Source organism: Odontesthes bonariensis, chromosome 1 (genome assembly GCF_027942865.1).
Source record: "Odontesthes bonariensis isolate fOdoBon6 chromosome 1, fOdoBon6.hap1, whole genome shotgun sequence".
In the NCBI taxonomy this organism is placed as follows: Eukaryota; Metazoa; Chordata; class Actinopteri; order Atheriniformes; family Atherinopsidae; genus Odontesthes; species Odontesthes bonariensis.
Genome location: NC_134506.1, coordinates 18,960,376 through 19,032,464, shown reverse-complemented (window position 1 = coordinate 19,032,464; position 72,089 = coordinate 18,960,376). Strand labels below are relative to the sequence as shown.

Here is a 72,089-nt window from a genome sequence, read left to right as displayed (position 1 = left end):
CCCTCATTCAGAGTTGAATAAAAACGGAGGAAGTGAAAGCCTTGATAAAGCAACGGACAGGGGTGAGGATATATTTTCAGCGGGTTGAACAACTGGGGTTGCTCTCTGATAATCGTCTAACTAGCATTAACACCATGCCCTGCTGAGGCCACTATTATCAAGAGCCAGCAAACTGTAAAACAGCCTACAGCCTGGAAGTCAAAGGAGACGATATTCCCGTTGTTGTCGCCGCCGTCGGAAAGAAACAAACAACGCGATGGAGAATGCGCTGTTGTGCATCGCGTTTCTGCAATAAGCAGCTCATCACAAACGAAATGTAGAGGGAAGTAGCTTCATCTTTATCTTCGTTCGCTAGTTTTCTCGAATGCCTGAGTTTGTTGTTGTTGTTGTTGGTGGTGGTGGTGGTGAAGCGGTCAACCGGAAGTGGCTCTCTTAGCAATAGTTGAAATGGGTACAGCACCACCTATCGTACCGGGATATGGCAAGCTTTGTGCCAATGATTCGATTCATTCACCGCCATATATCCAAGGATAATAACCCTTGCTCAAGTAAGGAGCATAATCCAACTATAGCTATAATCAAATTAATCTCGTCATGTAGACCCACTGACTGAGGCGTCAGCGTTAAGTGTGGAAGCAGCGTGTTACTTTTGTAGCTGTTGAATCTTCTTTTGTAACTTGGGTGACAACGACGGATGAAGTCGGTTCCAACACGCAATTCAGACAAAACAGAAGGACTGTAATATTAGTAAGAGACTGGGAATGAGTAGAAAAACAGCTCCAATACACGCATCTGTTTTTAGGGGGGGTGTTGTTGCCTCTTGGATTTCTTTGTTGTTGATTCAGCTTTGCACAACAAACGCAATGTCAAGAAAAACATGAAAAAGAGTTTTCATTTACCCTACAGAGCTGCTTTTTGTCCGGAAATGACATAAAATGCAGAAGTTGCATGTGATCCGCATTACTTTCCGATTGCTTTGATTTCTTATTATTCAGAGATGGGGAAGCCTTTGATTATGTCCATCAGAAATGAGACCCTCCCCCAAAATTCTTCTATTTGGGTTAAACAAATTAACTTTAAATTAACATTGTACCTTGCACTTTATTTGACAGATAATGTTGTTGTGCCATTTAACGACTATGCTTTGAAAAAGGGGCTGCTCAGGCTCCATCCCAACCTATTGTGCAGGAAAACACCCATTTCAAGTTGCCTGGCAACAGGTTCTCAGCCCACCAGCAGACAAAGGCCTGCTGAGGATGCTGCTGTGAAAGCACATCAGAAAACAGCTTTTCACCTAAGCATGAAGGCCAGCCGTCTTTGCCACTTCAAACTTGACACTACACTCACTCAGTGGTCCTCAGTGACACACCCGCAAAGCTTGAAGTAGATTCAACAACTGATATCTCAGGCGGTAAAATAAACAATGGATGTGGGTGGAGCAGTTAGCCTAACTATGATGGTAACTAAATTTTAACACTGTCTCACAACAGAATGTGCAATAGCTGCATTGGTTCACAGTGCAGAATGCAGCAGTTTCACAACAAAAACCCAAATAATAAAACAAGTATATGCCAATGTCCTCCTTTAAATACCAAAATATGCCCATAGTTTGCATTATATGACGTGACATTACACAAAACCGTTGCGCATGCTCAAAAATGGAGGGGAGAGTGTTGCTGCAACATGGTCCGTCACGCAACTGAGGTTAGTTCGAGTCCCATCCAACCCGAAATTGTTCAACAACTTATTGTTTTTTAGCTTTGCCGTCAGTTGCAGATGTTTTGGGTTAGGCATAAAAATAATACACTCTATAGACTGGTGCTATTGTTTACAAAAAGGACATTGAGGGTTGGGCATAAGAAATACATGACTAGGCTTAAATAGGAATAAATAATTCAAATCAATTTACTTCAGTTTTATTTAAATAGTGCCAAATCTCAACAAATGTCACCTCAAGGCACTTCAAAGATACAGTCCAAATAAATGTGTTTGAGGTTGAAAATATGTAGAATGCCATTTCAAATATGTGTAAAGTCGTCAATGAAATGTTCTGAGAGCAGAATAAACCAAGATTGAACTTGATCAACTTTGATGACATCACATTTTCCGACTGATTTGCCTTTGACATTTGATAGCTCACATTTAAAAACTTTGTAATCACAGGTTGAAAAAAAACATTCTGACGGTGCACCATCTTGCTTCTTCTGGAGCTTTTTCAAACCTCTTTAATTTCTTAAATGCTCTCGTTTTACACGATCATCTCATTATTTGACTGTTAACTCCTGTTAGCACCTGAACATCTAATTAACAGCTCGTGTTACCTAGCAGTGAAACCATTAGGGGTATATACACTTTTTGGAACTTTGTTTGACTGTAGATCAAGTATCTTTTACACATATTTGTTTTATTATTGTAATCATGATGCACTGGAGAACTAGAAAAGTTCAACTAAGTACACCTACCTTCACAAGAAAACAAACATCCTCTTTTACAAATCCTTTGCCAAAGCATCAATCTGCCAGAAACACATTTTAAACCACAGCCCTTCATTTTGGGGCCAAGATGTGCTCCTGAACTGTGACACACAAATCCATAGCTATTTAATGCTAATATCTTTCACTCAGTCACTTTAGCAATCTGACTCCTCATTTATTGACACAATGGATCACTGCAATAAGTTTTGTTTTTCTCAATTCCTAGAAGTGACATATTAGCTATGCAGTACTTCGTTGTGTTTCTGCCTAAAAAGGTCAAAAGCAATAATAAAACCCAGTCAAAACTGGACTCGCTCTGTAACCCCGCTTGTTTCATTATATAGACGCACAGCAAAAAACGAAAGTTACGTATGTAACTACGGTTCTATGAATCCCGGATGACCGCTAGAGGCGGTGCTGAAAGCACTGAATATCCCTTCGCGCATGCGCCGTTCGAGTAGTAATACCAACAGAGTCACACCTGTGACATGTCGGGTGATCAATCAGAGGCTATATAGCCTGGTGTCATCCGACACTCTGCTCCTACAGAATCTTCTCGCGTAATGCAAGGATTCTGAGTGACAGAGAAGCTCTGGCGGTCATCCGGGATTCATAGAACCGTAGTTACATACGTAACTGTCGTTCTATTTCATCCCTACTGACCGCCAGAGGCGGTGCTGAAAGCACTGAATGACTAATACCAGCGGCGTCACGAGGAATCCAGAGCAAATACCTCATTGAGAAGGCTCAGAGGACCCTCGCCGCAGAACCTGATCCAGAGGATGAGGGGAGGCCACATTCACCCTGTAGAAACGGGTGAACGTGCTCGGGGAAGCCCATGATGCAGCAGCACATAGCGCTTCCATCGGAACCCCTCTCAGGGCAGCCCAGGAAGCAGAGGCGCTCCTGGTAGAGTGTGCCTTCACCCCAACGGGAGGGGAACAGCGTCCCGTAGCGTAGGCGTGGCAGATGACATCCACGATCCAGTGGGAGAGGCGCTGTTTGGAAAGGGGACAACCCAACCTAGGGCCTCCATAACACAGGAACAGCTGGTCTGAGCGTCGAATAGCAGCAGTGGCTGCAATGTACGCCTCCAGTGCCCTCACTGGGCACAACGACCGAGACCCACCAGCAGTACCTTCCGACACGGGTCGAAATCGTGCCAACCTCAATGGCCGGTTGCAATGCGAACGAGGCAACACCTTAGGCAGAAATGCCGGGTTTGGCCACAAGGTTACTCCAGAGTCCTCAGCACCCCACCTGAGACAGGAAGGGCTGACCGAAAGAGCATGTAGCTCGCTGACCCTCTTAGCCGAGACAATAGCCAGCAGAAAGGCAGTTTTCCACGACAGCCACCTGAGGTCCGCCAGCTCCAAAGGTTCGAATGGAGGGTGGCACAGAGCTTCCAGCACCAGGGGCAGATCCCAAACTGGGGCCCGTGGGGCCATCGGTGGGTGCAACCGACGAGCGCCCCGCATAAACAGGGAGACCAGTTCATGGCTCCCCACAGTACAGCCCTCAAAGCCAGCTTGACCAGATGAAATGGCCGCGACGTACACCTTAAGCGTTGAGGGAGAGCGGCCCCTGTCAAGAAGAGACTGGAGAAACTCCAGTATAGTGGACACTGTACAGGTGACTGGATCAACCTTGCGGGCAAAGCACCACCGGGAAAACAGCCGCCACCTGTTCTCATATTGCTGGCGAGTAGAGGGTGCCCTGGCACTCAAAAGGGTGCGTCTGACGGGATCAGAATGACCGGTCAACAGCTGCTCAAGCCGTCCAGTGGCCAAACCCACAGCCGGAGGCGTTGGGGATTGGGGTGCCACAGTAGCCCCCCCAACTGGGACAGCAAATCCCCCCTGTTCGGGAGACACCATGGGGCGCCGCGACACAGGCTCCGTAGAAGCGGGAACCACGGCCGTGCCGGCCAACACGGAGCCACCAGCAACAGTCTGTGGCCCTCCTCGGCAACTCTCCGAAGAGTAGGCCAAATCAGAGACAGGGGTGGGAAAGCATACAGGAGGCCCCTCGGCCAAGGATGAGCCAATGCATCCTGGCCCAGTGCACCTGACGCCCCCGTAAGGGAATACCATCGGGGGCATTGAGTCGACTCCTCTGTGGCGAAAAGGTCCACCTCCGCCTGACCAAAGAGGTCCCAGATCCTGAGCACCACGTCGCCGTGAAGGGACCACACTCCCGGAGCAGTCGCCTGGCGGGAAAGAGTGTCCGCGACGTGGTTGTGCCGCCCAGGCAAGTACACTGCCCGCAGGGTGGACAGGCGAGGAGAGGCCCATTCCAGGAGGTCTGTGGCCACTTCCAGCAGCTGTGCTGATCTGGTGCCACCCCGATGGTTGACGTGGTAGACCGCGGAGGTGTTGTCCGACCGGATAAGGACATGTTTCCCTTCCAGATGGGGCATAAAGCGTCTGAGTGCCAAATGCACCGCACGCAGCTCCAGTACATTTATGTGCCTGGAGCAATCCCGTCGGCCCCAGCGGCCCTGAGCCGCTCTGTGTTGCCATACCGCCCCCCATCCAGTATGGCTGGCATCCGTCGTAACCACCTCTCTCCGACACACAACTATCCCCATGGGGACACCCCTGGACAAATAGCTCCTGTCCCTCCATGGCCTCAGGACACGAAGACATGACCCTGTCACCAGGAGTTGGCGATGCCTGTGCCGCCTGGCATCCAGGCGGAAGCTGTTGAGCCACCTCTGAAAGGGGCGCAGAGACAGCAGACCCAAGGGCACGACCCGGGTGACTGATGTCAGTTTGCCCAGTAGCCGCAGGAAGGTGATGTAAGATAACTGCCGGCCCCGCCTGAATCGGCCGACCAACTGGAGTATGTCGGTCACCCGTTGGGCAGATGGGTAAGCCCGCATGAAAGGCGAGTCCAGAAACACCCCCAGAAAAATGGTCGCCTGAGACGGGGTCAGGCAGCTCTTCTCCGAGTTGACCTGGAGGCCCAACTGGGACACGTGACCAAGCAGACGATCCGTATCGCGAAAAGCGTGTGCTCGGGATGGAGCGCAAAGAAGCCAATCGTCGAGGTATGTAAGCACCTTCATTCCGCAGGCCCGCAGAGGAGAGAGGGCTGCTTTCACACACCGAGTGAATACCCTCGGGGAAAGAGAGAGGCCAAATGGTAGCACCCGGAACTGCCAGTGGCGACCCTGATAGGCAAACCGGAGAAAACGGCGATGTTCTGCCACAATAGGTACATGGAAGTACGCGTCCGTCAAGTCTATTGAGGTAAACCACTCGTTCCTCGCGACAGTCTGAAGGACCTCTGCTGTCGTGAGCATGTGAAAGGGCAGTACCTTGAGATATCGATTCAGTCCCCTGAGATCCAGAATGGGATGAAATCCGCCCGTCTTTTTGGGGACGAGGAAGTACGTTGAGTAGTAGCCTCTGGGTTGCTGCAGAGGATCCACTGCCTCGATCGCGCCTTTGGCCAGGAGGGCGAAAAGCTCCTGGTCTAATGCATGGGCTTTTACCGGGTCGGTGATCACGGTCACCCTGACCCGGCGTGAAATGTAAGGCCGCCGTCGGAATTGTAGCCGGTAACCATGGGTCAGAGTCGCAACCACCCATGGATCCCCCGTACGAGTAGCCCAATAACGGAGCTGCTGACGGGAATAAAATCCGACGGTCGGCCTGGAGGCATCACCGTCTGCCCCCACGGCCCCTAGGGGCCCTGGAGGGGTGGCGGCCAGAGTTTGGGTCACGGGCCTGCCTGGCTGGTTGGCGGACTGGCTCACGAAAGGCCCTGCTGGGCCCCTGTCGTGCGGCCGGGGGACCCCGAGCACGACCCCGAGGTGGCGGCATATTACTGCGGCCCGCCTGCGGGTGCCATGTCCACTGAGGGGGGGGCATACCCCTGCTCAGGCCTGAAAGCTGCTGCCTGGTGTTCTGCGCCTGAACAGTCCGTTCCAGCGCTTCCAAGGCAGCCGAGCCAAACAATTCCCCTGGCACCACACACTGCATGAAAAGAGGGATTTGTGGATGTATGTGGCCCCTTACATGTCCGCATACGTTGAGCCCCTGCATTTGCGGTGGTAAAAGTGAAAACTTGGCCCAAATTGTCGCAAATTGACCTGGCAACTGCTCCCCCATGCCCCCCTCCCCTCCCCTACTTAGGAGAGCCTTTAATATGTAAATGCCAGTGATCAGGTCAGGAGCTGCCACAGTCATTTTCAAGTGGGGTGGGGTGAGGTGAGGTGGGGGGTGGGCAGGCCTGTTTCTACACGTTCATACCCATCACCTCCAACTCCAGCCAAGCTTGTTGCTGTGTTGTCTTGAAAAAGAAGAGGTGCACGCTGTCTGCTGGTGACAGGTGATGCATATCTGGTTTTTTTTCTCCCAAACACCTCTTTTGTAACCGCTTTTTGTGGGCAAAATTCAAGGATTCAAGGATTCAAAGGTTTATTGTCATGTGTGCAGTTAGAAACGTGTTTCCCTGAACAATGAAATTATTTTCTTTGTTGCCCGCACTGGATGTCCAAATGTATAATAATAAAGATAAGATAAAGATAAAATAAGCATGCTACAGCAATATTCTAAAAGGTTTCTTAAATAAAATAGAAATAAAAATATAGAAATCTGGCCTGTATACATAATGTGCAGTAGTGCGCTCAGTGTTTTATTGTGTATGGCTTAATTCTCAGTCACAATGGTCACAATATCGCCGAGGTCTTTTCTTTGTCCTTGCAGAGTCCATTTTTGTGTCAAAACAGTGCAAATTGCCAGCTGTGGTCAGACAACATTAAATAGCAAAAGGACGGGAGGTTGTCTCGCGAGTATTCCGTGTAATGACGTATACGCATATGATTGGTGGAGCTTAACGGCTCGCATAAGCTCTCGTTCAATCACGTATGAGAAACATTGTGTCGTGCAGTGTAAACAAAAAGTTTAAGGAGCAGATCTGGCGGCAGAAAGGGAGACAGAAATCGCTGAAAACTGCCCTGGTATGTGGAATACAATGGCTGGAAGACAACTTGCTTTCAACTCCCCAGCAACTCTCTGCGGGTCTACAGGTTTGTGTGTTTTTTTCTACTTGCACATGACCATTTGATTGTTTAATTTTAGTCTTGTTGACACTGTACAGCACTTGGGACAGTTCTTGCTGATTTTAAATGTGCTGTATATTAAACTTACTTACTCACTTGCTTACAGGCAGATAAAATGAAAGTCCTGTTGAATGCTATGACCGGGATGTCTCGTATGGTGGCCAGCACTGTGGATACGGTCGTGGAGAAGGTGCTGGAGGGAATCGACCAGAGATTCGCTAGGTTGGAGGTAAGATGGCCGTCGAGAACGGACTGGAGTTACATTCCAGAGAAGTTGAAGAGCGCACCCCCAAGAGAAGGCGGATACAGAATCCGAAAATCGCGGTAAGAGTAGGTTATTGACTGTGGCTTTAGGCTAAACTCAACTTAATTGTGTCCATCACGTGAAAACCAGTGTGAGTTGCTTTATTTAAAAAAATGAATTTCGTGTTTTCAATTTATAGGAAGCAGTTCGCCGCCTGCATAACTCACCGTGGCATTATAATCCAGGTCAAGGGTAAGAATAAGTGAATGTTCCCCCAATATCTAGTTGAGTTGGACCTGATGTTACGTTACGTCAATGCAGTTTTTTTTTTATTAACCATAGGCCTATTGTTTTTACAGGCTACTGTCACCTCATAATATGGATGTAACGAGTCGCTTGAAGGAGGCGGTGTCAAACAGTCCGAACTTCAGAGAGGCAGACGGGGACACTATCGAGGGTGAGCGGCGCTGACTTTTACCACGGCTGGCACTGACACTTTTAAGCAATGGTCATTTTATTCATTCCTCTTGTTTGTTTGTTTTTTAGCTGCGTGACGGACCTGTGTGCTGTGCTACAGGCGCGTCTTGAAGCCAACCCGAAATACTCACAGTCTCACCACAGAAGAGTGAAAGAGAGTAAGAACATATACGCTGTCAATATGACTTTCGTTACTTTATAGACAAGTTGTCAATATGCTGTGCATGGATAGACTATGGTTTGGTTATTTATTGGTTATTCCAACAGCTCCCAGAAGCCAGCTTCTGATCCAGGATGAGGACGTCTGACAACTCCCGCAGACCCTGCAGGGACCGGAGGAATGCGAAGAATGTGGATTCCAAACGGCGGCGTTTAGGCTTATTGTGTATATTGTAGGCTACAGCAGTGTGTGTATATAGTTTTCAATTCTTTATTATCAACATGGTTCTTATTACAATGTAAGCTATGTACATTGTGTGGTGTGGCAATAAAAGCGCTTTAAAAAAAAAAAAAAAAGTTTCCTTTTTCATTCTCAATAGATTCACGTCATTCATGCCTGCATTAGCCTAGTCATAGTGCAGCTTATAAGAATGACGTGAATATATGAAGTACACAAACATCCCAGGAATATTAGTAATCATAATCACAATTATTAATCATAATTGCTGAGTGATATGCCCATATAAAGTATGCATATATTAACCTTATTGGCCAATGGGCGGACAGCTTTACAGGAGCTTTTTTATGTAATCACGTGCCTTTTTTGTCCAATACCAGCGAGGCCAGTGAGAGGTCCAGGCGCTCTCACAGCGGGGTGCTAATCGCTGGGCCATTAGCACCCCGCTGTGAGAGCCCGCCGCGAGCCGGGTTCGTTTCCGACGATTTTCTCGATCAACAAACTTAAAGTTTGTCTGCCTGCAAGCGCCCAGGTGCGTCCGAAAATTAGGCAAATTCGCGGAAGTTCACTGCCGTCCACAGTGACACAAATCCCTCTTTTCGTGCAGTGACAGGCACCCCACGGAGGGTCCCACGACCTGTTTCAGTCAACGGAGACTGTGCCAGCCAGACCTGTCGACGAGCCTGAACCAAGAAAGACATCACGCGCCCAAGCTCCCTAGTCATCAGCGCAAAAGCCTGAAGCGCAGCATCACTAAAGCCAGTCGCAGTAGTGGCCCCACCAGAGTCTTGTAGGGATGAAGAAAGGGCGAACATGAGGTGCGCCAAGGAATTGCCAAGGCGGCCAGCGCGCGCCCCGGCGTTATAGGCTCTACAGAGAAAGTCGTCTGTAACACGGCATTGAGCCCGTGGGCACCGAACATCACGACGGAGGGCCTCATCCGGCGCCACAATGAGTGAGGCCACAGCGGGCTCAACCGCAGGCATGCGATCCAAGCCTGCTTTAGCCGACTCATGCATAGCCTCCAATACGCGACCATCTGGGGAGAGGCGGGAAAAGGCTCTGGGGTCCCGCCAACAAGCGTGTAGCTCCTTCAGGTACTCCTCGGATGACGGGACAAGGAATGGAGCAGGGGCCTGTCCGCGCCTGAAAAAGGCGCTACCGGGAGCCGACTCCTGCGCCTGCGGGACGGTCAACTGCAGCTGCCCCAACGCCATCTGCATGACATCCCGCATAGAGCCGTCGCTCGACCCACTAGCTGCCCCCTGAGACGAAGAGAGCGAGCCAGACCCTGTACGAGACGACTGCGCCCCCTCCTCACTCCTAAAGTGAGAGGCGGAGGCAGCCAAAGACAACGCGTCCTTCTCGGGTGCCAACTCAGGCATGGGGGGAGAAGAGGACCCAGCCACCGAAGGACCCAGCTGGTGTGCCTGGAAAAGGGACTTCATTTCTGCAAGTTCCGCAGACAAACGCTCCACCATTGTGGAAAGGCCCCGATCAGCCTTGGCTCGACTCCTCTTAGGAGGAGCCACAGAGGCCGCGGCCTCACTCCGGCGCTTCGAGCGCCTAGGAAGGGTCACCTGCCCAGAAAGAGGGATGTCATTGCCAACCTCGGGGCGCAATTGGGCCAGCCGAGTCACCCTCACGGCATGGGGCATGTAACTGCAGTTCATGCAGGGATTTTCTGATAGGACCTCCACCAGGTGATCATGCCCAAGGCAGGCAGGGCACAGATCGTGGCCATCATCTGCCTGAAGCATGGTCCCACAACCCGCACAACCGTGGGAGCCATCCATGTTTGGAGCTGACCTGAGCTCAACCGCAGGCCGCAAGACCGGGGGAGCTGACACCGGCAGCCACGTCCAGAACACCGGACTACAATCCAAACCCAAAAACTGGGAGAGGGGGCGAAAACGCAGCCGTCACCAATCAGGGCAGTCACAAAAAACCGAATAGGTGGCTAGCTAAAACCGGGAGAGGGGGCGGAAACGCTGCCTTCACCAGTTAAAACTCAGCGCAAAACAGAGTGTTCCGTCCGCGAAAGTTGGGAGAGGGGGCGACAACGCAGCCTTCACCAAATAACGCTCAATGCTAACTAAAGTATTCAGAACCGAATAAGTGGCTAGCCAAAACTGGGAGAGGGGGCGAAAACGCTGCCTCCACCAGTTAAGGCAACCAAAACTGAGCAAGCGGCTGGCTAGAACGGGGAGAGGGGGCGGAAACGCTGCCTTCACCAGTTAAAGCTCAGCGCAAAACAGAGTGATCCGTCCGCGAAAGTTGGGAGAGGGGGCGACAACGCAGCCTTCACCAAATAACGCTCAATGCCAATTAAAGCAGCCAGAACCGAACAAGCGGCTAGCCAAAACCGGGAGAGGGGGCGAAAACGCTGCCTTCACCTGTTAAGGCAACCAAAACTGAGTAAGTGGCTACCACCGGGAGAGGGGGCTCACCGATCAAATCTCAGCGCAAAACAGAGTGAGACGTCCACCAAAGCTGGGAGAGGGGCGAAACGCAGCCTTCCCAAATAAGCTTCAATGAAAAAAATAGAGTGAGACGTCAGGTAAAACCGGGAGAGGGGGGCGAAACGCCACCAAACAAACTCGGAAGCTACCACAGGCAGCCCAGTCCAAAACTGGAAAATCAGCTGGTCATGGGAGAGGGGGCGAAACGCTCCTTCACCAATCAAGCAAACAAAAGACAGATGCCACCGTAGGCAGCTCAGTGTAAAACTGAATAATCAGCCGGTAAATATCGGGAGAGGGGGGCGAGGCGCCACCATAACCGATCCAAGCAAACAGAACTCGGAAGCTACCGCAGGCAGCTCAGTTCAGAACTTAAATACTCAGCTGTTTAATATCGGGAGAGGGGGCGAACGCGCCATCACCAATCACAGCAAACGAAACACAGCTGCTACAAAAGGTAGCTCAATACAAAAAAACAGCTAGACAATCAGCTGTATCCCATCGGGAGCCGTGTAACATCGGTAGAGGGGGCGACACGCCACCGCAACCAAGTAAACCAACAAAACTCAGAGGCTACGCATGTAGCTTAGGTTAACTGAAAAAGCGGTAGGCCAAGGCGCCACCGTCCAATTTTAAAGCGCAACAACACTGGAGAGGCTAGAAAGTAGCCACCGAAGTGTGCGCACCACAACACCAACCTGTGAGTCGGGAGATCGGTCCCAGAGTAACTCGTCGCAGCCCCTAGGAGGGCGAAATATCGCTGCTCCCGCCAACAGGCAATGGGGCATCAGACGACGGCGAAATGACCAAGAAAGATAGGTATGTGTGTGTGTGTGCGTTTTTCTTTTACAAGGCCTTGATGAACTGAAATCACTTCATAAATAAGTTAATCTGCAGCTGGCTGACATGCACAAAACTGCCATGAGATGTTTAAATACGTTTCTGGATTTTGTCTTAACTGCTGTATGGAACATATTTTCTTTTGAAACATTTGGAAGCTGCATGTCATGCTAACAACCAGGAGGATAGAATCCAGAAGTAGCAACAGAAAGGAGAGACTCAAAGCTGTGAACCCCCTCAACTATGCGTTTTCTTTGAGGCCACTACCTCAGTGTCTCTGACCACAGAGCTTTTTCCTTTCTGTCTGCCTGGTGTCGAATTTTTATTTTTTTTTTTCAGGCAGGGGGAGCGTGTAAATGTCGCCAGTCTCTGCTGAGCAGCTCTCAGCACCCAGCAGCAGTCCGGAGATTGGTGCAGCTCCCAGTGACAAAGCTGAGCCTTGTACCGTGCCGGTAAACTAAAAGGCAAAAGGCTGCCAGCATCAATCAGCTGCAGGGAATAGAGAGGAAGAGAGGGAGCATCCTCCTCCCCTGCTGTTGCTGCAGCAGGCTTCCTTTTACAAGAAGAGCAGCTCCTCTCTCCCCCTCTCTCAGGGCTGTTTGAAAGGGCAAGACGTGAAAGAAGCTAATTCAAAGTCCTCCACTGAATTATCTCATCATCCTCAATGTGTGAAAGTGTGCCTGTAGGACTTCTATTAAGGCCACATTCATTTAACTTTTTATTCTAGGTCATGAATCTCAAGAAGCTGCATTTTTTTGTGCTTACTGCAAAGTGTTTCAACAGTGAAGTATTTATGCTGCAAGCTCATACCTCCCTTTGCCTTTTCAGCTGAGGTCTGGCATTGGTTTTCATGAATTTATTCTTCATATAGCAAAGTATGTACAGCTCTGGTCAGAGTTTGAAAAAAATGTCCAAAGTTATTTTTTTTCCTTTCAAAATAAAGAGGGAAAACCTTTGTTGCACAATAAAAATTGTTGAACATCATCTGGCGACAATAGGTGAAGACAAGGGAGGATAGCGGTGTTATTAGAAAGATAAGCTTGCAAAGACTGTGATTTTCTATGGACAGAAAAAAGCAAAGCGGAGCTCTTTGGCAATGCAGTGCACCAGTTTGTTTGCCAGGAGTTTGCATGTGATGAAGAAGCTCTCAAGGTAAAGGAAACCCTACCTACCCAATGTGGTGGACCATATACATGTTTGAAGAATATGTAACCCTGAGTGGTCGTGGGAGCAAAACAGCATGTGACGTGTGGAAAAGTCATCCATAAAGGTAAAAAAAAAAAAAAAAAAAAAAGAAAAGTTCTTAGCCTTGAAGGTTATCATTTTCCAAACTTAACCAAGTGATGTTAATGACCTTTCATAATTTCTTTTGCACGTAACCAAGGCAACGGTGACCAATACATTCGTGTGGGTCGACTGTTGGATTGTAAAAATCTATATTAGACCAAACCATGATCCTTTTCCAACCCAAAACAAGTAATGTTTTTGCTTAAACCCAACCAGGAAGTGACAAAGATGTTATAGTGAAACGTGTTATTGACTGAACTTGATTCAAATTAAAAGAACAGACAGTTATACGTGGGTCTATACCTCTCTTCCCACAAAGGCAGATGCCTCAAAGCGCTGGGTGTGCATGTGCTATCCACCCCCGCTCCTTCCGGAAACATTTGAGAATGATGTATCTGCTCTGAATTGGGAACACTCATAAGAGTCGAATTTCACTTATGCTGCTTGTGGGGACAGTACTTTACAGGACACTCTTATGGGTCCTATTTAAGCGAATGAAGAAAAGCCCTATGTGACTGTAGCTACAGGAAGACTTTTTATATTGTAAGCATGTCAGAGTTAGCATTTAGTATAAAGAACCTCCATGCTTATTGTAAGTACAGTGGCATAAAGACACTAGAAACATTTTAAAATCTGCTAAATTCAGGGCCCCAGTGATCTTAAGTGTTCATCTCTTCAGCCCTAGTATATGAATTAAGGCACTAAACATCACAAGAAACAACTTCAGGCCAGCGGACAGCCGAGCAGTATATATCTACAGCTGTATCTGTCCGTTTGGCATCTGGATAATGTTTTAGCAGTGATGTTTCACTCACAGGACAGTGATATCTGCAAGGCTTAGACCCCGCCCACTTCTTCCTGAGCCAGCCTTATGCGAGCTCATGATTCAAAAGCTTACTGACACTTGGGGGGGGGGGGGCTGGTTGTTGTGTCACATTAGCAGCTTAGAACAGTTTCCTCATGTCCTCAGTACGCTTTCCTGTGAGATTGCATAAGTACAGGAGTTGCTAATGTGTGAGTTTGACAGTATTTTAGAGTCAAGCTGTTTGAACCGCTGTTAGAGAAACATTCATGATTAGAGACTGCTGCAAAATCTGATGAAGAACCATTTGTTGTAAAACTCCACAAAGAAAGCAGAGAAAGATCTCGTTTAAGTCAACTGCAGAGATGAACATGATAAGATCAACACAACATGTCCGGATGATGCTTTGACAGGCAATGTACAAGGACAGAGCTGGTTGTCAGGAATCTTTTAATGATTGATAAAGTGAGGCCAACTGAACAAAGAACCTCTCACAGAAACTTTGGGGGAAGAGTTTTTACATGAAAAGAAACCATTTCCTCGAGTCTCATAAAAAGCTTCAGGGAATCTCCCAAGTTCTCTCATCTAAAAATAATCATAACCTTGAGAACTTTCCTATACTCAAAGGAAGTAATAAGGCCTTAGAAATTCAGTAAATTCCTCAATAAAGACCAGGGTCACGATTTTCCACTCAGGGATTGTGCTTTACAAAAAAAAAAAAAAAAAAAAAAAAAAAAAAAACAGACAGTAGCTCCTAAATAATTTGGTGAGTCTCAATACATAGCTTTACAACTGCATATCTTAGAATTACTCAAAATCACTTTTTTGATTTAACATACATCTGTCCGACTACCTCTTTGTGGTTTCTAAAACAGAAATCTGAATAACTGTCTGTTTGTGACCAGAAGTAAGCATACAAGCGTTACAGAACAGGTTTTGCTTATTAGATGCCCCGAACAGCAATCAGGAGTTATATTTCTGGTAAGCTAGCGGATACATGTACATTGTTGATTGATTTTTGGAAAAAAGTGACTCAAATTTTATTGTTTTTTTTAAGAACCTGAATATTTTGATTTAACAAGATAACAACTATTCTTAGTGATATCATTATATTAAGAGGAATGTTTGACATTGTTGCTCTGAACTTTTTTTTTTTTACACAACCGATCAGTTGCATCTTTCAGCTCAAGTTAAATTCATACAAATGTCTTTAACTGCATAGCATGCCTTCTTTTATTTGACCCTCTGCCGTTTCTGCTGTACTTGTGACATTTAAACAGGTTGTGCAGGAGTCACAAGTGTCATCCCAAACAGACAGAGCATGTCAGAAAGTGAAAAATGTCTGTACTTGTGCCTTTGGGGAAGCGAACTCTTGCAAAAGACCAGGTTACAGTAAACTGTATAAAAAAAAAAACATTTCCATCCATTAGGCCAAGAGCACTGGATGACCAATGTTTAACTGTCTCTGGGTGTCTGAACAGAGCTCCAATAACCAAGGCACTGATGTAGCCGCTGCCTTGACCTAGATTAAATCTGTAAGGCTATTGTATTGTTGCAGCATCCTGAGCTCCATACTGAACTATGGAAAAGTAAAAACTGTCAGAATAAAGAGTTCTGTGTAATCAACAACAGATATGTGATTTGCATTAGTGCAACTTCCTCATTCAGATGCAATGCTGCTTTTAATAATGCCAATGTGCTCTTCCACTGCAGTGTAAAGGTTACACCCAAGCAAAGTAACCTCACGACTCAAAGGGCAATTGTGTGAAAACTTCCTTTTCAAATTTTCCACATTTTAGGAGCGCTTTGATACCCACAGTCAACACAACAAGACTCTTTAATTGCAGACGTCAGAGCCTTAATCTACCATTTTAAAGCACAGAACTTGGCCACCGCAAGGCCGGAGGGCAGTGAAATTCCTCTTCCCCTTTGTTGGTTTGGCTATGCTTCACCAGTTTCCTGTTAGTCGGCTCACCGAAATTACACAAAACATTTTCTGTCTTACCCCAGCACAAAAAAAAAAAAAAAAAAAAAAAAAAGCCTAAAATTGTAACTGGTCATTATTTGACCAAAGTGCATTCCGATTCTTATTTAGGTGTATCAGACACCTAAACGTTTTCCAGCAGCTCAGCATATATATACACACACACACACACATCTTAATCAGTTCTTAATTTCAAGTAATACAACAAAATAATGTTCACAACCAGTTTAAATGGGAACTATAGTGGTTTTATTTTTATTACTCTGAGGTCTTAAATCACCATTGCAGTGTCAAACTCCAGTTTGCTGTTGTATTCCCCTTTTATATTTACAATGTTCTATTTATTTCCAATTCATAACCTGCCTTGCAGAATATTTATTTCATATAAATTTGGCAAAAATTGATCTAAATCGATTTCCCACAATATAAAAAAAATAATAAATTTGACTCAAAAGTAATGAGGTCTTGCTTTAAACATTTAAACTTCTGCTTCAGAATTGTGTGTAAATAAGCACAATTCTGCACTCGACGTTGCCCTATTTTCATCTCGAAAACATTTCAGAGAATTTGTAAAATTAATTTTCTCAATGCAAGTATTCAACAGGGACAACATGGCAATGCAATATTGATCCTTTTTCTCTCCATTCACCCGAATCTCCTTGCCGATTCATCTCCGTACTTGAGATAAACATGAGCATTGATTCTCCTTACTTGCAGTTACTTTGTCCCTACACCTTACAAAGCAAACAAACTGCTCCTGTCGCAGTTCTAAATGTGGATACACGACACAATCTTGTAGAATTAAACAACAGACTGGATGATTAACAAAAAGTGGAACCTCTTTTCCAAATCAGGGCCAAGTTATGTTGGCGTTTCAATAATTGTATTTTTCTTCTTTTTGTGGATTTTCTGTTCCAAGCTTCTTGCTCAGAGTTTTTAAGATGCCACTGCACTCTGAAGAAAAAAAAAGAGAACTCATACGAGTACATTTTACACTACAGCAAGCATATAAAAGCACGCCATTAAACAATAGTGTCACATCAGACCATTTGAGTACATTAACTTTTGTTTTTAAACCAACAGCGTGACACTGTTTCACTATGAGACCAATGATGCCACCATGTGGTTCACAAATGAACAAATTAAAAAAAAAAAAAAGTTGGATTATGTTCAGTGCACTTTATTTACAAAAACTTTTCAATTAAGACCTTTTGTTTTCCTGTGAGAAATACATGCAATATACACACATCCCAAGGTGCACTTTGTGATTTTACAATTAAACAGAAAGTGCTTCAGTGGGTTACATCTACCACCTCTCAATTTATATTAAATGCGTCGTTGGGCAAAGACTGAAGACGCCACATAGATGTGATTAAAAGTAACGCCAGCTTCCAAAATCAACACATGAATCAAACATTTATAACTCCCATAGTTACTTTATTTTATATATTAAATAAATTTTTTTCTTTTAATTAAATAAACAGGAAACAAACAGTTAAACTGAGTACGATCTGGTAAAAACAGCCAATAATAATCTACTTTGCTTATGGATCCTCAGACTGTCAAAGATGTGTCATCACAAAGATTTAAATCTTACCAATAATTAGAAAACAAAAGTCCTGAATTGGCTATGTGGATATTTTTCCAATTGATTCCATTACAGTGATTGTCAGTCATAGTGTTTACTCTTCAATCTTGAGTACAGCAAGTTGGTCACATGATGAGGGCAGCAGAGGCTAAAATGTAGGGAAAGGAATTCATTTCAACATGGCATTAAAAAAAAAAAAAAAGAAAGAAAAGAAATCCAAGCAGAAAAATATATGCATGTGCCACAAACTATTAAGGTTTCTGTTTCTTGCAATGACCAATACTCACACTTGAGTTGGATATAGCAGTGGTCACAGTAAGGCTTCCTGTCACAGATGCGAATCTGGACTCCAGTCTCTGTTCCTCCAAGATGTCGGTGGCAGCTAACACACTGAGAGGACGCAGAAGTGAGAAAAGGATCAGGGTCAATTTAAGAGAAACCCAGCTGACTTGTAACATGGGCTTTTTTTGTGTCGAAATCACTTCAGAGTGTCTGCCACCCAAACGCAGAATAAGCAAGCTTCATTTCTGCACAGAAGTACAATATATAAATATTACGCAAGATTTCCCTGTGTGGAACTCGTCTGGGACTGAGGGAAGTGAACTGACTTTTACATCTACATGCTAATGAACCTAGGTCATCTAAATCTGGGGATCTCCTGCAAGTGAGACTTTCACGATAAGCATCTAAAAGCTAAGTGTGACAGTGAGCCGTCTTTTCCCACTTAACCAACTGCATCCACAAAACTAGAGATCAAGGCCAGAAGCCACCAGCCCAGAGGTTTTACAGGCAAAAAAAGACAGACTGGTTAGCAAAGACTGAAGCATAGAAAACGGTCAGAAATACTCATGCTAGCAATTACATAAAGCATTATTAGAAATTCAAGACTCCTGGTGACCCCACTAAAGATAAGGTGCGGTTACATTAGCATATAACCACAAAGAATTTCCCCAAAATAGGTACCGAAAAAAAGAATGCAAGTTGTAACACCGGGTGACAATTATTGATAGGGAATGCAGCTATTGTGACCACACCCTCACCCCAGTCGTGACCTCTCACCTGGAAACAGGTAAGGTGGAAGCAGAGACTAAGGGCCTCTATGACCATGGCTGCCCCACTACCCAGGACACGCTCACATACACAGCAAGTCCTCCTGCCACTGATCATCCTGGGGCGGCACATGTTAACACTGTAAGACCCCAATGTAAAAATAAAAACACTAGCACAAGAGAGGAGAACAAAATTCACACGGTTCATCTACCTGCCATGATGAGAGGATTCTGTGTGTGCATTTCTCTGAAATGATAGAGATCCAGTGCTGTAGCGGGAAGAGGCGTTCCGAGTCGGAGCACAGTAACCTCCAGCAGTCGAGTGTGAGCGAGTGTAAGTGAACGCACCGGCTGAGTCAGGGGGCTGACGCAAAGCATCCAGGTTGTCCAGGGACTCGTACCTGTCAACAGGACATAGATCAGAAAATGGCAAAAGTAAAAAAAAAAAAGTCCAAGGAATCAATCTTAAATCCAGTTTGGATGAGGTGCAAATGCAGGATTCACCTTTTCATGGAAACACCGACACTGATGGGTTCCTTGTGAAAACTGCTGCTGCGCTGCCGAATCCAGCTGTTGTCGGTCAGAAGCTGAGTCCTCTTCTTCATCTCCTCCAAAATCTGCTGTCTCTCTTGCTCAGCCTTAGACTGTCCTTTTCTTTTCCTCTGATCACCTGAAACGATCAACATTTGGGCTGAAACACGGGTCATTGTCAGAACAAAGAATAATATGACAGGAAGTAAACTAACCTGTCTGTGTGTAGGGTCCAGCTAATACTGGGGTAGACAGGGACATTCCCCTAATGGAAAAACACAGGTCACAATATTTCAGGGAAGATTAGGGAATATAAGCTAAATATCATAAGCTTTAGGCTTAGTAGGTTCAAGCCCAGCTGCTGAAATGCATGGAAATTGAGCCAAGCTTGTTCTGACCTGTGTGCAGGGGACAGCTGAGCGAAACCATAGGAGCCCTCAGCCCTGTGGTTCGAGCGTAAGCAGCAATAAGGCACAGCAAAAGCAGCAGAAGACCCAGCAGCCATGACAAGAAAGACATTTCTTAGACTGTACTTTAACAAGAGGCATTTTGGGAACATTAGGAAGTGAGAAAAGGCTTTATTTACCAATCTTTCTCAGCGATCTCCTCGTTCTGCACTCTTTGTGGCCCTGCCTTTTTCAGCTCCCCTCTTTCAGGGCTCAGCTCTTCTTCTCTAGTTTTCTTCAATCCATTCACATAAAACTCAGTGCTGGCAAAACTCTTGCGACTACTGGCCATCTCAGATGTATTCTGCTTTAAATAAACAGACAAAACAAAAAGTCTTCTATAAGTAGTAAATTAAACTTACTAAAACAATACTGGAAAAAAAAATAAATCTTAGGATCTTAATCGATTAAGAGAGCAGTGTATACATTTGGTCAATAGCTTCAAAACCTTGTAGAATTTGTATAAATTAGAGAATCTGGATTATTTTAGCAGTTCATTTAAGGTGTAGGGACAAGTCGGGTCTTTTCAGGCAATAGGATGACAATTGAATGCCTGTTTTAATGAAAGAACATGGGGCCGTCAGTCTGATCTTCACATCACAGGTTTGTGGAAGTGAAGTAAGGAGATTTCTGCAGATATTACTGCTCATCAGCCTAGAGAAGGTTACAAAACATTCTCTCAGGACTTTTGGACTCATCTGGACATTTAATAGTCTGAGTTCACAGAGGAACCCTGGGTTACTTCCAAGCTACATAAGATCTCTTTTACAGTCGCATTACAATTGCCAACATTACCAACAGTCTGCTGTTTGCTAAAAAGAAAATCACATGAGAAATCTAGAAAGCTGCTGGAAAGTAGTTGTTTAAAAGAGACGGCTTAGTTTAAAAGAAGCGTTATGTCTGTTCCCGCCTAATAACCTTATCTTATTTGTAAAATGTAGTGGTAGTAACATGGTTGTTGGGCCTGTCTGGAGGTGTCTTGGTCAGCACAGCTTGTCATCATTATTGGAACTACAAAATCTCACTGTAACTACAGTATCGGCACATCTGTCCATGAGCTCAGTCCCAACAGAAAGTGGATCATGCAAGACGTAACCCTAAACACACAATTGGTTTGTTTAAAGCAATACAATGTAACTTCTCAAAAAGCCCATTATGGAGTTCCCCCTACAGGCTTGGAAGTAATGTACGGTTACACTGTCGTAAATACAACACCCTTTCGCTTTCACATTTGTTGACGAACCGGCGAGGAGTCAGAAGGTGCAAGCTATGTCGACTGAGAAGGTAAGAGTAATCAAATGTACCTGGGAGCGTGAGAGGGGTCTATTTGTTTTTGTGGTAGGTGTGCCAGAAAGCAAGTCGAAGTACTTCCGCTCAGCTCCCGGGCCGCTCCCGGGCCAGTCCAGCAAAGTTACATAGCGCAGTTTTTCCAACTCAGACCCCCGAAGGGCATAGGAGACAGGCCAATCGTAATATTAAAACTCATTCTAGCTGCACAATTTTTTTCAAGCTGTTATTTTAAGGTAGAAATGTTACATAGTATTGCTTTAAGGATGAATAAACTCAGAGTTGAATGGTCAAGTCAAACAAATGCTTTACAGTGTTTCCCGCAGTGCATTATAGTCAAGGCGGCCGCCTTAGCAAACTCGCACTACCGCCTTGCCAACGTTCCCAAAAATAAATATATATATATATATATATATATATATATATTTATTTATTTTTTCCCTTTTAAACTGAAGTAATAATGCTTTGCCAGGCTCAGACATTAAAGCTGCCGTCGGCAGGTTTTCAAAATTCCGAGTCTAAAGTCGGAAAATTCGAACTGATACAACTCTCAGGTCCCTCCCCCTCTGTGGACGAGGTTGTGCACGTGAGTTCACACCAGTGTGCGCGCACACAAGCTGGGGCAGACTCACGCTCAGCAGCATGTGCACAAGCTGTGATTGACAGGTAGGATTCCTCCACCCTAACTTGATTGGTTAAAAACAGCCGGGAGCGCTCGATTTTTGCAAGCATGATTACAGGCTTCAGAGGGAGCTACAGAATTCGTTATTTTTCCTAAACAGCCTATTTAATATTCTACTTCCAGAATCCCATGACAGTTCATAATATGACTAAAAAAAAAGTTGCCGACCGCAGCTTTAAAAGATAGCATTGATAACATTGAATTGCGACACCTACTGGTTGTTAATGTAAATAGTTAATAATGTAAATAAAAAAGTGTTACAGCTTTTAAACAGCTTTGTTATTGCTCTAACAGCCCCCGTCCCATTCCAAGTACACCACCCCCCCCGGCCGACGACTCACCACCTTGACTAAGCAATTTCCTGCGGGAAACACTGGCTTTAAGAAGGATAAAGTGAGCAGCTGATGTGAGGAAGTCAACCAACATCCCCGAGTTAAAGCTGCTCTGTATAGAGCAATGGATAGTCCTCAATGCGCAGGACCGATCAGCAGTTAATGGAAAGATACTGTGCTAAAAGCAAGTTCATACTTTTGTTTGTCGTCATTTGGTTAATCTACACTCCTGTGGAAATATGACAATGGTTTAATTCACATTAATGCGCAAATAAAGAAAACTGTCTAACTTTCAAACACTTCAAAAAGCTTATATTAACAGCAGAAACAGTTTTAATACTCATTACAGCTCGGTGGTTACACACAGGGCTGCAAACTGTAGAAGACATTACCCTCGACTTCCTGCCTTCACTTGCATCCTGTTGTGCCCTCCGCCACTCTGCCTCCAGCCTCTCCTGATCCCGCTGGTACTGCTCCTAAAATGTAAATTCAATAAGTACTGTAAAAGACTTTTGCTTTCTGCCAAACTTGAAAATGTCCCTCCTGGTGAGATGTAAAATAGGTATCCACCTTTAGGAGGCGCTCTTGCTCTTCCTGCCACTTCTCCTGACGCCTGCGATCCTCCTCACGGTCCCAAGACCAGTTGGATGAGGAGGGGCTGAGGGACGGCACCTGGAGCTGGAAATGCACAAACATGATTACAGAGGAGACCACGTAAACTAAACACACATAACTTACATCTGACCGAACAGAAACGCACACTTTGATCAAGTGCTGTGGTAACTTACATCAGATATCGCCGACTCTGAGCCTCCTGTGAGAGAAGATAATCGGTCAGTGGAAAGAACACCATAAAGCTCTTAAAGATGATAAAGGTGAGGGTAATATCGCATACAGTAGATCATACATACACCACACAAAGACTGGGGACACATTAGAACTCTGAGAATCCTTTACGGTACAATGTGAAACTGCAAAGCACTGTATGACACGTTCTTTCTTTCTTTTTTTCCGGCATCTTACTATGTGGCGTGCACACAGAAACTGCGTAGCAGCAGTCAGAACAGCCCTGCTAAAGGCCTAAGGTGTTCAAATGTTCCCTGAAGAACGAAATGGTGCACAAAATGAATTTTTTTTTTTTTTTTTTGCTTGTAGAACTTCACCTGCAGGACAGGATTAAAATATCTATCTGTGCAAGCCAGCAGGTCCTGACGGAGGATCAGGATCTCAGCATCAGCAAGGCTGCATGTAAACCACACTACTCTGCTAATGTATCCCCAGCTTAAAGATGTCACAATGCAAATGCAGGAAAAGGAAACTGTTCAGCAAAGACATGAGCAGGCAACAGTACATAAAGGAAAGGTACCCAAGCCTCACATAAGAAACACTTTTGTTGCTTGCTGATGCTAAACGTCAACATCTTGTAAGCAGCTAAAATTAACAAACTACACAAGGAGCAAACATTTACCACACAAGTAAACCCATGAGCTGATTCCTGCAGAGCCTGGAGAGAGAAGCCATTGCAGGATGTGCATCAGATCCATTAACAACAGAGGAAGACAGCCACACAAATCAGTCATTTTAAATCATCATCTGAAACCCATTTACAGACAGAAACTGTAATATTACTGTAAAAGAGGCATCTATTGGAAATAATCTTGCAACATTTCATTACAGGCTGTTAGATCATTAACTGTAATGGACATGATTGGTGCCGTGCTCCCGGTTGTTGTTCTGTAAGCTTGTACAAAGTGCAGCATAAGGCAAACCGGGATGTTTTCTTTTTTTTGTATGCCTCAATTTGCTATTTCCCCCCCTGTGGGGATTACTGCATTATAAGAAGATTTTGGAATTTCTCTCCCTTTCATTGATAAGACTTACATATGCTCTATTGCAACTTTTTTTTTTTTTTTTACACAAAAGTAGCCACTCAGATCTCATGACCGCATGAGTAATGGCTCACAGCACAAAATGATTCAGTTCAACAATAAAGGTTTCAAAAATGAACATTTCCATTTCCCTAACCATGTTCCATTTCACCATGAATTAATTTGTACTTTGCTGCATGGAAGTCTGCATATTAGCTCATTCAGATCGAGACCCATTCTGCACTTTGTTTAATACAGTCATTTTCCTTTTTGTCCCACTTTTGATTCCCAACATTTCTATGTTCTTCTTACTAACAAATGCTTAGGGATAGGAATTAAAATACATTGTCATGGTTAGAATTAAGATTACATCTAGATTCTACAGTGTATGAGGTTAGGGTTAGAAGAACAGACATTAAAACATACACATTTTACTATTCATAGGCTGCGATTCCAGTCATGTCATGTGGATGATACCCAACAAAAAATCCTCTTGTGAGACGCTGCCATCTCATAATTTACAATCAAGGATTGTGACGAATATGTTTTGGTGATGTGAATAGACGTACATCATACTTGGCTGGGGTTGCAGACCCATGCCATCATAGCTACCATTGCTAACAAAATAATGTCCAACATCTGATTTCTTTTAATCCACTACTCCTTCCTTGTAATGAATACCAAAAAGCTCTATACCAAGCACAGGCCACCAAAGCTGCTACACAAGATGTTCAGTTCATACTGGTGTTTTACCTTTCTGTTTGAAAAATTCTGCCCTCCTTTTCTGATTGTTCCTAGTTATACTAATATAATCTACATGAAAAGGAAGGAGGGATAAGGTGAGATATTAGATTACATACAGTATCAGAGGAGGAGTGGGCAACATTTTTATCACATTGTCAAGGAACTTTAATGATATTACCTTTACTTTTGGCTGTACTGGTGTGGTGGGAGAGCACTCCACCTGCAGTATTACCCTGCAGTACCTGAGCAGGTGAAAGAATGCACCACAAATAAAATGATGGGAAGAGCTTTGAGTATCCATATTTAAATTAACTAGCTAGAACAGTTGCTTACATTGTCTGTCTGGGCATCAAATTTGGATACTTGTGCATCCGTCGTTTCTGTAGGGGCAGCATTGTTTGAATGGTGATCAGGGCAACCAATCAGAACAGGCGCTGCAGCAGTCAGATTGAGAGTCATCCTGCTCTGGCCTGGCTGGTTGCAATGTCTTGTGGTGCTCCAATCTAATTAAAAATAAACAGCAATCAAATGTAAGATGACATCAGCCTTTGTGCCTACTGGTTTAAAGTCAAGTGACCAAATACCCGCAGGCGGTGCTAAAAGACATCCACGCCTTTGCTGGGCCATGATTTTACCCTTGATGCCGTAGCGTCTAATGTCCATGGTCAGACTGCCAGTTTGCAAGGAAGATGCCATTTTATCCTTCCACTGGTTGTAGGTCATGTATGCCACTGCAACTCCATCAACTGACACAATTTCATCGTCCACACACAGTCGGCAGAGCTCTGCTGGACTGCCTGTAGGGGAAGCGGCATTGGGAAAATAAAGCAGCATGAGAACAAGGACAAAACAGCAAGAGGATACCAGGATTCATTCTTCACCATGAAGCGAGCCGTAGCAAGTTGCTGCGCCAGACTGAGAAGTGGGCCAGTAAGCCAAAACTTCAGAGCAGCAAGTAAGTGACACCTCTGTTACATCTTAATTATTCATCGAGTTTTAAATCACTGATCACATTTTGTGGTTCTTTGATGCACAGAAATATTTAACGACCAAAACCAACCAGTGATCAGTTATATGCTCATAATGTTACAGTTATATCCAGTTTTGGTAAACAAGATATTTCAAGGCTCTAAAAAACAAATGACTAAAATTTTGCAATCCACTCCTTCAGCTACATCATTTATGCATCAATCCAACCCACAAATTTGTCTCATGTCTCTCTCCCTAATGCGTTCCTGGTCCGTTCTTGTAAACAGAACAAACAATAAGTTTTATATTATCCAAACAATACAGAATGTCTGCCCCTACAATGAACTTTCTTCTAGACTTAGTCAAGACCAAATCTTAAAAACATTCGTCCACTAGGCTAATATAGTTTTCAAGTGACAAAACGCAAGCAATCCAGAGATTAAAAGTCTTACCTGGCTTAACAAATGTTAGCCTTGTCCCTGTGGAGTCCCAGTGAGTGTGGAAACCAAAGTCAGGTACACTGTTGGGTTTAAGAGTCAGGCTCACTCTCATGTCACTGTGATCCATCTGAAACATACACACACAAAAAGGTGACACCCTGAGATCCAATGTCATGCGCTTCCTGGTGGAAATTAGACACCTTTTACACAAGAACAGTAACTGACACTTTGAATGATTAGTTTATCAGAGATGCTCATTCAGCAAAATACTTATGAATCGAGTTATAGGTGAAGAGTATTCACTCTTCAAGAAACTCATCAAGTGTCAAATGCTTAATATTGTCAGCAAAAACGCATTCATGCACATATTAAACCAATTAATCCCAAACAGACCTGTGCACCCACACGTATGCTTTCACCACCTGTTAGACTGACTTGTTTAATAAAAATTTATCAAGCATCAGCTCTGTCAGGGCAGCTGTGTCACCCTAACAGGTGCCACAAACTAATGAGGAATTTTACACGACACTGCAAAATGACAGTACAGCTGCAAAAGCACAAGTGCAATAAATCTCGTTAATGAAGGTTCTATTTTTTCGTCAGGTGTCCAGAAGGCTTGTCCATTAAAACTCATGATGCAATTAACGACTCCTTTGTTGATTTTATGCCACCATTACAATTCTAATAATGGGTCGATAATACGCACCTAAGAACTAAGGTGCTTTGCGGTAGATGCTTGGTGGCCCCGTTCTTCCACTCAGGTGTCGTTAAACCGCTACATATGAAGGGGATAAAACAAAACTTCTACATCTTTTTTTACTGCAACTCTCAACCTTTCTGTTAGAGTTGTCTGGCTATTCCTACATTTGTAAACAGACGATTGAGCTACATTATCGCAGGTGATGTCATATTTCTGACAGGTTCTGCATGCGTAGATTCAAACCTTGTGTAACCCCCTACCGATACTTACTAACATTTTGCAGTGCACTACCGACGCAGGTTACGTGCAAAGTTGAGTCAAGCTACGTTACAACTTGACCATTTAAATTGAGGCACTTTTTTTTTTTTTTTTTTTTTTTTTTTAAATGAGTTTAAGCTGTCTGACAAAAAAAGGAAAGGAAAAAGATGTGAGTGAAAGCAGCTTCATTGGGATTTCAGCTTCATCAAAATACACCTTTGCTTTATTGCTGATACAAAGAGATGAAACGCTTGAGCATGCGCAGAGACCTTAGTCTAGCCGAGTGTATATATGCACAGCGATTTGAACACAAACCACATTTTCTGGGTCTGTTAGTCTGAGTCCATACTAAATAGAGTTTCTTAAAGCCAAAAATATATATATATGCATTGGAAAAGTCCTGCTTTGGTCAGGCCAAAATTAAGTCCCCCCCCAAACGTGTCATGTAAATGTGATAAGTTACAACATAGCCGTACAGCGTCACCCACTGGCCACTTTCATAATGACATGATGCACATCAACTCGCTAGATTTGAATTGGTGCAATTCTTTTATCCTTTTGTGTGTGTTTGTGCTAGAAAAGTGAAATAACCTTTTTGCTGATGAAATTGTTCAGTTATTGTATCAGGCTGCAACTCACTTTCATTAGGAATTAATTTGCTGATCACCTTTAAATTATGAAAATGATCAAAAAGTAAAAGAAAATTGTCACTCTTTAATAAATTGAAACCGTTCTCATTTTTCATGAAAAGATGCTTAATTATCACAAACTATTGCAAAATTACTAAATAACCTGTACCTGAATAAAATCAATCTTTAACACTACAATTATTTGCCAAAACTTTTGATTTGAGTCAATTTAAAAAGTCACTCAAAACGAATAAAAGCCGTCACAAATAAAGTGACGTGAAGAGTAAAATGGAACAGTCATGTCATAAGCAAAGTACTTTAACTCCAGTGCAGCGTTTGAGTAAAGATTTAGGACCATTCCACCTCTTTCCCCAATGACAAGCCAAAATATATAGAATATTATCAGAAAAAAAAAAAAAAAAAAAGCCTATTACTCTTTCACTTAAGTCAAAGTATCAACTGATTACGTTTAAAGCTTACAACTACTGAGAACAGTAAAAGTCTTTTTTTTTTTTTAATTCTATTTTTTTTCTAATAAATAATTGAAGGGGGTTTTATCACCTGGATAAAAGAGATTTGATAATCCCCAATAAAACTATTTAATCCCACATCCAGATTTTGTCATGTATGCACAGTTTCACATTTGCAGATGGTGCTGGGATAAACAACAACATACCTTTAGGAGCTCACTGCTGATGTTAGATGGAAAAGACAAGCTTTTGCTTTGGTGAGGCTGTAGGCTTGAATAAGGCTGTGGCAGATGGGAATGGCCATTGTTCTGAAAGGAGGTTTGGCTGAAGAAACTGGAACCGTTTACATCTTCTCTCTGGTCTGTGCCATTCTGCCTTGCCTGGTTGGCTTTACTCTGTCTGACTGTGGCCTGGTACTGACCCCTCAGATGGGCAGCCGCAGTCTGTCTTTTGAGAGATTGCTTGGTGGATGAGGAAAGGAAATCCTCCTTCTCATTTTTCAAAAGCAAACCCTGACTGTCGTCCACCTGGAGGCGAAAAACAAGACAACATGCTCACTTGGACAAGCAGATAAATCTGATTACACCACTGCACTGCAGCACAGAAATATGCTGGTGCCAAGGTAAGACAACCGATACTCAATATCTACAACAAATGGACTTAGAATGTGACAAAACAAGAGGGGGAAAAAAAAAAAAAAAAGTACCATTATCATAAGCCTGCTGTCCATAACGATTATGAAACATTTCTTATTCATCAGTACAAAAAAAAGAAAGCAAGCTCACATATAGAACACATGCTACAATTGTTTAAACTAATTTAGCTGACTAACAGTGTCCATATGCACCTTTTTGAGTCCTAAAACTGCCACTCAGTAAGTTTTATAACCTTTTGGAAGACAGCGGGAAGCAGAACGCATCCTTTACACTTATCTAGTATGTTTAGCCATTTATTTCTATTATTTATAAGCCAGTGCTGTAATGAAAATCCATTAAATAGCACTGCAGTTTTATTTGTTGGCAACATTCTTGGCTGAAATTACTGAAAGTTTATTAAACCACATATGCAATTATATCATTTTCATAATGAACAAACCTTTAATCCAAAATGGATCAGAAGGACATTAGTTTTCTACACTTTAGTTTTAGAAAATATCTTAAAATTTAAACTTTTAAAAATGTCTGACAAAAGTAAAACAGACTTATACAGGAGACAACACAGGCCACACAACTTATGGTGACTTACGATCTTTACACACCTTTTCAATAAACCTTTGTTCTGTTTGGATACCCTTTTGCTCAAACTGCGATTTTCTGGAATCAACAGCTATGATGAAAGGGAACTCACTTTGAACAGCCTCGGTAGTGAGGAAACCCTGGACTGCTTGGTCCCAAAGGGTTTGGCAGTGACTGCTGAAGAGAGGCGTGAGGACCCCTCAGAACGACGGTAACCGCGTGGAAGACTGGCTGTGCTGGACCACAATCTGGTTCTGGACAGGTACTTTGGATAGGTCGTTTCCTGCTGGTTCCCAAATGACTTCTGGTTCTCCTCTTGGGATGTGTGGTACTGCCGGGACGAGTCCTCTGTGGCATCAAGTCCTGCCTGATTAACTGCATCTGGACAAAAAGTTTCACCTTTAAGCCCGATGGAAGGACGATCTGTGTCACGACTTGACATGGAGGAAGCAGGATCCCGGCTGCTGGTTGATTTTGCATTCTCGTCTGGCTGTGTGGTTGTAATAAGAGAAGAGATCTGATTGGTTAAACCATATTGTGGCTGGGGCTGCTCAGATGAGGACTGGAGAGGAGCTTGACTCCCTAGGGCTTTAACCTGGGTCTGAGAGATGAATGGGCAGTCTAGCGAAGGTGTAGTAACTCCTGCTCCATCCGAGGCCAATGATGTAAAGTAGGTCTCTTCTCCCAAGCTTTTCTCATTAGAGGAAGGCATGGCACCATGGGATGATCCCTGAGAAGAAAAAACGTTTAATACTTGCTACTGATTTGCCATGAAACAATATAAGATAAGAATGTCTTTGTAAAGCTGCACATGCAGCTCTTCAAAAATCTTCAAATACAGAAAAGTAGCCTGAGGCATTAACCAAGGTCAAAGGTAAAAACTGAACATTTCTATAATCCTACCTGAGTGTGGGTTGTGGGGCTGAAAGGTGCATCAGTGGCGTAGCTGCGAGCCAGCAGAGCTCGAGTATGTGGCCTCAGATCAGAGCCCGAGGGTTTTGATGGAGAACAGGTGGAGTATGGACGGGGAGCAGAGCTGTACCGCCAGGGTGACTGGTCTCTGAGGAATTAGTGAAGGGAACAGGAGCAACAGTCAAGACGGAAAGATACATTCTACATTACATGAGATTTATTTTAACTGGGGTGTTTTTTTCTTTCTTTTTTTTTAAACACATCTATGTTTTATACTCAGCAGAAACAGAATAGAAAAATACTTTATTCATCCCCAATCGGGGAAATTCAAATTAGTCGAGTAGCTCAAATTTAAAAAAAAAATATTTACAATGATTGTATTAACAACAACAACAATAATACCAATTCTAGTAAAAATACTACTACTAACTAGTTTGCCAATTCAAGGCTAAGATTTTACATTAGATATTGAACATGCGTGTACCTTTTTATTGGACCTCGCTGGACAGCATTCTTATCACTGTGAGTCATGGCCCCATTGGTCATCTGGGTCATGACATGCTCTCTGTCCTGCGACTTCCTGTGGAGGTCAGACTTGGTGCTCCTGCGAAGATTCTTCCACTTTGTCAAGTCCTGGAGCGAATGTGTAAGTCAACATCACCATTGCTTGTGTGCATTCGACTAAACGCCATTATCACCATCAATATTTTAGGAGTCTTTAATTTCATAGCCCTGTATACCATCTCTTCATCAGGTCAACAGTATCACATCACAGTGCCTCTGAATCTCACAGACTGCGGTTTTGGAGATTTTGCTAACGCAACTGCAGTATGATGGGATTGAATCTGCATTTTTCTGACTGAGCTCAATCCCGTAAAACCTGTACATCTACTATTTCAATCTGAAGATACTGTAGCATGATACACTCCAAAGTGCCCGAGCAGCTACTAAAATAGACCTCGTAATGACGAGCTTTCTTAAAATTTATTCCAACTTACATCCTGCCACTGAGCTTCACTGTCTTTGACGGCAGAGCTACACTTTCTTTTGTTTTCTTGATTCCAGTCTCTTGACAGGCTGGTGTCCTGGCCTTTATCATAAATGCTGTTTCCATGAGAAACTTTGCGCACAGGGTAAACCATCGGGATGTCACTGAGAGATTTGCTCCTGGTTAGGAGAGAGAGCGGAAACAAAAGAGAATAAATCAATTATAAGGCAGGACACTAAACGATACTGAGAGACGTCACTCGAGTGCAAAACAAAATTTTTTTTTTTTTTTTTTTTTTTTAAAAACCACCAACATTTTACGTACACGTCAGAAGATAAAACATTTCATAAAACCCAAGAAATTAAAAACAAAAACCAGAAACATTTCACAAAAAACAAAATGATAAGACCTTCAAAACCCAAAAACATTTTTTTCTAAACATTGGAATTCGTAAAATGTCAAGTTTTCCATCTTATTTAAAAATGTTTTCTGAAATCCAAGTGTTTTGGGAAATGTTTTTTTTTTTTGCTCTGTGTATTGCGTTTAGCACTTCAGTACCACTGTTTTAAGTGGCTAACAATGCATGAAAGCGACACTTTTGCACACCATGCCACACAGAAAGCACAAGCTTGCAGATACTCGTGCTCAATCACAGACGCACAAAAGGAGGAAAAAAGAAAAAAAAAAAAAAAAAAAAAAAAAAAAAAAGGGCCATTTTAACAGCGGTACTGGCATATACTGCATTCAAACAACACAATCTTTAGCAAAGTGCAAGCAGAAATAGCATGCTAGTTAAGTAGCACAGCAGGATAAATGACAGATGTTGCTGTCTGCATAACAACAGCCATGACTTGTACAGGAACTAGCAATAACACTGCTGTGAGCAACAGAGGATGTCAGATGTGACATTTGAGTAACTTACAGCCCAATTAGCAGGTGGTACATCAAAAACAGTGACATTATTTAATGCGAGGAAGCAAGACTGATTACAAACGATCCTAAAGTATGTTATAAATTCTGTATTCAACAGTCTGCCCAGACAATTAAGAGTGAGGATGTATAACCAAGCACTGTATCCTTCTGAAAAGGCATATGAAGTATGCAGCACAGTTTCCTTTGAGAGCACAACAAACACAAAACAAAAGCATACCCAAACGAAGCGGCGACAAAGCAGATATTGTGACAACGCCAAGAAAATTAACTAGTTTTATGCTTCAGGACTCACCAAATCCAGCCAGGGTTGACCTGAACTGGTCTCTCAGGTCTGACCTGGATTTGATAAATTCTATAGAACCAGAGAAAGACATGAAGAGTGATGAACACAAATGTGCATCTAAATATAAGGCATATGGTTTGAGAAAACCCACCATACTAAATAAAGCAATGTATGGCCAGAGGCTAGACTAGAAAACCACATTATGTGGAGAGAATATATTTTATTGCTCACTGTATATGACAGCTGCAACACACGTCAAGGCCATAGCTGGATTTAAAGACACTTAATTATTGAAGAATAAATGTATCCAACATACTGTGCAGCATGTGAATTAGTCAATTTGACAGTTTATTAACCAACAGACAATTTATTTTTCATCACTTATCTCACACCACAAACTGAAAGACCGCAATGGTACAAAAGGCGTTATAAATAACACGTTTCTGTCATGGCTAACCAGATTTGACACTAGAAGAAATGGCAGATGGCAATATTTAGCACCAAGGGACATGTAACAAAAAGTTAAAATACTTAACAGAACACCCCCCCCCCCAAAAAAAAAAAAAAAAAAAAACAACCTGCAGCACTGTCACATGATGGGATAAGTTGGATAAGTTTATCTTAGCTTGTGCCAAACGTTCAGTACAGCGTTTAACTGATTAATGTGTGTGCGTGTGTGTGGAAGTCAAAGTTCTGGCTTGGAGACTGCATCTTCAATTTGGTCCTGAAGCTTTTCCGTGTGTGGCAGAGACGTTATGCACAGCAGTTGGGGTTGCATGCCGGGAAATGAAGTCCAACTCCTCTGCTAAAGCCAAAGCTTTCTGGCTATGTTGAAAAACAAGGAAGAGAAAACGCATTAAATGAGCGCGATGTGACTGGTATTATAATTTGTGATCTCAGAAAGTTAAGGTGACAAGGAGGTTTAATAAAAAAAAACGCAGTGTTAAGCTTTTTCCTCATTCTGACTTACTAGCTGCCTGAGCTTTGCGAGCTAAGGTTTAGTTTGCTTGGTGTAATTAAAATAAGCTGGGTTTCTACATTACTGTGTTATACCACACTTTAGCCATAAACAAACTAATAGACATGAAATTGCAAGGCACTGCATAGTAGTAAAGAACATTGTTAAATGCCTCATGTTAGATTTCACTTAAAACGTTAAGTCTGAAAATGTAACCAACTTATTTAAGCAAAGCATGAAAGATTAGGTGACCCAACAGTGCCAAAATGTAATTTCAGCTTGCATTAGTTTTTGGTACATCTGCATTAATATTACTTCTTTGCATCATGCACAAATAAATACAAAACACCGACACCGACCTTAGACAAAGCATTTTACGATACCACGGTCGTCTCTGGGAGCCGAGGAAGATCCTGCGGACACGAAGCTCCTCTTCAGGCGTCCAGTATCGAGGCAAGAAGCGATCGTAGTCGGGGTTGGTAGACGTTTGACGGAGGGTCTGCTGCACTCGTCGGAAATACAAATCATCTAGTACGGGATCTGCCTCTGCACAATCATCTTCCGAGTCGTCCTCGCACGGAACTCGCAGAAAAAACTCATCAACAGCACGCTCAGGAGGAGACGCAGTGAGGTGGCGTTGAAGGGACAATGACGCATCTAAGGTGCTGCAGTAAAGAGTGGTATACCCATGTCTATATTTACAGCTGAATCACAAAAATACCTAAATAAATAAGTTAAGGCATTGAAATGACACTGCAAACTTGCTCAAAATGTTAAAAAAGGTAGTTTGTTCATTAATTCATTAAAGCAAAATGCTCCGTCTCAAGGATAAGTTTAGGGCTATAAAATGCTTTTTAAGCCTTTAAGCTGAAGAGTTGAATTATGGTTTAGTAATGACCGAGTCAAGCAGAGCTCAGTCAGACACAACGTGTTCCACAACAGCTCAGAGTTAGCACAAACAAAAGAAAAGGAACTTGCTGTCATTTGTTTAAATTCATAGGAGCATAAGTTGATTTTGGAGGGGTTACCTGTCAAGTTTTAGATTCTTTAGGATTTAAAAAAAATTAAATAAATTTTTTGAAATTGTTGTAAATTGCTGCAGTACCTCGTCACCTTGACAACGAAACGTTTCAGCCCCCATCTCTTTAAGGCTCCCTTCTGAAAAGCCCAGTCTGCTCGCTTGGTCAGCTACTTCGACAAAAATCAAGTACTAGCTGCTCTTTTGTTCGATTCGTACTAAACCAGTAACTAGACAGGCATTATGTGAATGTATGATTTGGTGAAGTCACAAAAGGAGTAATATTCTGCACCACAAATGAAGGCAGTTCATATGCATTTCTGTGCAGAACTCTTTAGTATCCCTGATGAAAAGGAAAAAAAATTAAAAACACAGGCACAGTATGTCCTATTTAAAAAGGTACATCCGACTCTAGGGTGACAACAGCCTGTGAGGACAGTTAAAGCACTTCCTCAATAAGAGAGCAGCCAACCATTCCTTGTGACCTGGTGAAGTGTGAAGATGATCCAAAAGTCTTTAGGACACAAACCATAGTCAGAGGAAACTTTATGGATTTATGATAATGAACACGACTCTAACCTCATGTGAAGGTAGACCTACACCAAAGATGGTTCCCTGCATTTCCAAGTCGGTCATGATGTGTCCGCAAAAAGCTACAAAAGGTAAATTTGTGTTTGCTAATCTGATGTTAAATGATGCAGGTACTAAAACATTAAGAACTAAATTAAAATTAAGAACTATCTATTTATTTCATAATGCAACAAAAGAATTTCCCTTTAGGGATTAATTATTATTAGTATTTTTTTTTTTTTAAATCTTTCCACTTCAATTCAGAACTATATATCAATTACACACCAAAGGAACTGCAGACAAACCCCAATTATAAAAAAAAAAAAATACTTCGAATAAGAATGAACAAATGATAAATTGGACAAAAACCTGATGGATTAAAATAAAACAATAGAAAAGTAAAAAAAAAAAAAAAGTGGTGGGGGGGCTTTAAACAGGTAACAAAATGACAAAATAGAACCAAACAAGTAGTACAAAAAGCTCACTTATATAGGCATCACACAGAGATCGAATTCCACATAAAGAAAACAGTACGTTAATCGTTGCAATCGCAGTTCTTTTCTAAAGGACACACATGTCAAAATGCACTGTAAAAAAAACGAAAATACAATACAGACAGTGGAAAGGAATGTAAATGAATGCCAGCAAGTCTTCTCTGAAAGGTCAGCTATGGATAAGAGTTAGTAGCAGTGTGAGAACTTTCTAAACAAAGCAGCCGACACATTTGCCATACCTGGGTAGCGGACTCACGCAGACTCCCGTTTTCTCCTCCAGTCCTTGTTTTCTTCCAATTGGAGGTGGGATATAGCCTTTGTTTTGGAGCACTGAGGGCTGTGTGTTCTCCATCCTGAACACTTGCTCAGCTTCGGCGTCACTTCCACAACCTGGAGATTGCACAGACAAATGAAAAATGAGCAATAAAAATTCAAAACACTAAAGCTAGACAAAAACTCAGGCAAGAGTTCATTAAATTTGAAACAAGAGGCTTGAGAGAAAGACTTTACTGGATGACAACACACAGCTGAGCCTCTAGCGAACTTCAAGCCAAGACTTATACCCACTCCCATGTCAAACATTTTATCACCATGGTGTGGAACTTGCCACAATCCGACGGTGACGTGCACCGAGTCAGGCACGTCCACATGCAGACAAATAAACTGAGGTGACAGAATCAGCAGCTGGTGTTGATCAGATTAAATAAGATTGATGAAGCACAACATAACAAAGTCATATATAATATGCCCATTTTTGTAGATCTTAAAGATGTTTCAACTTTTTTTTTTTTTTTTTTTTTTTTTTTTTTTTTAACAAAAGCACACATCAAGCAGCACGGCATGCATTGCGTGTGATATTTCGCATTTTACCGGGGGAACCAGCGGAGAGCAAAAACGTACCTTCATCATTTGGCTGGACAGCACGGTTGTCCAGAGACTCGATGCCATCCATCAAGTTCCCTCTTTTATAACTCTGACTCGTGCTCCGACATTCGTCCTCCTCTGGGTAGCGGCCCTCTTTGCACCCACCGTCTCTCACAAACATATTACTGCCCTCTTCAAGAGCCTGGATTAAGACGATATAGTTAATATAGGTTTGAAATGTCAGACCACAATATCAAAAGGCCATGAAAGCAGCTTACCTTGGACAAGGCCAACCCTAACAGTCCCTCGAAGGCCTTGAAATTAAGCTGGGGACCGCTGTAGAATGCATCTAGTTGAGCCTTGCGACCCAGCCAGTAGATTGTAATCAGAACCTGAGGGAGTGGACAAAAACATCTGGTTCTACCTTTTTAAATATGTTGATTATTTTTCTTTAGCAGCCTCCATGCTGGGACACGCAGCCTTCACAAAGGTGGTTGTAAACACAGAGGCACAGAGTAACGCTGACAGTTAGAAACACTTGACAACTATTCGTGCTCCACCTACATGTAATGTTTTCCTACTTCAGCAACCAGAGCATTTTGAAACAATTTCTTTCTTATTTGCCTTCAGGCATTGGGGTTTATCTGACAGATACAGTAGTGTTCCCGAATGACCCAGTGCCTCAGCTGCACAGGGATATGTACTAATCTTTGTCAGGATATCTTTATTTGGTTTGTTCAAAGAGCTCGCAGAGCCGTCAGCACAAAATGCTCAATGGTTTAGCAGTAACAACTCACTTTGTCTGGATTCACCAGCATCAGCAGCTGCTAACCTTACTGTACAATTGAAAGCATTTACAGATTTGTTGGGATTTCAGTTTTCAGTGTTGCTGTAATCCAGCGACATAAATTAACACAGGGTTACTTCTTGAATTTTCACTGCAAATGTGGCACACCCACTACTACAGATGTGAGGAATGCAATTTCCTCAGCCACATCGGATATTTTAAAACTGATGTGTCCGACACCGTTTTCAGGGCCTTCTCTTACACAAACGACCAAGATGCCTCCGACTTTTTGTACAAATGAAATGTGATGGATGCAGCTTCCTCAAACATGAAAATCACAGCGGTATCTATTCAGTGTTGCACTTTCGGCACAAAGCTGGTTGCATGTGGAAAGCGTATAATAGCTTGTTTACTACAGTTAAAGAGATATTCTTATTGTTATGACATAGTTTACCTCATGATATATTAATCTGGGTAATCCAACTCTGAATACCTTAAAACAAAAATATTCACAGATCTTATGTACATTTTGTCTGCATAAACTAAATAAGATTGAGGGGGGGAAAAAAAAAAAAAAAAAATGTTTTAATGACTTTGCTGCTCATGTGTTAATCTGACAATGGAAAATATTGGACCGTTCAGCCAATTAGCAATCACGGTCGATCCACTGGTGCAAGCCCTTAGGTTTAAATTTCTAGTTTACCCTAATTTACACAAGCTAAGACTAAGCATCAAGAGGGTGACGGTATAGCTGAGTCACTTCATGCAACACACTGGTTAATTCAATATTTGCCAAAAATGTAATTTATGCAAAATTATGCAGGAACCTGGACACAAACACTAGCTGTGGCTATGAGATTATTTTGCCTTGTCCCAAATCAAATTTATTTCATACGAGCTGGAAAAGCTTTTCACACACTTTTATAAACAACTGACAGGACTGAATGACAATGAATCATCAAAATCATAAATGTCCCTTCTCAATAACAATTTCCCCATTACTTGTTGAGATGCAACAGTATTGTCAGTATATTCCAGATAGCACAGTTTGTTTTTACTGCTTTAAGACTGAAAGATCCGTCAGACAAACAGATCGTCTGGTTGGAAAACCCATTGAAATCCAGCTTCCACTGGGCTCAAATTGACCCTAATTGGTTAATTCAAAGAATAATGCTACACCCAGTTCAAAGTTAGGTTGCTCTGATAAACAGCCTCATTACTAAGTCCAAGTTGTCAGCTATTGTGCGATTCAAATGAAGCTTTCCAGATAGATAAACAGCCTCGAGTGTCGGGAAAAACAGCCTGGAGTTCATGCCAGCATGTTCCCATCCAGCACTCACATGTTTCATCCAGAGAAAATGCACACGTATGGCAGCTTGTTACAGTTAGAATAAAGATGCAGTTTAAAGCACAATATTCAAACATAAGAGCATGCTTTAGCCACATTTGGATAGATATATTCCGAACTCAGTCAGCAACCCCCCCCCTCAAAACAAAAAAAACAAACATTTGGCTTTCAAGTGGGATAGGAAGGTCTTATCAGAATCCACCCCTGCTGAACTTACAGGCATTCATCAGCAACTGGGTGCAAATTCTCAACCAAGGTGCTGCACTGCCATAAGAGGGAACAGTCACTTTTTCCTATACAAAAACATACAGTTATCCATCCTAACATCTCACATAGAAGCTCTGAAACTGACAGCATCACTCGCAGTAAAAGCGAGACGAGACCGATCGATTTTTCCTGACTGTTAGAGATGACGGCTCCCTTTCAGTCCCACTGTGTGCGGCTAACATCTGTGGTCCACTCAAAAATAAACTAGCACATGTATCAGAGTCATGCTTATCAGAAGCCGTGGTCCAACACAACCTGTAGGATTACAGTGCAATACCATCGTATCATATTTTAGTTACAGGCCTTTTCCCTAGAAGGCTGTCCAGTATTTCCCTGGGAAATAATGGACTGGTTGTGATTACACTGCAGCTCCCAACACAAAGAGCAAAAATACTGCTACTGGCAATGGGAAAATAATCTGCTTGTTTTACCACATGTACCAATCTTTAAAAAAAAAACAAACATGGTTTTGACATTTGATGTAAAAAAAATAAATAAATTAAATTAAAAAGAGGATTGATAGAAAATCAATTTAAAGGTTTAAGAGGTGAACATGTGACTTACATTTTTGAGCCGTCTCTTGCTTTCATCACGCCTAAAATGAAAGTAAACGATGAATATTTAGAAGACTTGCTTCTCTTGAACAAACTTATCCAGTAAAAACAGAGCTGTTAAGAAAACACTAGATAACTTGCAGCTTGCCACTCAGCTACTTATCAGGTTTTATAGAGAGCAGGTCATCAGCTCACAAAAAAGAGAAGCTTGTCAGACAAAGCTCATATCTTTAAAAATGCAAACCTGCTCATTTGCACTTATCTCTTTCAGCACACGTGATGCAAATACCCTAAAGTGTTCAATATAGCCTACACGCACACAATGTTGGCATATTTGGTCAATACGTAATGATATGAGCTTCAGGATGAGTTTAAAACCACTGAAAGCCCTTTAAGTCCCCTTAGCAAATAACAAGCACTGCATTAGCACATATCTGTATGAAGACAACTTCACCTGAGAGTCACACGAGTAGACAGGTCCTGCAGGTCACCTGGATGGAACAGCTGCGAGTCATTTAGTCCCAGTTTCCCACAGGCTTTCAGGAAGACAGTAACATTATCCTAAAAAGTGTTTCAGAAAACAGCAATAACAAGAATAAGTTCAACAAATAAAGTGTAGAGAGAAAAAAAAAAAAAAAAAAAAAAAGAATCAGATGTTTGGGATGAGCCTGCAAAAAAAATGCCACCAGCATAGTGAACAGTTGAAAGGGGCATCATTCAAAGCATATGAATAGTTCTCAATTTGAGCACCATTAGGTCCGAGACCACCGTTGTCAATAATTAATAGATTACTGATAAATCAGCAATTTGCCACAACACAGCAGATTTCAACAGTCAGAGCCAATGAGCATTAATTGAAAATTGACAAAGTTGGCTGTTAAAATTCCACTTTCTCTGCTCCAGTGGTGCAAAACCCACTAACATCATTCACTTAAGTACTTGGTGCCAATACAGCTGGCTAAAACATTCAATAAAAAGCTCTGGATGAAAACGCTTTAAATGAACACACTCTAGCAGCGAAATGTGGAAAACTAATAAGAATACAGCCCATCTTACTACATATGGTAAGAAAATGAAAACTTAAGCCTCGGTATTTTAGCAGCACGTTGTTGTCATAGCTGCTGGTGGAAACAACCATTTCTTCCACACACACACACACACATATTCACACAGCAGATACATCTGAGGGGTTGTCAAATGATTCATGGGAGAGAGGGAAAAATAAATGTTTTCAGTTCAGAATTTTCGACCTCAAATGTTTGATTTTCCAGGAGAAAGTGGTCACTTGGGCATTGTAGTTAAAACAAAAAAAAGTCTGAAAAAGTTTTAAAATAAAAAATAAACACCTGAAATTTCTGTTGTATTTTTAAAGCTCGTTATGACATCAGTTGTGCCAAATCTCAAAAATAACTAGTACATCGTGAAGTGGAGGTGTCAAGCTGCAGAGAATAGAAATCCATCATTCAGACACATACTGCTGAGAGTTGCATTCCACTACGTGCAAGTCAAAACCAAGTTGCTCTCTCAAACCGTTGGCAGTTTAAGTTGTCCTGTTTGAGACAATCTGGTACGCGACATTGGATCAAACCAGGCATCAGTCAAAAATTTTAGATCTGTATCATTTCACCAAGCAGTGAGACCAGGAGGATTTGGCTAGGCGATGCATTTTAGATGGTTGTCACCATCAGAGTTCTTAAAAATGGTGTGCGACTAAGTTTTCAAGAGGCTATATTAATACTGTGTGTAAAGAGGGTTACTCAGAATTCTTCTGCAAAATTAACTCTGAAAATGTACATTATCGTCAATGACCGCCTATGTATTCATTTAGCAGTATGTATCCCCCCCAAAACAACTTAGAGAACAAGTGGCTAACACATTAAATGCCAAATCTATTTAAATGACAATACAAATACAACAGAAGAGCACAGTAAGTGCAGGATATGAGTGAATCTATCTAATCTGTTAACGGTACCATGCACAACTCAGAATACAACAGAGAAACTCCACAAAGCTAGCTTTACTTAATATTAGATCTCTGTCCAATAAGTCACTGTTAGTCAATGACTTCATAATTTCACACAATTTAGATTTTCTTTTTCTGACAGAAACATGGTTAACAGAAAGCACAAGTGCTACTGTTCTTAATGAATCAGCACCCCCAAATTTTAGTTTTATGGATAAATGCCAAAATGGGAGAAAAGGTGGGGGATAAGCTGCCTTATTTAAGGATACATTCCAGTGTAGAGAGATTTCATTTGGCGATTTCACTTCTTTTGAAAATCTTAGTCTTATTCATTTTATTTTAAAGGGTCTTCCTAAAATCCTGTTCTTAATCATTTACAGATCTCCAGGATACTGCGCAAGTTTTCTTGATGAATTTTCTGAATTATTGTCTGTTATTTTGAAAACAAAGCTTCAGATTCTCTATGACCTGTACAAACAAAGCCTGCGTAGTTATAACAATGAGCTGTGCAAGGCCAGACAGCTGCATTTATCTGAAATGATTAATAAGAATGTCAACAATTCTCAAACTCTGTTTGCTATGGTTGAAAAACTCACAAATCTTCCTAAACAGTGAAACCCAGACCTCCTCTCCACTGAGAAATGCATCGAATTTGCCAACTTTTTTTTCACAAAAAAAAGTAAATAAAAACAATTGAACAAAAAAAAATAAATAAATAAAAAATAAAAATCACACCACACAGACAAACAAGAAAAATAATCTGTGTCTAAAACCTAGAAATTTCCTAGTGGAAATGGTTCGGCATCTGAAATCAACAACTTGCACTCTGGACATAATACCATCCGACTTTTTAAAAACTGTTTTTACCTCAGTAGAAAGTGATCTCCTACAAATAGTTAACAGCTCACTGGCATCAGGCATTTTTCCCAAGTCACTAATGACAGCTGCCATTAAGCCACTCCTAAAGAAGAGAACTCTAGACGCCTCTATGATGAACAACTACAGACCTGTCTCTAATCTCTCTTTTATATCTAAGATTATTGAGAAAGTTGTATTTAACCAGCTCAACGACTTTCTGAATGAAAGTGGAAGTCTTGATAACTTTCAATCAGGCTTCAGACGTCATCACAGCACTGAAACAGCTCTGGTCAAAGTGTTAAACGACATCAGGTTGAATACTGATTCTGGTAATGTTTCAGTCCTGGTCCTGTTGGACCTCAGTGCTGTGTTTGATACTGTAGATCACAAAATCCTGTTGCACAGGCTCGAAAACTGGGTTGGACTTTCTGGAGCGGTCCTTAACTGGTTCGGACTTTCTGGAGCTGTCCTTAACTGGTTCAGGTCCTACTTAAAAGGCCAGAGTTATTTTGTTACAATTGGCAGCTATGAATCTGAGCGAGTGGCCATGACTTGTGGAATCCCCCAGGGGTCAATTCTTGAACCTCTTTTGTTTAACTCATTTATGCTCCCTTTGGGTCAGATATTCCAGAACATCAATTATCACAGTTATGCAGACGATACACAACTTTATGCGTCTCTGGAGGAAGTAAACACCTGAATGAGAGAGAATTTTCTACAATTAAATGAAGACAAAACTGAGATCATTCTGTTTGGTAGCAAAGAGAAGAGGGTCAGCGTTGGTAAATATCTTGAGACTCGGGACCTTACAATCACTGACCAAGTTCGTAACCTCGGAGTGTTGATAGACTCAGATCTGACTTTCAGCAGCCACATCAAAGCTGTCACCAAGGCAGCTTTTTACCACCTCAGAAACATCAACAGAATTAAAGGTTTCCTCTCCCAAAAAGACCAGGAGAAACTCATGCATGCATTCATCTCCAGTAGACTCGATTCTTTTAACTGAACTTCCCAAAAAGAGCATTAAACATCTGCAGCTCATCCAGAACGCTGCTGCTAGAGTTTTAACCAGGACTAAGAGATCTGAACACATCACACCAGTTTTAAAATTGTTACACTGGATTCCAGTCAGTCAGAGAATAGATTTTAAAAGCCTGCTGATGGTTTACAAATCCCAGAACGGTTTAGGCCCAAAATACATCTGTGATATGTTCAGAGAATATAAACCTAGCAGAGCTCTTAGATCCAAGGACTCAGGTCAGCTGGTCCAGTCCAGAGTCCAGACTAAACATGGAGAAGCAGCATTTAGCTGTTATGCTGCAAACAAGTGGAACGAACTGCCAGTGGAGATTAAACTTTCACCAAATGGAGACATTTTTACATCCAGATTAAAAACATTTCTTTTCTCATACGTCTATGCATGAAATCTGCACGGTATCTTTTAACTCATCTAGACTGTTGCTTGTTTTTAATCATTTTAATTATTTCATTTGTTTCTCTTCATGTTCTTTTATGCATTTTTAATGCTTCTTACACTCCCCGCTGCAATGCTTTTATTTTATGTAAAGCACTTTGAATTGTTGTGTACATGAAATGTGCTATACAAATAAATTTGACTTGATTTATGATGGCAGGAGAGGGGGTGCTCTCAGAAAGGGGGGTAGTCTTCAAGTGATTATTGAAGCTGTAAAAGGAATGAGAGTCAATTGTCATGCAAAGATAAAAATAAATTTAAAACTAAAAAAAAAAAACCTTAAGAGGTAAATATTCACATTAGCCCCTTTCAGATATACAAAACTTTTAAAAATGTTAATGCAACCTCACATCAGCCCAAGTCTGAATGAGCAACCATGCTTTTATGTTAAGTCACGTCATCATAAGGTCAAAGCAAGTGATGATTTAATCTCAGTCTATACAACCCAAGTCTAAATGGAGTCTCACGAAAAAAATAAATAAAAGATAAATAAATAAATAAAAAAAAGGCACACACACGTGGTGTGTAAATAAGGCACATAACTGCTTTACATGTTATTAAGTACATATTAGCGCAGTTAAAACTTTGTTTCGAGGATTATTAGCTGCACTGTGTTTAAAGCCTGAGCAAAAAACAGTTTCATGTCGATTTTCCATCGAAAACAGACAGCTTTGTTCCCCAACTTAATTTTCACTTTCATGGTTTAGAATTCAGATGTCAAATGCAAAAGTGGGGGGAAAAAAAATAAATAAATAAATGTTTTTTTAAAATGGCTGCCTTCAGGTATGCTTTGATGCTACATCAGTGACCACAACTTCTCATCAGTGGCTATGCCACTAGTTAACGCAAAATAATTTAATTATAATGCCACAAAAGCACAACATCTAATATTATTACTAGTAAAAATAAAATGGTAAAATAAATAAAAGTCTCAGAACTAATGCTGATGAGCCTTGCCCAAGTTAACAAATCAGAATTCAGATTTCTACAACCATTTTCTTGGATTTATTTTTTCTGGAACATAGAGTTCCCGCGAGCGAATGCAGCATTGAAAATATAAAAAGAAAAACGTCCGCAGCCCTTAGTCAAAGCATCTCAAAGTAATTTATCAGAGGTACCCGAGCACCAGTAAGCAGCTGCTTTGGAAAGGTTAATGTACCGTACAATGCATCAGACAAGTTACTTCACTCAGAAGAATAAAACATGTTTAGAATATCAACCAGACTGCAGTTTGTTCGCTCCAGCGTGTTGGAAGTAGACCAGCTACGTTTCCCACACTTCTGTCCATAGGTTCCGTCAAAAATGAAATCAGAACTCATTGAATTTCAGCACTTTGGTTTGTTCCTACTGCCACACATTTATCTACATAAAGAACATTTGGTTCAATTACAAAGTCGGATTCTCGAAACCAAAACCATTTCACTTTTTGTTACATATCAACATTAATTCCAAACATATTAAAAAAAAAAAAAAAAAAAAGGCTTTAAGAGCAACTGCTTGGCCTCTGCTGCACACTTCGACACCAATTCTGCATTTATTGTTGCACACTGGCAGTTTATTGGCCCCTTATGGGGGGTTGAAATTGATCTTTCTCTGTTCTTGCTTGAGGCAGATACGCTTGGAATGGATCCACCAAAACACAGCCTGAAGCCAAAATAAAAAAATAAAAAAAAAAAATCTCCATTTGCATTGATGCCCCCCCCAAAAAAGACCCAACAACTATACATATTCAGCAGTTTGATTACCACGCTGAGACGCAGTTTCAGGGTCATTTAAACTATAGCAAGCCTACAGGTGTCTGAACAGGAAACCACACCGTCAACATTTCCTGTGTAGCAGGTGCTTTGTCATTTTCACATGCGTTTTCATCATGCTCGCACACAAATCTGATGGCTGAAGTGTGAAGCCTAACACTCACCAGGCCAGCAATCGGAGTCGAAAGCCTGTTCACTCTCTTGATGAGTCCGGGTTTCAATTGGTTGATTAAGCTGCAGAGGAAATAATCAGTTAGCAAAGAAATGATCCAACACTGCTAAGATTACAAAGGACGTAGAATATTGCATCCCAAAATATGTCCAGCTCTACTGTATGTTGTAACATCCACTACCATTGTCTCACTTAACCTGCACATTTACACTCGTCAACCAGAACCTTAGATTAGTTGGCCTCAGTTATTTTGCAAATGAACCTGTAAAAGTCTGCACTTACTTGGAATTAGTTTCTTAGAAAATGGCTTTCAAAAAACAGGACAAATACCTTTTTCCTGTTCTGCAGTTAATTCATACACCCCAACTTTAATGTTTAAGGAAGGAGAGCACCCAGAGTGCAGCTTTGTGTATAACACGTTGAAGATGGCTTACATTCCACTGACTAATGGAAGGTGTGCTTTATAATCCAGTGTGAATTTATTTCTTATAAATAAAAACAAAGTGTGACCTGATAGATGTGGCAATAAACTCCAAATCTGAGCATCATTACTCACTCACAAAGCAGGACCCCATTCTCCAATGCAGCACGGAAGTCACTGCAGCCAAAAGACTTTCCAGTCACTTCCTGATTAAAACAAAAAGAAACTGAACACAGAGTCCACCGACAAGAGGATTTTTCTTTTCCACGGCCGACGCAAATAACTTTGATTACCCTGTGAGAACAGCACATGCAAGACAGTAAATGGATATTCACAATCTCCCCGACAGTTGAATTTATTGGTAAATAAACAGAAAATTCTGCCAATATCAGCATTCGTCTCTGAAATCCAGAATCAGTCATGCAACATTTCATACAGGCTCCAACATGTCATAAATAGCATCGCACACTGCCGCACTGTTTTTGACTGGCCATTAACAAGGACCACATAAACAGATATCGACTATGGCAAAAATGAGGAAACGTGGTCCGGTTGAAGTCAGTCAAATAATAATATACTGTAAAATATCCCCATAGACTCGATAACGGCACAGTGCAACAGAAATATCAGAGGCGAATATTCATCACAGTGAATTTAGACAATGACTACCATAAACATTCAAAATATGTTTTGGTCAAAAAGAAAGCCATGATTTTAGAAGGCAGCAGCACGCTCAGGGCTGAAGGAGCTTAGTAATGAGGACATAAAAATGGGACTATTAAAGTCCGCCTTCCATAACTAACAGAGGGCCCCAAAAGGCGATTGTTCTCACTAATTAGTCCCCCCAGGAATCCACAATCATAATTCATTTTAGTTGAACGGGGCACTGGGCAAAGAGCGGATGTTTCTCAATGGCATCAGAGAAACAAAGCAGTGCAAGGTTAACACAATAAAACACACTGTGGTATATTGCTCTGGCACTTTAATTGGTCAACAAGCAACATTGGAATTTCATATTTATGTCAAGCATGTGGCTTCTTTAGGCCGCTTCATTTATCAAGTCAGTTGCTATCAATTTTTAAGTCAAAGCGCCAAACATTTGTTGTGAAAACTCCTCAAATAGGCAGCTTTCAAGCTTTGTGCAATGCAAATTTATCGCAATAGTTTACAGAAAATAAATGTACAATGTGGCTGGCAGATGATGACGATGATTTTAGATTAAGCCAGCATCATTAGCTTTTGAGTGACACCTCACATGAGGCTGCAGGAGTTCTCACACGTCCGCAGGCCTCAAGGGACCATTTTTTGGAGAGCGCCTGGACAAAGCTTTTGATCTGTATGAAATATTTCTTTTCTGAGTTTCTGTTTTTTGAAATTCAGACTAGGAATGGGTAAGATTCCAAGCTGTGCAATGAGCGAGTTTTTTGTTTGTTTTAAAAAAAAACAACAAAAAAAAAAAAAACAACAACAACTGGTAACAACTAGTCATCCATTTATGAACCAAGTTGTATAGGGGAAAAAAAAAAAAAAAAAAAAAAAACTGCTCAAACATCTGCAAATGAGTCCCAGTAACACTTTTCAGCAATCCTGACTGTTTAGAGAGGGTACAGTACAGCTCTGTTTATTTTGTGCGGGCCATAGAAAGGCATTATATGACCGAAGAAATTCTTAAATTCTGAGCTTGTACCCGATTCTAATTCAAGGATCTGCATTTAGGAGCCCTCGAGAGGAGATGACTTGCATTGTTCTACAGCAGGAAACCCAAACTGTTTGACTGTGCTCCCACTCAGTTTCACCTGAAACCAAAATGTTTGTTTATATAATGCAAGAGAGGCTGATCAGTTCTCATTTGAGTCCAGCAGGCATTCAGCAAACATTTACACGTCCTTGCAGCTGGTGCTCCGATAATGATAAACAACAATGTATGGGTTCTGGAAGCTTATCTTGCCTCCTGTAGCTGGGAGTATGGGTGTTAGAACATTTACATAGCAATTTAGCACAAGCCAGAGTGTACGACGCAATCTTCCATTTGAAAATCAGCACGCCTTGCTTCACTCCTGTCAAATACACACACACATACCTCATCATTGTTCGTCCATCCTTTCATCTGTCAGTGCAGAAAAATAGACGGGTAAAATTGGCACAGGCTGCCTGCCAAGAGAGCTTTGGACAAAATTCTCATAATGATCTACTCAGACACGAGTGACAGTGGTTCTATTTAGAGTTGATTGACACTCAGTGCTTAGACTACATTCTACACGTTGTATTCACTGGTTATGATTTGAGGATTACGGCTTCTACACTGACTGGGGGGGTAAAAAAGCTGGTTGAAGCTACCTAGAGAGTACCTCGCTGTATAACCACATCCTCCACAATGCGTGGCAAAGCTTACCAACACTGTGTGCCACAGCAGTGTGCAAAGAGCTTGTACAAACCTGCCTTTAGTTTCAGCTAGTAAAAAACGAATACTGTTGGGGTTATTTGTATCTTCTAATTTCTTTTAATCAGTAACTAGTTATCTGCCAGTCTCCATTTGAATGTCCTCCCGAAGTCCTCCATTCAAATTGGTTTTATCTGAAAACCCACAAAGGAATGTCCAGACAAGGTTTTCTCTGTTCAGAGACAAACTTGTACTCGAGTCCTATCAAGATGCGTTTTGCATTTGCACCCAAAGATAAGTCCGTGAAAGTGGCCTCAGTTTGAGTTAAACGGAGTAGTGCCTGAGTCATCTGGAAAAAAGGGGAAAAAAAAGTGCATCGACCTAAATAGCTTATGGTGAGTCTTAATGATACAAACTTTTTTTTTTCCCAGCAAGTCTAAAACGAGCGCAGCTGACTTCTATGAAACATTTCCTGTCTCCACAGTGGGTTTATACAAACGTGCAGTCAAATCCTCACACGTTTGCACAGAAATAAGCAAGAATAATTGCAAGCCTCTGTAGCAAATAAAGGAGAGGGTGGAAAAAAAAAAAATCAAAAATGATCAAAGTGAACCAACCTCAATCCAGCGTTGAGCCTCGCTGAACGCCTCTGCACAGCTGACACTGGTCTGCTGGCGCCACTCCATCCTAATCTTCAGAACAAGCAGAGACAATTGCAACTGAAGAGTGAAAGAGGCAACTTTTCATGAAACTAATTAATTATGGCGCGGAAGCCGCCACAGCGCCTTGAACCCACACCAAGCTTATCAATTAAGGTCTTGCTCTGAAAATGAAACAGTGCCAGAGGCAGTTAGTCACCTCGCGCTGCTTTTTGCTGCTCACAGGTGCAAGTTCTCGGATAATTGACGTCCAGCTTATCACCGGACACTCAGCACCTCTTCCACCGCATTTCCATCACGGTCACTTTTGTAAGTAGTGAGGGAAGGTGTCCGCCCACTGAAAAAGTTTCAAGCAAAGTTTCTGAGGGGAAGTGTCACCGAGGAGAGTTTGTTCGACACCTCTGGCGGCCTGCTGGTGCATTACAATGTTGTCCTTCTCAAAGACTCAGACAGGATGAATGTGTTGCTTCCATACTGGTTCAGTGTCAGCTGTCCAGAAGCAGTAAGAAGTTTATAACTTGTATTAGAAAACAAACAAACAAACAAACAAACATAAAAGGATCTAAAAAGTTTGAATGCTTTACATTTTTTTTCAATTTCAAATGATCAGATGCATATACCTACGTGTACTCCCAATGGAAATCCACTTCCTAACTACTGTGCTTGAGTGTGACAAATGTATTTGATATTATACCTGATAAATTGTCTCATTCTCACATTCTTTTGTTTGCTTTCTTAGTTCCTCCATTTGTTGATTTATGAATGTAGTTTGATCACATGGCTGCCATTTTGCCATTTAAAATGTGCGCTGGCTTCCCGTCCTTCAAAGAGTTGATTTTAAAATACTGTTGTTACTTTATGAAGCTTTTGATGGGGCCAAAGTACATGTCAAATCTTCTTGTACTTTCTGAACCTTCAAGACATCTCAGGTCACCAGGAACTTGCTTGTTTTCTGTCCCCAGCTGCCCTCAACTTTCTATGCACCATATAGCCTATGTGAAATAAACTCTTGGAGAACTGCGGGACTGCATCAAGTCTTGCTTCTTTTAAATCAAATGCAGAGACGTTCCTGTTTACTTCTGCATTTAATTAACGGATTTTATTGAAGTGAAGGATTTTGAGGAATAACTTTCATTGCACTGTACCTCTCTCTCTCCGTTTTGCTTTAATCTGTAAATTCAATTTTAATGTAAGTGGGATGTAAAGCATTACAAATCACCCACGTTGTTGAATTGCACTGTATAATTAGAGTTCCTTTGCCTCGCATTGCCTGAATTGTGCAACCCTGGATTTCAGAGAATGGTGAGCAATTAAGTGGCAAAATAATGTTAAGTCAGATATTTAAACACTTTGAAAATACAGATATAAAACGAAGTGCTCCTCTTCTCGGTTTTACCACTCCCCACATTCTCTGGCTGTCTCTGTAGAGATACCAGCTGCCTTGCCTGATACAGCACTTAAAGATGACAAGGGCAGATCTCACTGGCTCATCTTTTATATTGAAGTGCTGAACGATGGCCAGTGACAATTTTATTTCAACATGAACTTCAAAACAGTTTTTCTTTTATATTTTTACACACCTGAAATTCTAATGAGAACCTACTGGATGGGGCTCATCTTGTATTACAGCACATGTTTATTCCAATCCAATTTCCTGCCAAGTGCCCAAGTAGGTGCACTGTATAAGGAAGGAGGGCGGTGATGGAATCACATAATTGTAAAGTAAAATGAGGTGCAGAGGTGTAGGACACTATAGCTAATTTAATGAGGAAGAAAGGAGACTTTGTGAGTCAATAATTTTTATGTACCATCTGTTTATTTGCCAAAAGAAGGGAAACATAAGATTATTTCCTGCGCCACCTAATTATTCACCTGACAGACCCCACAAAGCACTGAGATTTGAGAAAAGCAGTCGCACGCATTTGTGCCAGTCGACACATAAACAGATGCTCTTCAACCATCCTCCTGTCATTTTTTGAAAGAGCTGGACACTTTCAAGCGGTTCCCTGTGACAGAAAGGACAATTTACAGAATATCCTCCCAGCTCCATTTCTACGCATCTCAGAATTTACATGCGCAATAATTTTGTGTGTTTATTGTGCCTTTTCAATACTGATTGAGAAAAAAAAAAGCCCCAAAGCTGCATTTGTTGGCTTAATATGTGCTGAACGGGCATTTCACAGTTCCTCAATCTATGTATAGAGGTGGACGATGTGCTGAATAGAGAGGTGCAGGACAGTCCTTTCAAAGTGATACTTTATCTTTATTAACTGATATAAGAAAGAAATAAAGTTTCCATACATTTAAGCAAGAACTTTCGGAAATGTGTATTAGGTGGGTTAGTAAGGTAGAGTCTTTCACACACTGTACGTGGACACACATAAAGGTGAAGACCTCTTTTTTATGACCTCCTTAACCAAGATTACTAGTGTTACCCTTCCTTTAGACCTAGAACATTTCTCACTGGGAAATCTTTTTAAAATGAACAAGGTTCTGACCAATTCTCAGAAGAAATCTTTGGAAATCTCCATATGTTTGGCTAGGAAATGCATAGCAGTGAGTTGGAAATCTGACTCCTCTCCTGTATTTGATACATCTTTATCAGAGACGTTGAAGATGCAATACTTTTCTGAAAGTTTGGCAACCAGATAGATTATACAGGAATGTAACAGGTATCACCGTAGCTCAAGTATTGTACGTATCTGGATTTGAAACTTTCACAGCATTGACTATTTTCTGAAAAAAAAACAAAAAAACAAACTTGATTTATCCCAGAGGGAAATGATATGATTATGTTGGAGATAAGAACCTGTTTCGGGAAATTTCGTTTCCTCTGTTATTATAATGAGATACAGAATAATAAAAAAAACATGTAGTGGCATGCAATAAGAGAGAGTTAAGGTTATTTCATAAATACACATTTGGTCAGTAATGCATAATAACTATTTTGCAATCCGAATATGGAATTTTTATTAAACTTTTATGACTCTCATATAAATTTGATTCATTATGTATAATGCCTCTCTTATAATAGCATGCCATGTCTTTTTACTCCAACCCCACCAACACTGATGAATAGCAAAAAAGGAACCTAAAAGAAAAAAATAACAATGCATCACTTTACCAAAGCTGAGGAATGAAACTATTGCATCAAACTACCAGTAGGTGTTGCTGTAAGTCAGCGGTACTTGAGGGTGGGTGGGGGTGTTTACAGGCAGACTGAAATGGAGAGTGATGACAATCTGATTTGTCTACACATGAAGCAGTCCTCTCCCATATTTTCCATTTCTCTGTTCCCCTGGGTCTGGTCCAAAGTGAGGTGAAGAGTAATGTGATGCTGTTTAGTGTAGAATGCTCAGTTTTCAAATATATCCACTGTCATTACTGTTGTCAGCAGCAGCAGCAGCAACATCAACAACCAATCAGTTTTACATTATTTTCCAGATAGAATCTGAAATGAAAACAAAGTGATTCTGACATAAACTCGTACTACAATAAAAGATTAGAGCATGTGAACACATACGTTACTATTGGCATACGATGATCATGATCGTCGTCAAAGCATCTTGTGACTGCCGTTTATGAAACATTGTGAAGGCAGAATTTTGTGACAAATCACTGTTTGGTATGTGCGCTGCAAAACGTGTTCATACAAACAGCTTCTGAATACAATTATTTTCTGTTGTGTTTGGACGACTCCAAAACTGTCTCAGACGGGACTATTTCTGTGTAGAAAATTGCTGAATCCACAAAAACTTTTGCAAATTGATTCAAATGTGTAAAATGTATCCCCAAAATATGTATTTTCTACATGTATGTGTTTTTGTACGTGGTAAATCCCACTCAAACAGTTAAACTCTATTAATCTCAGACTCTCACACAGTGGATACTGGTAAGATCAATCCAAAATGTCTGTCTGCGAAGCCAAAACACTTTCTATACTGTATTATATTGGATATCTTACATAATGAGGGAGAGTTTTCGTAGTAATGTTAAACTTAGCATTCAGACTTTATTAGTGAATTATTATGCTTAAAACTGAAATTCTGTGTGACTGGCTCGAGGGTTTACCTGCAGTGCTCCTCTTTGAACTGCTTAAAAGGCAGATGAAGCCTTAAATATGAACACATTTTATCCAGATAATTGTTCACTCTGAAAAAAACCCAACAAGATACTAAGCTATTTATCTGTTAGTGTGGACCACACAAATCAATTACTCTGTCATTTCTTTCTCAGTACATGCAGGCTTGTGTATTCCCAGTTACAAACCTGTTGCCTTTTATTTCCATTTTCAAGAACACAGAAATGCTGTTGTCAGGAAGTGTGACAATTCGCAATTACAAGCAAGAGTCATCGAGCAAAAAGGTACTGGTTCTTCACCAGACTGCTGAACGACTTCCTGCCACAATCTGTCAGGCTGTTACATTAACCTGAACTACACACTCATATCGTACTTTATCATGCATTTATTTTACCACAGCTACTTAACTGCTGCAATAACTACACTTAAGAGTGCCTTCTGTGTGGATATTAAGAACCCTTTCACTCGCACTAACAAGTTAATGGTAAAAAAAAAAAAAAAAAACCTTTTAGAAAAGTGATTATGAAGAATGTCCAATTTATTCTGTCACAATTGCAGTTGTGTGAAGTGCTGGCAAGAAACCAAACGCAGACTCCACTCCTGATGCAAGCAGGCAGAAGATCGAGTGAAATTCATTTAAAAAAAAAAAAAAGCTTAAAAACTTAAACTTAAAGAGCTGCCACAGCAGGATATCCAGGACAAGAGAAACTCCAAAAAACTTGAACCATGGCGTAATACACAGCAAAAGAACAACAAGGATCTGGCACTGACCAGAATAAACCAGAGGGAGCTAATAGCAAAGAAAGGGCAGGTGGTGAAAATTGGCTAATTGAACCCAGGTGTGTGTGGAGAGCAGAAAGCAAGACTGACTGAGGAAATGCAACAGAAATACAGTACATGAAACAGAACAGGAAATCCAGAAGGAACTTAACTGGGCCGGACACAGAAAACATGGAAATTACAATGAAGAAGTAACTCAAAAGCTTTATACACAAACACTGGCATTTCGATCACTGTAAGTTTTCCTATCAGTTTGTGCCTGTGTAAACGCAGTTATGGGCATTGAAACTGAGCTATTTGGAAAACACTTTTTTTTTTTTTAACGTACTCCAACTGTGACGTGTAGCTACGTGTAGTCTAGAAAACCCTGGTTTTGGGCTTATTCCATCAGATTCTGTGCCTCAATTTCCTTGGTTAAACATCAGGACTTATGCTGATTTAACCATTTGAATGGCGCAACGAGTCAAGATAGGACCGGTGTTAACTTTGCTCAGGTCTTTTTACTTGTTTGCACATGGATGTACAGTTACTTTCTGACTGCAGTGAGGAACAGAGAAGTCAAAAGGCGTTATGGATTACAGTGCTGCATAAAACAACCCTCCAATAACACAGTGTTTTAGGGATCACAGAACACTGCTCTCACATTGTCCTGCAATCACTATGGTGTAAGGCAAAATCACCGCTAAACTTGATAAGTTACATTGAAGATGCCGACTTTCACGGGTTTCATGCCATGACCAGTGTTTGTATACTCTTTTACACCTTTTCACCAAACTCGTCACAGTCGCATAGCATTGAGAGAAACTGTTACAGAAAGTAACCTGTTGATTCATGCTGACAGACTACATTAAAAATTTTTCTTTGAACATGGATACTAAAGAATTACATTCAAGACTACTTTATCATAAGAGATCAAGTTATCATAGAAACTGAGAGGATGTGGTAATAGACCATCAAAGTCTGGCCTTAAGGATCATTTCATTTGTCCCCAATCAGAACCAGTATTTTTGCACATCATTTTGTGTCAACAAAAGTTCATTTTCAAGCTCACCAACGTGGTGATTCAAAGTGCCTCTACAAACTACACAAAGCGTGATGAAGTCAGGAAGAAAACTGAAGAAGTCCTGCTGGGTGTCATAGAAATGATAGGCTATATGATTATTGTTTTTCAAAATTTTGCAAAATGATGTTAGAATTCTAGAGACAAACACAATGTAATTTCATGTCGTAATAAAATCCCTTACTAATGAATCACTTTCATTTTGACAGAATCATTTTTGACATTTGGTTCTAAAGGCGTCCTTAGCTACAGTCTTCTGGTTTAGGTTTACAGTTTAGCCTCTTCACCTCCACTGCTCCCCCCTCCCTTGTGACTGGTGTGTGTTGTCCCTGCCAAAGTCTGAAACATTATCACAACAGGATATGGGCAGGGATAACACTGAGAGTGCTTCCTCTGCAGTGCAAGTCACCTGGGAGATTCTCCAATTATCACTGCATTTTAATGCAACCTCAGGGTCTGAGCCGTGCGGCGGCTCAAAAGAACCACAGTGAGAGTACATGAGCACTTGTGTGTGTGTGTGTGCGTGTGTGTGTCTGTCGGGGGTCGGACTGATCTTGTTTTGTTTTTCTGGTTCAAGCAATTTTGAAATAGTGTCATTTAATATGCAAGGAACATGAACTCAATTTGTCCATAAGAGTACACTGAACTGTAGCTCGCATCGAAAACTAAACTGGCTGCAGTCACCATCTGGTGAAATGACAAATTCTAGCTTAATACTTGGTTTTGTGATTTTATTTTATTTTTAACCCTTTATCTCAATGGTTCTGACTGAATGGCAATTAGCCAATAACTGCAGGAAAGTTCATGTCATTTATTTGCAGAATAAACTTGACATTTTACTCATTTTATTCCTACGCCCGAGCAAAAGAAATGAATTCAGATATCAAGAAAAGCAACAACAACTATTCAAATGAGATATTCACTTACTTTCCCTATACCAGTAGAATTATACGTTTGATTTTCTGTCGTATTTGAGATATATTGATAATGCAGGTTGTGTCATGATTTCTTTAGAACAGCGCCACAAAAGACAGAAAAAGAAATAATAGACTCACCAGTCTATAGAAAGCATACAGGGAAGAGAGATACTGTTGTACAGATGTAATTTCAGCCATAATTTGTCCTGATTACGATTATGAGCCTGACAAAAGAAAATATGTTTAAGTAGTCAGAGAAAGCCAATTTGTTTCCTTTATACAGAATTTTTGTCGAGAGTTGCTGAGTTGCCGCCCACCCTTGTGTAATCCATGTTATTTAGATACATGTTGTTGTAGATCGTGCTAGCTGAACACCCAAACATTTATTTGTACTGTGTTAGAGTGAACTAATAGGATGTGATGCAAATTAAACAACAGCAAAGTAAAATGAACAAATATGATATAGAAATCTTGATTTAGTACGGGCTACTAAGACCATATTCAGTGTCAAAGCAGTTTAAGAAACGATTTTGGATACTAAGGCCTCAAGTGTGGTCAAACAGCTGACTGGCGTTTGTCTATGAACAGACAAACATACACACCAGTTTAGATTTAGCAACGTTAGATGATTAGATGATAGGTGGAGCCTCTGGCTGTGTGCTTTACCTGACTTTGTTATTGTTCAGAAAAAGTCAATTTAGCTATAGATGACATCATAACGTAAAAAGTTTAGCATCCCGGACACAGCGACACCTGCTGCTAGCTGAAGGCAGGACAGGGCAGCGATGTTAGGATCCTGCTGCTTCAGGGAGGAAGCTTTTCGTAACAGGTGGAAACATAAACATCGCCATAAAAAGCGGTTGTCTGAAGTAAGATTTCGCCTCGCCAAATGAGGACTGTTTTACCTTTGGATGAGTGTAATTTTTACGTAATACCTGGTGCTGCTGTCAAATGGTAGTTTTTCTGTTTTGATCCAGATTCATTCATAAAAAGGACAAGGAGAGACACAGGATAAGTTTGGAGTCAAAAAGTATTGTTTTTTCTTCTTAAAAACAATACTAGCTGTAGTCACGGATGAGTATTATTCATTTTAGTTTTTTAAAGCTCGTTTGCATTGCTGATAAATCTCCGTGCTGTCGGTTTTGTGTAGCGTGTTTGAGTTGTGTCCATCTGGCATAATGCTGTTTTAAAATTAATCAGAAAAAGAAAAGCATTTAGGTTTGAGTAGTTTACTCATCCTTTGATTATGACATGATTTTTTTTCCCCATTGTTTGAAGATATGGTTTTGCTTCAGCAGATCAAAAAATCTCTGTTTTTGTACTGTATCTTCATCTGTTTTTTCTACTCATATGTGTCAGAGAAAATTACTGCAGAGCAGTCGATTATGTAAAACACCCAATTCTAATAGTGTCTTGCCTGCATGGCAAGTTGAAAATTGTAAAGTAAAAGAACCAGAGAGAAATGTAGATGATAAGTGATATAAGGAAAATAAGCCCAACCGATCTATTGCCAAAGCATATGACTGGAATGACTAGAGTCTAAATAAAAGGCTTTATATATTGCTTGGAAACACTTTTTCAAAGAATAACATACACGTTCTCATCATTTTTAGGATATATCACTGTCTATAAAACCCTCACTGATGACCATCTAAAACATTGAACTAATTGTATACTGTAGATTAATAGAAACTAAATGGTGCCATAGTTTGTGTTTCTATGTTCACATTTGCATTTCCATTTTCAATTAAAATGTGTGAAATTTTCAGGATCTTGTTTTTGTTTGTATCATTAATTAAATAATGCAGCCTGTATGGTGTATTTTGCAGTTGCAGTGCTGTGTAATTTCTGCTTCCAGCCTTCATCATTTGAAGCAGTAAATGTTCAACACAGAAAATATTCTGACTTATCACAGCAGTGAAAGTATTGTAATGGCTGCATTTCGATTAAGGAAGGTCCTGCTTTGGTGGATGCTGGCTCATTATCATATATTCTATCTGTGCCGTCCTAACTGTGACAAGTCTTCTCCGAAAAAGGAGTAAAAATCAGAAAAAGTTGGGATGGTATGGAAAGTGCAGCAACTTGTACTGTTTTGTTTTCTTTGAAAACCAACACATTTCACGATTTGTCTCGTCGACTTCATTTAATCTGTTAACATAAAAGCATTTCTGCATTTCAGGCCTGCAACATATCAAAAGGATTTTTAGTGTTGAGGATATCGAGCAGTGAAGTGTTTTGGTAGTTTTGTCTAGTTTTACCTTCAAGAACCCCTTTAAGGAAGTGCACATGGCTCAAGATAATTGGTTCTTAACTGGCTTGTGGAGAACTTGAGGAAAAGATATTGAGGAGAACTGTTTCTTTTGAATCAGATGTGTTAGAGCAGGGGAGCATCTAAAAAAGGGAGAGCAGTGGCCTTCGATGACCTGAATGGAGGAAAAACTACTTTAAGATATGCAACAGTACTGGGATGTTGTCACATTTTCCTTTCAAAATTCTCCACATATTGAGTGTAATTGAGGACAGGTCTGGACTGCAGGCAGGCCAGTCCAGTACTTGTACCCTCTTCTTCCTGAGCCATGCATTTGTAACATGAGTGGAATGTGGTTTAGCATGGTATTGTTGTAGAAGACATGGATGTACTTGGAAAAGATGCTTAATCTCAAGCAACTTCTCTGCATTAAAGCTGACTTCGGAGAAGTGTAAATGAGCTTTGCCAAAGGCACTGATCCAACGCTACACTGTCACAGAGCCTAGCCTTTGGGCTCGTTGCTCATAACAGTCTAGATGTTCCATTTTGTCTTTGGTCCAGAGCACATGGCATCTGTTTCTTCAAAAAAAGTTGTTGAATACTGATTTGTCTGACCGCAGTATACATTTCCACTGTGTGACAATCCAGCCCAGATACCTCAAAGCCCAAAGAAGTCAATGGAAAAGGTTAACATAAGGTTTCTTTTTTTACACAGTTATGGTTGAAGTGGCATCTGTAAATGTAACTCTGTACCGTAGTGTTTGATAAACCTTTCCCACAGTAATCTATTGCCCTTATGGTTATATCAGCTATTGATCAATGATAGTTCTTGATGCAGTGCCGTCTGAGACACTTATTTCAAGTTTTTCTGGTCTGTCTCCCATCAGCACCTCATTACACCTCAAAGTGTGCTATTATTATACTACCCTATTATCCAGACTTACACGTTTACATTATTCTGAAGATAGTAAATCAGATGGTAAATGCAAAATCTTTCCTTTTTTTTTTTCAAATAAAACATTAGACAGGAAAGCTCGTGACAAGCTTGTGTTGTAAATAGAAAATCATTACAGCAAACCTGATTAAAAATCAGGTTGTTTTGATTTCAGATTTCCCACTTCCAATGTGATGGCAGCACCCTCTTGGGTCAGCAGTATTATGGGCAGGGGTATTGACACAGCCTATTCAAACTGGCATCTTGCTCCTCCAGTAAAAAATGGAAATTCAGATTGTTCAGCCATGAAATATTGAATGTTTCTTCCTTCTGTTTGATTGTGGCAGTGGACCTCCAAAGTTACGCCTTGCCCACCCACACTTCTTGACAAGTTCAAACACAAACACAGAGCTCCGAGGCAGATGTTTTTATTGCACAGAATGAGCTATGATGTTTCAGATTGTACACAAGCAATCCAATAGCTTTTAAAAAAGCTTAGCTTGTGCTAATTTGGCTAAATGTACGAATGGAAACACAATATTGTTTTATGTTTGTTTCTGTTTTGCTTTTTTTATTTAGAAGTTTTATACAAATGCAATCTCAGATAACAGAGTAGAAGCCAATATCTGGCCTCAAACCAATAAACTTCAGGACACTGCTCTGCTTCTCTAACCTCTGCACCACCTTACAGATCTAATTCTCCCTCAAGCCCACCTAATATAGCGGCCTAAAAGGAGATCTGGCACAAAGCATTAACTGCAAGGACAATAAATGCAGGTCATTATGGCAACCAGGGAAAGGAACGCTGTGGTTATCACACTGGAAACCTTTCTAATTAACTTATGGAATCAAAAACCAGCTGAAAACAATGACTTAAAGCAATACTATGTAACATTTCTACCTTAAAATAACAGCTTGAAAACAATTGTGCGGCTAGAATGAGTTTTAATATTACGATTGGCCTGTCTCCTATGCCCTTCGGGGGTCTGAGTTGGAAAAACTGCGCTATGTAACTTTGCTGGACCGGCCCGGGAGCGGCCCGGTAGCTGAGTGGAAGTACTTCGACTTGCTTTCTGGCACACCTACCGCAAAAACAAATAGACGCCTCTCACGCTCCCAGGTACATTTGATTACTCTTACCTTCTCGGTCGACATAGCTTGCACCTTCTGACTCCTCGCCGGTTCGTCAACAAACGTGAAACGTGAAAGCGAAAGGGTGTTGTATTTACGACAGTGTAAGAGTACATTACCTCCAAGCCTGTAGGGGGAGCTCCATAATGGGCTTTTTGAGAAGTTACATTGTATTGCTTTAATCACTATTCCTTTTATTATTATTCTTATGTTTGTCTACTGTCCGATGCAGCCCCCCCTATATTTTTAAATCTTTAGTCAAACAAAGTTGAACACTTTACTTTGACATAAGCATTTGATATTCTTAGCAACAGGCTTAGTATTATTATTCTAACAACCACTTTTGCAGTAGGACGATAAAAAGAACATTACCATTAAAGTCATATTTACAGCGAAGCTGAAATTTAGTTTTAACAATAAACGATAAAATAGTTTTAAGTAATCACTGAAGCTAAAAAGAAATACAGTCTATTTAAGAACACGAATGGTCAACTGCAGGGAAAAATACTTCTAGCAATACTGTGCAGTTAGTTAGATACACAGCCTTATATACCAAAAGCAATTTATTTTTGCTGAGCCAAAACCACTGAACCAATTTATAAGGCTTCTAACGAAGCATGTCATACAACGTATTCTATCAAGAGGATGGGTTTTTGAACACATAGTGATTATATGGTCTTTTTTTTTCTTTATCAAGTTTATGCACCCCTGATGTAAACCCGTTTTCTGGGGATGTGTTGCAGACATACAGAGAGTGATGACATCTGCGTTAGTGGAGAGAAATAAATAAACAGAAGTGCTTGTGAGTGGGCATGAGTGGAATGGTAAGAAAGGTGCTGCTCCTGCTCTGGCACTGTGTGGAGTTGATGCAAATTCAAAATAATGGTGGATCTGAGAAGAATAGCAGAGGAGGCATCAGAATGCGTCTGCACCTTTTGTTCTACAGATGAAGAGAGGGGTCAGAGTTTAGTTCAAATGGATATCTAAGTTATAGTGTCCGCTGCATGATTTTGTTTTTGAGATTCAAAGGCTAGTGATAGTTGCATCTCAGATTGGCAGTGAAAGAATATATAGAATGCAGTCCTGTGTCTGACAGAACTGTGACACTGTGCATTACAGTCATACATTCAGCTGCTCACTAAAGCCCTAAAATACTTAACATAGACAACACGTAGCAGAATGGTACAAATGTCAGAACACCACATTCATTTGTCCTTAGAACCAACAGCCGAATGACATTATTTTGAATTGGCTTTAATTTCTAATGTCATGTGAACATTATACACCATATGTGTTTGAAGCTTGGAAAGGGTGATTGTGAAGCATGCATTATTTGTATCCTATTTGTAACATAACTAGCAACAGTGGCAACCTCTTAGTCTGTATACTTCATTCCTTAATTCATTCATTTATTTTCTATACCCGCTTTATCCTGTTCAGGGTTGCAGAGGAGCTGCAATCTATATTAGCTACCGGCGAGTGGGAGATATTGTACACCCTGGATAGGTAACCAGTCCATTACAGTGCTTCATTCCTCAAAAAATGATTACTCATAATTCTGCCTTTGTCAAACGCTTTACACATGCAATAAGTTATCTTTGTTTTTTATTTCTCATATTGGTCAGTCCAGTACTGAAGTCTTCTCAGCTGGCAAAGCTTCATCTAAGGTTACAGTATATATCAGGATATAATGCAAATCTGGCACTGAAAAGGTCTTAAAATTAGGTAAACAAGACACATGACATCGTGTCACAATTGATTTAACAACAAAAAAGACTAAATGCAGAAGCAGTGTGCACAGAACTCTGCGTACCCAGAGATTCAGTAGCTTGTAACTTTAGCAGCTTGACTTTGAAGTATTTATTCTGTACAACATTATCAGTCTATTAAATCATGTTAGAAGTTAAAGTGACCTTCTAACATGAGTTAATTTAACCTTTTTTCTGCTTTTTTTCCCATTCTTTAAAAAAAAAAAAATTCCGCCCTTTTGTTGGACCTTTGCTTCTGTGCTGTTTCGTGACCCAGTTTTAGCCAAGCTTTAGCTGTCAGGCAGATGGTCCTGTATTTGGCTCTAGAATACTTTGGCAAACAGAGGGTTTTACAATTGACTCAATGACTGCAAGATGCCCAGGTTTTGAGGCTGCTGAACAGGAAATTGTGCTGTTGGTATGAGGTGTTTGTGCTGATATGCTTAGGTTTTCTCCAAACTTGGGGCTACGCATTCTGGTCAAATGTGTCTACTTTGGTCTATAGTCTGTCCAAAGATGTTCTAAAAGCTGGTGGTTTGTTTGGGTGCAGCCTTTGAAAATCTAGGCCCCCATGTTCTTTTTAGATAAAAAATAAGCTTTCCTCTGTCAAAGCTTTCAAACAAGCCAGTCTTTTTTTTTTACTGTACTGTCATGAACTTTGCCATTCAACATGCCATCTGAGGCTTGTAGAGTCAGAGATGTAGCTCTCTTTTTTTTCCTTTCTTTCTTTTTTTCTCTACCAATTTCTGTCAGTGCTGCACAGTCGGAATTTGAGGTGATCATACTGGGACGTCAATTCCAGTGGTGAATTTTTCTTTTTCACCGGACAATGCTGCATTTCAAACAGTTTGATAATGGTCTTATAACCTTTCCCAGATTGATGGACAGCAATAATTGCTTCTCAGAGTTAATTGCTGATGCCTTTCTCCTCTGGCATTGTGCTAACACCCACCTGAATACTCCACACCAGCAATCTGCCTGAACTTCTGCTTTTATAAAGCTGATACTAATTGATGATCAGTTAATCGACTGCATTTGATTAGCAGCATCTGGCAGCTGCGAGCTTCCTACGGAGGCATTGAAGAGGTATTTTAAGACCCGATTAAGACAAGACAATTAGTTGATATGTCTTGATATGTAAAACACATGACACATGACTATATATACCTTAAAAAAGGTATTGGCAAAGCCAATTTTTTTTCTCACTTCCAACTTAATCGACTATCTCCAAAACTTATCAGCTAAACCTTTGAAACCGTTGACTGATGACATGAATACCATGCATCACCTTGTCACAATACAATGTACGTCTGAGCAGCATTTTTGCGGATGTATAGGTGATGGACCAAAACAAGCTCAACTAGAAATGCACTCAGAGAGTGCAGACCTCCGCCAACCGCCAACTTACCTGTGGATAGCGAGCCATGTATGGACATACGTTCCTGATGTGGGCTACTTGTTCTTTGGCGCTGTCAGCAGAAGAGGCATTCCCTTCTCCCTATTCATTATTGAACAGCAGTGTTCGCCGTTATTAATTATTATTATTTAATTAATATTATTATTGTTATAATGTTTTGTCGGGAATCTTTTGTTGTGCTAATTACAGCAAATCCGCGCAATATGCATTCAATCCGCGCACTATGCATTCTGTCTGGCTTTGGCTCTGGCACCTTGAGGTCGCGCCACCTTGTGGCAGGTCGCAAGATTGCAGCACGAACAGACGAACGAACATCCAGACAAACAGACAAACTCGGGCGATCACATAACCTCCTTGGCGGAGGTAATAATAAACAGCAGCACCACCCTGCAGCCCACAGTGATCTTGTGGGTCGTTGGTGTTGTTTGAGTACAAACCGTGCCCACACAGTATGAGGCAGGTGGTTTTAATGTTGCCACTGATTGGTGCGTTTACCACCATCTGTAAGAAAGAGAGGAACTGTTCCTACTTCCCCTGGGCCACCATGACCTGCAGATCTCAAGGCTTATCTTAAAAGATGAATCAGCATTTCGCCTCAATATATTATCATCTTGAGTGTGTGGGAGGACCATTTCTGATCAAAGACAGAACAACACAACACAGATAATTCTAGTTAAATGATTTGTTGATAGTTTCAGATTTAATTTGCGCCCCATCCCAAGATAATACCTGATTAAAAACGGGCCACACACCCACCTGTGACAATGAAACAGGGAAACTGACATGATCTACCATTTGTATGAGACTATCACAAAATGAGCATGCACCAGGTATTCTGTTACGAAACCACATTGTCTCAAGTCAAATACAAAATCACAAAATAACGACAAAATAGTCAAAAGGGTGTCCCACTTTTAATTGTGTGTTATATTTGATTGTTGGTTGTTAGTACAGAAGAGTGCTTTTGCCTCCTCATAGAATAATTGGGTGGTTGACCTGCAAGAATACAATGTGCTCTTCTGGAAATCCATGAAACCACCCATGAATATTCTCATTTCACATTATGGGATAAACGATATGTAGGCTATGTGTGTTTGTTACTATTGTCCACATGTAAATGCAGTTTTGGGCTCTGGAACTGAACTTTTTGGGAGACACCTTCCAGGGTGTCTCCCAGGAAGATTTGCATTGACTCCAACTGCGAAGTTCACGTGTGAAGTGGTAAAACAAGGTTTTTGCCTTGCAGAGTCAGATTGTGTGCTGCTGTCTCCTTGTTTTACCGTAACAAATATGCAACATACTTTTCTTTGCTTCCATGGCATTGATAATCTTTGCCAAGATGGCCCTGGTGCCAGCCTTCCTCACAGACTTTTGACATGTTTTGCACATAAATGTACAGTTCCTGGCCAACTGTGTTAAAGAACACAGGCTTCAAAAATCTTTATAAAGTACAGTGCTACAAAAACAACCCGACATAAATGTTACCAATTTTGTATCAGTACAAGTTGGACTTCGAGTTGGTGGAACAACAGAACTATTGTTTGACTATGTTAAATATGCTTCACTGTCAAGTCATTATTAACCGGGAAATGACATATTCTGCTATCTTTCTTTAAAGCCACTGGTATGTAGGAGCTCTCACAGCACATCCAAACTTGAGGCAGAAATAACTCTATCTGGAATTAACTCCCGAGTTGATCTTCAAAAAAATTATCCGTTTTCTAATTTAACAAGAGGGAGTTGACATAAAGTATCATTTCAGTGTAGGTAATGTCAGAGTATCAGGTCAGTAAGAAAATATTAGTTAAAAATAATGGTGCAGAATAACTACTATTGTTGTTTGAGGATGAAAGAGGAATTTTAACTGGATTGACAGGAGTCTAGACACTGGTGATGGTTTATAGTGGTCTCTGAGACAAAGTCTTTAAACCATGATGACAGTGTTAATTTATTGTCTTCAAAGCAAGTCTTTAGTTTATTCAATGAATTTTGAACTTTATTCAGAAGTTTCTGTAAATCATCACCATAACACAGTAAGTTGGTGTCATTAGCAAATCGTATATATACAGGATATATATATATATATTACGCATATGTCTTTAATGTACCAACAGTATTGATCCTAAGACCAATTCTGGGGAACCCCACATGTAACAGTTTTTAATTGTGAGTTAATATTATTCATTTGTACAAACTGTTCTTGGATTTTTAAGATAACTCTTCACCCATGATAGTAAAGCCCCTCTGATTCCATATCTATGTGATTTATTTGATAATAAATAATGGTTAACAGTATCAAATGCTTCTTTTAAATCTAGAAATATCCGTGTGGCATATTCCTTATTTTCAACTGCAATTAGTGCATGCGCTGCAGTTCCTTTATGTTTAAACCCATTTTGATGCTGTTCATACAGCACAGTTGGAATGATGCTTTTGACCAAATCCATATCAATGCCATCGCAGGCCTTAAATTATTCAACGAATGATTCAATTAATTTACATAAAAGAGATTTCAATTGAACTGTAACTTCAGTGAAATACTGTGGTAAATCCACCACAAATGTATAATTTCTTACTGTGCTGACTCTGTAGTTTTTTTTTCTTCCACTTATTCCTTTTAGATGTAAAGATTGTCAGCATCCAGCTGATGCCAATCATACAAGCTAGGCCAGCACATTCATTTATTAACAATCGTGAAAACACGCTTTGACTGGAACTGTACTTCGTAGGTGTGCACTGTCAGGAATTAAAGGACGACACCCGACAGCCAATCAGAATTGAGTATTCATCCAGGCCATGACGTAAATGCCAGTAATGTCTGTTTATCTGATAATGTCTATTGATTTCTAGGAAAAGATGGAACTGTAATAAAACAAATCAAGGATTTTTAAATGGGCTCTCTTATGGCTCTGAGATATAAAACACCATATATAAAACACCATATATCTGACAAAGTGACAGTAAAAGGAAAGTTGAAACTATCGCAGAGTGGTTGATATGGCTTCAATAAAGGATTTATTTGAAACTTTCTTCCAAGACTTATTTTTCTAGTCTAGACCGCTATTGCTAATGCCTTGCAATTTTTATGAATAAGGGTACGTTTACTGTAAGCGTGAAAGGTGTTTGTGTCACCCTGTGCAGTAGTCTCGAATTCTCTCATATTTCATGAATGGATGAAAATGATTCAGGCTCCAATGCCTCCTTCACTACAAAGCAGGATCTCTATCTGTTAGTTTGCTTTACAAAACCTAAAGTTCCAGTCAGAGATGATGAGTTATCGATTTTCCTTGTTAATCCAAGCTTTCAACTTCAGGCCCTGTGCAAGCTCCCAGTGAAGTAGCTCTTCGGTACAAAATGCACCAATTGCCTGTCACTTTCTTCCCTCAAGAGCAGCAGGTCGCTGTAACAGAGCTGTAAAGAAAAGAAAAAAATTGTTCCTGAAAAAAGTAACACCACTGAAAATAAGTCAAGAGAAGGATTCTAAAAGAAAACAGATTTTGTACATTTTTAAGTTTATGTTCCTTTTTTTTTTTTTTTTTTTTAACCACTCAGTGCCAGTTTATAACAACATGGCAGCAGCCCAAGAGAGGTCTTTAGCTTTATATTTGATAAATCTAAACATAATACTCTAAAAGGGCATTCATATAATGATATATATGACATCTAGTAATATGTATGAATTCATTTAGTACTTTCTATGATTCATGCATTTTCGGTTTTACAAACTGAATTCATAATTGTTCCCATTGTCGTGTGACAAATGTAGCATTGTAAGAGCACGGATTTGCATGTGTATGTGTATCCCTTTGCATGATGGGTTGTAATGAATATGAGCAAAGTAGAAACAGAAATCAGGGCCCTGACATTGTGAGAAAAAGCGTCAGCACCTTAGCTTTGATCAAACACAAAGTGCAAGCGAGCATTACACAACATTAAACCCTCAACTGTACAGTAACCTCTATATTATATTAAAAAAAAAAAAAGTCATTTAGGAATTCAGTCTGCAGCTTCGTCTTTAAAAAAAACTTTAAAAACAGCTTATTGTACTTTGGAAGTTTGAAGCTTGTAGGGTATTTAAGGTTCTGACTGGAGCCACACAGACCACACAGGAAACAAGGTTGCACTCAATTTGTTGTTTATTCTCCCTTAGTAAAAAAAAGGGAGTTGGTGACAGAGCTGGATGAGTGTCAATGAGGAGTACCAATGGTTCTAAAGACAGAAAACAACATTACAATGTTTTGTCCAAAGTAAAATACAAACAGAAATGTTGCCTTACAATCACAACACATGCCACATCAAAGTAGACAATTCAAACAATATCTAGTCAAGCTTCACATTAACTTCACAATAAACAAGTTAAATCAAATGAACTATTAAACTTACTATTAACATATTAGCAGTTAGTACATAAACATGATCCTCATCAATAAGTGAAACTGGACTTACATTGAAATAACTCCTACAGACACATGGCACACCTCACCAAACACTTCCAGTCAGGTGTGTTTGGGGACAAAGAGAGGAAATCCCACCCTTCCAGGTCTGTATTTAAAGGGTAGGCAATGATTGACAGGTAGATTGTCTCACTTGTACCACCTTGTGGAGTGGAGGGGAAATTAACTTGTAGTTCTTTGGAAAGTTTCTAGTTGTAGTTTCTAACAAAGCTCTTGTTTGTTCTAAATTTACATTCACAAGGAAAACTGTTGAATGAACAAGTTTAGTTGACTATAATTTCACAAGTGTATTATAAGTGTTTCGAATGCTCACAACTTCTGAGGCCAAATGCACACACACAGCAACCACGTGTACACATTTTTCTCCTTGTGAACTGGTATTTATAGACGAAGAATGAGTAGTGAGAATGTGAGCACCTCGGAACCTTGTGAATGCTTTGAATTGCTGTTTTATAGCAATGTGACCCTGATATGAGGTTGGAAATGGAAAAAGAGGCCACTTGATATAACGAAAAGCAAAGCGGAAAATTTCACAGACATTGCTCAGTATGATAGTGATTTTTTTTTTCTCAATTTTTTCAGATTATGTTTATGATCATCGCATTTCACAATATACTGTTATTTTGAGTAATTGTGAGTGCTATAGATATCTGCTGCCATGTGTCATGCATCATGGTGCCCCCGCCAATGACACTTTAAAAAGGAATAATGAGATTGTTAGTATTTTCTGGCACAAAACTGTCTCACAGAAAACAGCATACCAAGATGCATCTGTACAGCTCTGTCTCCCTCCTGATCATCTTCAAGCAAGACTGGAAACTGCACAGGCTGAATGTTAATTGGTTGAAAATAAAACAGAAGTCGGTCCCCTCTATAGTCATGATGTGATGTGTGAACTGACGGGTGTTTTGCCACTTTAGATTGTAAATGAAGTATTTCTTTTTTTTTTTTTTAGAGTCCTTTGCTCTAAATTTAAAGCACTGATAACTTTTTACTTTTTAGATTTAATAGCTTTTTCCTGTTCGAACACGAAACTGAGATCATCAAATAAAACCCATTTCCTTTTCTCTGCTTCAGTGATAAGTGTTTCTGTTTTACATTTGGTAAAACTGCACATCTTAACCATTGCTTTCACTAACATGTCAATTTAGTTGTGGAGCAGACATGTCTTACTAGGCAAATGACATATTAGGGGAGTTTCTTCAGCCATTTATCTATTAAAAACGGGAGAGGAATCCAGGTCCGTGCATGTGCATAGTTTCTCGATAACTGAGATTTATAAAAAAAAAAAAGAACCATAAATAGATACAGCTTTATATATCTGCCTAAAAGGAAGTAAAATATTTTAACATTCTCATGCAGTAGCAGTAGTTTTTGTACTCCTTGTGAAGATTGAAAATTCAGGGACTAAGATAACATGAGATGTTTCACAGCACAGAGAAAGGTTAAAGATTACCACACAAAATAACCTTTCTTAATTCTATGAAGCGTTTATGTCTATTCATGGCTGACCGTTGCTCATAATGTTTGTCCTTGGGCTGGAAAGTTGGCGGTTCAATCCCCAGCCACTCCCCAGGCCATACAGTCTGAGATTTTAGAGAAGAAGTGCTGAACATGGCGTGCAAATAAATGATAAGAAGCTTTGTGTGAGTGTATATGAATGGTTGAGTGAGAAACACACTGCAAAGAGCTTTGTGGAACCGACAAACAAGACCATACCTTTCCCATTGGTTTGAATCTTCTTTAACATCCGATAAGGTGATTCCTGGGTCAATGTCTCATCTGCGTGGGTGAATAGATATGATAGAATAGTGCAAACCGAGTGCTGCATGTCTAACGAGACAAAATAATCAGTGTTAATACACTGACAGCTACCTCTTTAGGTTTCATTCGTACGAAAAAAATCCACTAATTACTGCAAAGGGCAGACACATTTTTTTTACATTGGACACTAAATTTGGGAGCGCTGCTTAAATCTACCTCAAAGTAACACAACATTATTTCACTCTCATCTGTAGCTGTAACAACAAAGTACTTTGTGGAAAAAAAAAAAGGTTCAGTAATTTGTTGATTAATTCATTTTAATACAGAGCCCAAATAAATCGGTTCCTTATTATTTAGGATAAAACTAAATTGCCTTAACATTTCCAAAGCCATTATCAGTTATGCAATGAAGATGGCTTAAATACCAATGTGTTAAGCTTTACTTTGTGTTGACCTCAGTAAACTGACCATCACCGTCACCTCCAAAACAAAGCGATAGCATTTTTTGCAAAGTCGCATTTGTGCCTAATTATGAAGTATGGACACACTTCCTCAAAGAAAAAAAATTAATTAATACATTCACTTAAAAGTCACATTCTGGAGCCCTGCTTTAGATTCAAATACAAAATATTAAGATATGAATATTCTCATGCTGTCTGGTAAGTTTGCAATGGAGAATAGAGGCATTTGTCTATTCTACTGCCTCGAAATCAGGTTTCAGGAAAGGATAAAATGTTCAGGGGCCTTGGTAGACTGACAGTACAGTATGAGTCACATGTTTCTTTGCAGTGGAAGCATCAGAATTCAGAGAAATGGGCAGGGAGATCACAGTGGAAGCAAAGAGCCATTATAAAGCCATTTACCAGACAGCTCCCTGCACAGTAGCAAGGTAATGAACAGAGTTTAGCCGAAGAGCTTCTTCTCTGAGGAGTGCTACATTTACTGCTTCCACTGAGACTGATGGAAAAACAAAGGATTACCCAAGATTCAGCTCAGACAGGCTTCATTTTATAGCATGGTGTGTCTCACTTTCTGCTACAACAACTCATCCTTACCAAACTGAATGACTGATTACCAGTGCTTTTTTAAATTAACCATTTATACGCCATAGTTGTGTATTTGTCTAAGCAACTGAAAATGTTTTGTTAAGATCTACAAGCAGAAAGGACTTAATATTAATTAGAGTATCATTTGTTGAATAAATCTTTTTAAAAGGTCACGCATTCACCCCATTATTTTTCTTAAACTTTCTTTCATGCTTTAGGACGTTGTGTTGATATTGAAATGTCAGAGAACAATCCATGTGCTCCAGGTCATTATCATTCCAACAGTCTTTTCAGGAAATGTTTTTTAATTAGGTAAATCTGTTACCTTTGGGAATAATAAAAAAGAAAATGCATTAAGGAGTTATTTCTTTGTCTAAAAATTGTAGCTCATGCAAATTAGTTAAACACCGGATCTCATTACTGCACACAAATCAGATTTTAATTAACACCATAATTTAATGCCAACGACAGTTCAAATTGCTGAAAGTTTTTTTTTTGCCTTATGACTAAAGCATTGTACGGCCTTGAAATCTGAGACGAGATCGTGAATTATGTATAACGCAGGGTTTTTGCTCTGACCACACATCAAATACAACACATTCCCTGCACATCTTTAACAGCTGCACCTTCTGCCTGTGTCGCAACATGCTTCCACAGTGGGTTCAGTTCCTTCCAAGTTGCCTTTAAAATAAAAAGCTGCTGTAGAATAGATTATTATAAATAAATGATATAACGCATAATTCACAAACAGACCAGACACTATCTGACATAAATAAGAGTAATGCTTGCAACACTAGCTTTTAAGTTAAAGCATTGTAATTGGATTTACTTGCTATATCACATAAGTCTAGTTTTCATAATTCCACCAGAAATACACTTGCTATTTGTCTAGCAGGAGGTTTGTTTTTCCAAAAAAGCCACAATCTTAGAATCTCACCAGTTATTTCCATCCTTTCTTGTCTCTAATGTGTTGTAATATTTTCCACCTGCACTTGGTGGGGATTCCATCTGTGGAAGATCTGGGGGCGTCTTTACACTCATCTCGCTGCCTCATCCCACTGTCAGCTTCAAAGCCTACAGCAACCACTGCCTTCATTTCCATTTCCTTCATTTCCATTTCAATCTCTCACTCAACCTTAGTGTCTCAATTGTCAGATTTAGCCAGACATGGTGGCACACATGCTCCAGGCATTCAAAATGAGGTGACAGGGGTACAACAACTCAACTTCATATATAAATAAGGTAAAGCATGTACCAGGTCTTAACTTGATACGTGAAACTCTCGTTGTGTACTTTGTGTGGCAAATAACCTGGGTAACCTCATGAATATACAAGTGAAAAAAAATATATTTCACTGAACCGGAAAATCTTGACTGCTCCTTTTAGTTTTACAGTTCAGGTATATATTGAGCATTTTTATGGATCACCTCATGCTCTACGGAAATGCCACTCAAAGCAGCCGGTATTTCAAACAAAAACTTTTGTATTGCTTTTGTTTAAAGGTGGGGTATGAGATGTTTTTTGGAGCATTTTTTATCATATTGTCTGAAAACCTCCTCACAACCCCATTGCACCCACTAAAATAG

At 40.7% G+C, this 72,089-nt stretch overlaps 1 protein-coding gene across 9 annotated transcripts; it reads right to left on the bottom strand.

The window, feature by feature from the left end:
* Window positions 1–14,807: 14,807 nt before the first annotated feature.
* Window positions 14,808–49,216, bottom strand: LOC142368606 (LIM domain only protein 7-like). 9 transcript variants are annotated; one of them, XM_075450848.1, is made up of 33 exons: window positions 49,123–49,216; window positions 48,882–48,956; window positions 46,020–46,090; window positions 45,456–45,525; window positions 39,697–39,803; window positions 39,253–39,283; window positions 36,565–36,678; window positions 36,323–36,488; window positions 35,662–35,812; window positions 32,392–32,451; window positions 31,177–31,345; window positions 30,663–30,811; window positions 30,170–30,326; window positions 29,862–29,996; window positions 29,379–29,756; window positions 28,238–28,558; window positions 25,987–26,101; window positions 25,201–25,362; window positions 24,899–25,068; window positions 24,744–24,807; window positions 24,575–24,634; window positions 23,422–23,457; window positions 22,742–22,767; window positions 22,524–22,631; window positions 22,346–22,429; window positions 19,793–19,959; window positions 19,605–19,649; window positions 19,422–19,471; window positions 19,180–19,345; window positions 18,888–19,076; window positions 18,686–18,815; window positions 17,914–18,016; window positions 14,808–17,774 (listed from the first exon to the last, which is right to left on the bottom strand). In XM_075450848.1, the coding sequence occupies exons 2-33, from the start codon at window positions 48,948–48,950 to the stop codon at window positions 17,752–17,754; spliced, it is 3,846 nt and encodes a 1,281-aa protein (XP_075306963.1). In that variant the 5' UTR covers window positions 48,951–48,956; window positions 49,123–49,216; the 3' UTR covers window positions 14,808–17,751. The 9 variants fall into 9 exon arrangements, with proteins under 9 accessions (XP_075306963.1, XP_075307146.1, XP_075307072.1 ...); XM_075451031.1 differs by having other exon boundaries at window positions 18,686–18,794; XM_075450957.1 differs by having other exon boundaries at window positions 19,793–19,956.
* Window positions 49,217–72,089: the final 22,873 nt, after the last annotated feature.

Bases quoted from the DNA above. Each gene is read 5' to 3' on its own strand.
- LOC142368606 (XM_075450848.1), bottom strand. From the start codon at position 48,950: ATGGAGTGGCGCCAGCAGACCAGTGTCAGCTGTGCAGAGGCGTTCAGC. The intron at 22,632-22,741 runs GTAAGTTACCAC...GTGCATTTCCAG, and splicing joins CAGAGTCGGCGATATCTGAT to CTCCAGGTGCCGTCCCTCAG. The intron at 17,775-17,913 runs GTGAGTATTGGT...CCTACATTTTAG, and splicing joins CTGCTATATCCAACTCAAGT to CCTCTGCTGCCCTCATCATG.